At 37.4% G+C, this 68,835-nt stretch overlaps 1 protein-coding gene across 5 annotated transcripts; it reads right to left on the reverse strand.

Annotated features, from left to right (window-relative positions):
• Positions 1-26,545: 26,545 nt before the first annotated feature.
• On the reverse strand, positions 26,546-59,721 carry LOC109056488 (calcium-activated chloride channel regulator 1-like). 5 transcript variants are annotated; one of them, XM_042739217.1, is made up of 16 exons: positions 59,391-59,720; positions 41,006-41,057; positions 40,740-40,925; positions 40,490-40,627; positions 40,236-40,386; positions 40,018-40,123; positions 39,763-39,931; positions 35,816-36,043; positions 35,441-35,665; positions 35,175-35,352; positions 34,962-35,068; positions 34,663-34,878; positions 34,169-34,433; positions 33,899-34,045; positions 27,386-27,604; positions 26,546-27,232 (listed from the first exon to the last, which is right to left on the reverse strand). In XM_042739217.1, exons 3-16 carry the CDS (start codon positions 40,887-40,889, stop codon positions 26,802-26,804), a joined length of 2,730 nt encoding a protein of 909 aa, XP_042595151.1. In that variant the 5' UTR covers positions 40,890-40,925; positions 41,006-41,057; positions 59,391-59,720; the 3' UTR covers positions 26,546-26,801. The 5 variants fall into 5 exon arrangements, with proteins under 5 accessions (XP_042595151.1, XP_042595153.1, XP_042595154.1 ...); XM_042739219.1 differs by lacking the exon at positions 41,006-41,057 and having other exon boundaries at positions 40,490-40,624; positions 59,391-59,721; XM_042739220.1 differs by lacking the exon at positions 41,006-41,057 and having other exon boundaries at positions 27,386-27,568; positions 59,391-59,721.
• Positions 59,722-68,835: the final 9,114 nt, after the last annotated feature.

A 68,835-nucleotide genomic window follows, 5' to 3' on the forward strand; every position in this document is an offset into this window, starting at 1 on the left:
ACAGTAACGGTCATCTGACAACTGCGCTGAGCCAAAGGTAAGAATAAATGTGCTTTTATTCATCGTTTTATCAATCTAATGTTAAATTTTACTTCAGTTTAATATTTCAAATTATTTATTTGGATTATAAAGATTATATATTTTCAAATTCCTCTTTTTGTAATTGTACATAACGTTATCCCTGTTGGTTAATTTGAGGTGGTCCAAGTTACAGTCTGAGGTAAAATTTTGATGATCCTTTTTAACCAAGTTATTAAAATTAGTCACTAAAACAGGTAACTGTAATTTTTCGTGATCAAATAAAGAAACGATTTTAGAACTTATATTTTTTCTACTTTTCAGGACGGGAACAGCAACAAGAGTTTAACTTCTGATTCGTAATCTACACACTCTACTGGTGAGTGTAACACTACTGACACCTAGTGGTTAGTTTTAGTACTGCAAATACAAATACATTCTGTCACTACATTAACGATAATGTAAGATTTTCAAAACTTTATCTGGTGTGAAGTGTTCTTGTATTAAAACAGTCTTTGTCGTGTATCCTGGATGCTCACGCGAGTCTGTGAAATTAGGCACTTTAAATAAAAAAAAAAAAAAAATTAAAATTACGCTTTGAAATGATTCCCTAAAGACTAAAAATCAGTCTGGCAGTATTTTCTGATCATATGTTCACCACAGAGGTCAAATGAGCAGTTCCTCCTACCACACCAGACTTTGCTGTATATGGATGCCTGACCACTAGCACTGGACATTTACAACATTTTGGCGCCAGGGATCCCTTGCAGAGAAGATTTTTCAAAGACACCCTCAGAATTACAACAGATTTTTAAGGCTTAAAATTATTGTGGGTGGGAGTATAATGAACATAATATGATTGTTTTATTTTATTATTATTATTTATTTTTAAATAGTTCCAATTTTTTAATAATACATTTGTTTAATAATACAGCACAATATAGGGCTAAGTTGCACCAGGTCAGGAAAAAAACACATAAGTTGCATCCGTGTATAAGACACATTTTACTAATAATTTCAGAAATAATTTAAATACTGATAAATAAAACAAAACGTTAAGAAACTTAAAAACTATGAACACTGTAAAGATTTTATTTTCCCTCACTTCAAATCATTTAAATTGAATACTATTCAAAACAGAATAAAAAAAAAATATTTAGGCCTATGTATAAAATAAAAAAAAATTCTAGTACCATTATTTACAAGCAGTATATCTTTTGTTAATTAAAATGCACTTGCTATCTCAGTTTCTGTGAACCTCATTCTGAAATGTAGAAAACACAGTGCTACAGACAATACCACTGTGTACAGACAGGCTTGTCACACAGACATGAGAACTATACTTATAGAAACCTGTAAGTGCCCGCTTTTATGTGTTTACGTTTTGCTTAGAATAATTCAGCACATCTCAGAAGATTAAAAAAAAAGACCAGTAGTCTGGAAAATATGGTATAAATTATTTTGTTGACCCCTTTGTTTTGGTCCTGAACCCCAGATTGAAAACCCTTTTTTTATTATTATTATTATTGTGCATGCAGATAATATTTGGGCACATGAACACTTGACTATTGCATGAATAAAGAATACCATCTTTAAGAATTTTATGCTAATTGCAGTTTAAATAAAAATGAAAAAGCTTAAAAAAGTTAAACTCCAATAGGTGAACATAATGTGTGGACCCAACTAAACTAAATTGTTTGTTGTTAATTGTTATCCACTGTATAATGAGTGACATTTCTTTTATTTCATGTTTTTTTTGTGAACACACTGTTTCTTTAAGTTTATTTACAAGTACAAAAAGGAATTGCATTGAAATAAACATGATATTTAATTGAATGCAGACTAAGAGTGTTTATTTTGTTCAGAAACAGTATAAATGACGCCTAAATGAGACTTTATAAGACGTTGAAAATACGTCCAGAAATGACCACATCTGAACTCAATTTTAACCCTTCTATAGACGTCCTGTAGACGTCGATATTGGACGTCCAAAAAGACGTCGAAAAAAAGACGTCATAAAAACTTTCATTCTGGCGCTTCAGGGGACGTCATTTCAACGTCCGACAAAGACGTCCAAAAGACGTCGAAAAAAGACGTCATAAAAACTTTCATTCTGGCGCTTCAGGGGACGTCATTTCAACGTCCGACAAAGACGTTGAAAAGACGTCGATTGGACGTACTTTTGCTCAGTGGGTAGGATCAAAGCAATTGACTCTCTTTATGAATAGGTCACTGAATCTTTGACTCACTAGATTTGTTCAAAAACACATAATCATTCATTAACGAAACAGCGATGTGTTTGCTTGGAGATGCACAGCAGCTCAGCTGTGACTTTGGAACTATTTTTGTTGACAAAATGTAAGTTACTTAATAATAACTATTGATACAAATATATCGCGCTAGGTTTATGTGCAGAACTGGGATCGCTTTCGTAGTCTTTTGAATGGATAAAATACAGAAATCAGTTTTCATTCAGTTTTCTTCACAAACTCTGTTTTTCTCAAAACTGCAGTAACATTTATACATAAGTTTCATATTACAGCATTTTAAACCAATTCATGAATAAATTCAGTTTTAATAACAATTTTAAAAACTTACAAATTCAAAAAAACTCTCCAGAATAGAATGTGTTTGTGTGACGGACTGAAAATATTACAGTGAAAGATAAAAGTATTGAGTAATAATAGGTACCCCAAAATTATTTCTTTTTCTTTTCTCTCTTTCTTCAGTTCAAGTATTTAAAAGAGTCTAAAAAGTTCATGTTACATAGAATTAAGTGTATTCTGAAAGAGGCCTGTAGGTGGCGCATTGCACTAGAGCAGGGGTCTCCAACCCTGCTCCTGGAGGGCTACTGTCCTGAAGATTTCAGCTCCAACCCCAATAAAACACACCTGAACCAGCTAATCAAAGTGTTCAGGGCTACTTGATAATTACAGACAGGTGTGTTGGAGCAGGGTTGGAACTGAAGTCTGCAGGATGGTAGCTCTCCAGGAGCAGGGTTGGAGATCCCTGCACTAGAGTGATGAGGAATGATGTTAGGGTCAAAAGGCAAAGTCATTAATCATTAGTGATACTTGAGACATTCATAAATGCTTTTAGACTGTTTGTTCAGTTTAACTGATTGTGAGTGTTCAAATGATTATTTTATTTGTAATTCTGTCGATGCAATCTCCAGCTGAGTAAACAGTCTAAATTCACGAAGCTCGTACATGATGGGATGTGTAAGTAAGAGGTTTGAAACAATTATACAACAACAACTATATTTCCGGTGTAATCTTGATAGATTTTCCAGGTTGAGCTGTATAATGGGTTATATTGTGTTTACTCACACCATTTTGTTTATGTGGAAAAGTGAAATTCAAAATGATGTTTTTCTCTAAAAATATACACTAGTAAGTGTTTAAAAAAACATATCTACATTAATGGAGACTGTTAATCATTATTGATTGGTTATTCCATCGGAGTTATTCTGTCTGTATATCTCATACTTCTTTGTTGAGACCGGTAACATTTGCTCATAACAGCAACTGTTCAAACCTGTAGTAACATTAACGTTAAATCTTGACTGAAAACTTTGTGGTGAGACACGTAAAGTTATACATTTGCTCAAAAGTAACAGCAGAAATGTTCAAAGGTATTACATAACTGGAGCTAGTACATTTACAAAAGTGAGTTTAATTATGTATGCATGCATTTATGCGTTAAACCAATACTCATGAACAAAAGGTCAGAGTCATAACCTGTAACAAAGGTTTTTTTAAAAAAAGGGCTTACAAAAGAAAGCAAAGAACTCTCCCGCAGTACACTAATGTGTGTTTTCTCATAGTAGCAACTGTTCTCAAACTTCTTTAGTAACATTTGCTCATACACAAGGTAGAAATACTACAAAAGAATATTAAGCATTTTAAACCAAAATGAACAAATTCAGTAAAACTTACAAATTCAATAAACAATACAAATATATACACATTTAGGAAAAACTGTATTAGTAGTTTTACACAAGGTTTAAATTTCAGAAAACTAATTTTAATAAAAAAACATTACATTGCAAAATTTCTCAAGCCATCCTTGGTGTATATATTGCAAAACTTAAAAATAATACACCTGGTAGTTCTAGTGTTAAAGGGATAATTCACCCAAAAATGAAAATTACCCCATGATTTACTCACCCTCAAGCCATCCTTGGTGTATATGGCTTTCTTCTTTCAGATGAACACAGTCGGAGTTATAATAAAATTTAACGTGGCTCTTCCAAAAAAATATTTTAACCCAAAAAGCAAACAAAGCTCCCTTCAAACTGGTTGTATTTAAAATACAAATCGTGTCTAATCCCTGGCTATCTGTAATCAGAAGCCAACATTTAAAACCAGAATATAATTTAATTTCATTCACATGTGTTTCATAATCCTTTCTGGATTACAATCCGCCATCAAAATGATTTTTTAATTATTATAGCTGCTGTGAGAAAAGGATATAAATGATCCTCCACCAACAGGATTTGCACATGCGAAAGCCATGTAGCTACGGAAGTTCTAAGCGGCCATCCATTATAATTTTTTTCCTTTTTGTTTTCTCGTTATAACGACTTAATTTTCTCGTTATCTCGACATAACGAAAGTCGTTTTCTCGTCGTTATAACGACTTAATTTTCTCGTTATCTCGACATAACGAAAGTTTGTTTTCTCGTTATAACGACATGAAAGTTTTACTGTTGCTAAAGTAACGAACTCAACTTTGACAGGCATCTGATGGCCATGCAGGCGCTCTTACTGTAGCCTATATTTCAGCAAATTTTGCTTCGCCTAGGTAATAATAACGTCTACAATACTGTATAAATAAAGGCTGATCAAATCACTGTTGATTTTTTCCAGAGACAGTACAACGAACGTTTTTGTTTTTGTAATTAACATGTTTAAAATGGCAACACCGCGCCATTAGAGCTGCTTGGATTAAACTCACTTTTAATTTTCCCTTTATATGAAATAAAATTATATATAATTTGTAATTTGTAGTAGTCATTATGTGGCAGATATCATGTGTGTTATAAGCTTCTGTTTGAAAAGAGCGTTCATGTGTACGTGTAATGTATGTGTGTGTGTGTAGAAAAAAACCATTACAACATTACAGAACAAAACTGAAATTAAATTAGCCTATGGATTTTACATATACATCACATTTCTCATCAATATGGTTAACAATAAAGATTAGTAATAAGGAAAAGAAGCACATCAGCCTACATCGTTAAATCCTGTCCTACTGTAGATAAACAGAACATCTCCGCTTATTAACTACCTAATCATTAAATTAAAATTAAATTTAAATTAATCATGTGTCTAAAAGAAGCACAAATATAATATATATTGGTGCAAACCAGAATACAGTGATGTCAACCTTGGTTTTGATAAGCAGTTATTGATGAAACAGAATGCGTTGGTGAAACTCATGCATCTAGCAGGAACTTAATACACAAAATATTCATATTGATTCAAGCATTTAACATTTATGAATTAATTAAATGTCAGTAATAAACAAGACTGCACAAATCATAGCGATCACGAGGAAGGTCCGGGTACAGTAAAGTGGATAGTATACAACGCCCCATCAGTTATATTCAGGTCTATAGTGCCACCTGCTGGCACAGTTTTGTAAATTCTTAGAGAAAATTAAGTCGTTATAACGAGAAAACGAACTTCGTTATGTCGAGATAACGAGAAAATTAAGTCGTTATAACGAGAAAACGAACTTCGTTATGTCGAGATAACGAGAAAATTAAGTCGTTATAACGAGAAAAAACGACCTTCGTTATGTCGAGATAACCATAAAAATAACCACATACAACTAAAAAACAAAAAAAACACTTTATCAGTTATGTTGCATCTAAGAACATACTCAATTAGCCGAGACAACCTCATGTTTACAGACATGACATAATGACGCTGTAACATGCTTGAATTTTCCGCAAAAACCTTCCCGTATCACTCAAATTAGAAAACATTATCATAAACTAACCGTTGTGAATCAGGCTAAAGTAAGGTGATGGTTTTGAACACTGGCTGGTTATTTTTGGTCATTTTTAACCAAAAAAAAGTTACGGACTGCAGCTTTAAGCTAAATGTTACACATGGAGAGCCATGAACAGTCCCTTTAACGTTGTTAAATCATGTATTGAAGGATCTTACTGTAAGATCCACCCACCGGCCCAAAAAGCGGAATCCAGCGGCCTGGTCAAAGGTTTAATGCGTATTTGGTCTTTTACTTGTGCTTCTGAATTTATCATTAATTATCCATAAAATCAATATATCTCCTCAATCAAACTCAAACCAAAATCAATCATTTATAAATTTGGGCAATATTTCTATCAAAAGCAGATCACAGATATCGATTGTTTATTAATTTAGATATTTGAGTATTCTGGAAATCCCTTACTTTCAATTATTTGTTCATTAGGGATCAGGTATCGCACAAGAATTACACTCAGCTGATAGTGAACCCACGGACACAAACTCATCAGTTCCGAACTTACTCAGAGGATGCAGAGTGGATATAATACCTTTAAATGAGCTACACCCTGCATGCTCATAACAAAAATGTTTTTTTTTTCCCTATAACCACAGAGCTACACCGTGTTAAGCCAGTGACAGTCAGAAATTTGAAGCACCTAATGGTGTTCCCCATGGTTTATCCATCGGTGCTTCAGTATGATCTGTCCTGAATGCAGATTTGCGGAAATACCACTACATATTAATCTACTTGAAAAAAAATTCAGAAGAGATCAGAATAAATCAAATTTAACAATTTATTATTTGTCAGGTAAAATTGTATCATGCCAATTACATAATGTAACAATTAGAAGCCAATTAAGAAAAGATAATGCAATTGTGAATCACATTGTAGTCGGTGGCATCCCGCTCCTGTACATAGACACTGTAGCCATATGGGAACACAGCCAAGAGTTCCACGCAGGAGACAAACAAATTTAACATAGTCACAGGTCACATGGTCTAATTTAAGACACATGGTCTAAAATGCATAGCAAAGGACTCAGGTGCTTTAGAGAATAAACTTAACTAGCTTATGTGCACATGTAGTAGCACAAACAACTATACAGTGTGCTCTATGGGCACAATGTGTTTAACACAGTTAAATTTTTAAATCATACCTGACAGCAGAGAGACACAGAGCAGCGAGAATTCTGGTGCAGGGCTCCAGAGACTCTTACACACTGCATGGGTGTTTTCTGACTACAGAATCCCCCCGCAATGTTTTGTCACTTCACTTATATACTCAGACCAGACAACAAAGAAATCTTCAAATCAGTTGTAAAAACACAAAGACCTTTTGGTGTGTTAAGTTCTCGTGTCCCCAGGGTCACACCTGGCTTGGAGATAATTAGATAGACACAGACTCCTAAAGGGGACCCACCCCCTCCTCAGCAGAATTCAATTCTACAAAAGTTTTCAATCTTTCATATAATACAAGTGACTACTGGGAAACAGAGACCAATTTATCAATCGCACAAAGACCTTTAAAATGACACCAAGCATGACAAGTTTACGGTCATGAATCCTGAAGATATTGTAAATGTTTTATGTGAGCGTAGCAACTTTTAGTTGCCTGGACCATGTGCCCAGGGGGGAAGGATGGGTGAAGGGACTGAAGAGCAAATGTTCTTTCTTCCAGATCTTCTTATCTGTTGTCTTGTGGCATGGCATTTGCCTTGTGAGGGTTTCTGAGTGTTTGGCTCCACGAGGAGATCAAAGCCCATTGTTTTGTTGCATTTGCATTGCGAGATTTCCTGAATGTTTGGTTTCACAAAGAATTCATTTCATAAGGAAATAATTTCACTCCTTTCATTACCAAGCAAGATCAGCCTTGCAGTAAAAGAAAGTGAAAGCCTGGTCTCTGCATCTGCCAGAGTTGTTGTGTCCTAAACACACATAAACAAACAAACAAACAAACAAACACACACACACACACACACACACACACACAGGTTTCCATTTTTTTCTTCTTTTTTTTTGGGGGGGGGGGGGGGAACTCTCCATAGGCATAATGGTTTTTATACTGTACAAACTGTATTTTCTATTGCCCTACACCAACCCTACACCTAAACCTACCCCTCACAGGAAACATTCTGCTATTTCAGATGTTCAATACACTCCATTCTGTGTGGTTCATAAGCTTGTCAATTATCAATTATATATATGAAAAAATAAATAAATAAATAAATAAATAAATAAATAATAAATACATCCGCTGAAAGGAACAGAACAGCTGCAAGGCCTGTGTCAACATCTCTGCCCTCTCTGTCAGTGTTTTTGAGGATTGTTTAAACTTCTTTTCCAAACCTGGAATTTAGATTTTTGAAGAAGATGAAGATAATCCTTTATCCCCTTGCTACAAAGGGATTTTTTTTAATCTGAGGTCAAGATCAATCCCAGTCAGTTCCTTGAAATGAGTGCATAAGAATCTCTTCATGAAGAGAAAAGGCCACCTTTCCTTAAGATCTGAGATACTGGGTGGAGGTCTGGCATTAATGATGTGATGTTGTACAATGAATGTCATTTTCATTAATTCTTGGACTTTGTTGGACTCAGTTGCACGAGGTCCTTCTTGGGAAAATAGCATCTCCTTTCTCTTTACCTCTAAAGACTCAAAATTTTCCTCTTCAGGAAGTTCAGTATGGTTCCAGTTCACACAACCATAGCTATCCAGTGTAGCGGATTTAGATGTTGAGGGCTGGCTATCATCCACTTCACCTCCTGTTTGTTTAGGTTTTCTAAGTCGAGCCATTGTATTTTTCTGGTTAAGATGTTCCACCCTTGTCTTCAACTGACACAACAAAGAGTAGTAACCACACCCAATTAACTCTCCCTCTTCTGTTTTGTCACTAAAACTGTTTGGATACTTCTGGGTGACTGACAATTTCTGGACATTGCCGCTTGGTTGGATTTTAACACACCTATCTGATGGAATCCACAATCACCCTTCTGGTCGCTTTCCTTGTGTAAGACATGTTCTTAGATTTGGTGTCAAAACGTAACCTCAGCTTTTGACAAAAATAAATAGTTTCCTGCAATTTATTGGTATATTACATATATACAAATGACTAACCTCTGCTTTTGAAAAAAAAAAAAAAGTTTCCTGCAATCTATTGGTGAAAGGAAGTCTTTGAGGTAATCTGATGTTACATATTGGAGGTCATTGTCGGTTTTCACACCAATTCTCGTTAATTTTGATATCAAGTCATTCAGTCAAACATTATCCATCATTGGGAGGGCACTTCTGATGACAGCTTCCATCTTTTACCTTCTTACCTAAGACAAACAGAATGGTGAAGTGCAAAAAAATCAGCGTCTAAGCGTTTGTACACTGGCAGAGGGTGATATTCAGCCAGATTCTCTGTGTTTACACACACACATATTAAGGATTTGACTCTTGTTGCAGACAGTGTAGACCCAGATCAACAACTGCCACTGATTTACAATTTTCAACAACAAAGAATAAGTTTGATAAGTGTATCAGAATCATTTAAATTTTCCCAAATGTGTACACATCATCAGTGTGATCTACCACAACAACCATTGACGTTTTGTACGTCATTCCTTTGTATGTAGCAGTTTATGTTACAAATGTGGAGTCAAGAATGCCTTGCATCCCTACAACTGCTTGAATACATGACTGCTTCACCTGCTTGCACATTTGGAGGAAAGATGGAGCCAGCACTCAAATAGGCTTGGATTAGTTGATGTCTTTTGTGCGCAGTTTTCTGGCACACTGTTTAAAATATGTATGCTCACTTTCAAATCATAAACTCCATAGTCTTATCAGTGGTCCGAATTTAAGTGCGAGTTCAGGGTAGTGAAGCTAATAATGATGTTTTGGTTTAAGTGGTACATCTGGAAACAAGGCAGCTTTTAAGTGCAGACATTTCATATAGGCTATTTGATCATGATGGATTTTTTTGTGCACATCATTTCAACAAGGTCCCACAACTTCAAGCATAACTGCCAAATTTATTCATCATAAGTGGATTTTTTATTTGATCCCCAATTAGTAATGGAAGACTTGACTTGACTTGAACAGACTTGAACAGACTTGATGTAGCATGAACAGACTAGACTCACTGACAGCAGATACATACATTAATACACGACAAAGAACAATGGGAACATGAAGGCTATTTATATCAAACACTATGGGTCACATGACAAGAATCAACCAATGAGCAAACAAGACACAAGACTTAGACAACCAATGAGAACATGACACATGAACCAAGGAACCAATCAGAACATAACACATAAGGTGCGTTCGATTTTATGCAGCACTGCGCAGACCGATCGCAATCTGACTCGAAGCAGTGCATGCTGGTTAGGAATTTTGTCCGACTTGAGACGGCGCTGACAGTCACACATGACTGTCACGTCATGTCTGACTTAGCCGCCGCAGTTTCTCCAGGGCGACTGCAGGAGCGCTGATGACGACACAGCTGTTTCACGATTTGCCAGGGTAAAAGCTTTCGCACTGTACTGTATTTTTTCAATTCCAATAATGGCCCAAAATCTGTTTTTAGAATGGTAAAAGCTTTCGCACTGTACTGTATTGAGTCACGTTTATCATACAACACTGATAAAAGCATATATACCCCCACTTTATTAGTATTTAAATAGTATATGATTATGTTGAACTTTATTCTTGAAAAGATGGCGCTGTATTAAGCAGTATATAAAAAGTGTTTGTTTTCTCATGAAAACGTGTTTGAAATGTCTGTGTATTTGACAAATATCCCAATTAATTCACTTCATCTGTGATAAAGTATGGAATTATATTTGCTTAAAAAAAAATTAACTATAAAACTGAACGTAACTTTTTCAGAAACTATCAAAAATATGCAATTACAAAAGAAGAAAACACAATGAAAATTAAAAAATGAACTCAGTTTAACTCAGTACACGCACAAATTTAACAGGCTCTCAAATATGCTTCATTCCTCACAAATTTAACACAAACATTCGTTTTCCATAATCGTGGATTTTGAATGCATTGCCACAGATTTCGCTTACGTGTCGCAGTTTTTCATTTTGTTTGGAATTGTGTCACCAGCAGTGCAGAGCTTGCTCAGGAATGGCAGAAGATTGGTGTGAGAGCATCTGCACGCACAGTGAGACCAAGACTTTTGGACAATGGCCTGGTGTCAAGAAGGGCAGCAAAGATTCCACTTCTCTCCAAGGAAACGTCAAGGACAGACTGAAATTCTGCAGGAAGTACAATGATTGGACAGCAGAAGACTGGTGCAAAGTTATTTTCTCTGATGAAGCTCCCTTCCAACTGTTAGGGACATCTGGAAAATCTATTGTTTGGAGAAGAAAAGGTAAACGCTACCACGAGTCCTGTGACGTGCCAACAGTGAAGCATCTTGAGACCATACATGTGTGGGGTTGCTTTTCACCCAAGGGAGTGGGCTCTCTCATAATTCTGCCCAAAAACACTTTCATGAATAAAGAATGGTATCAAAACGTCCTGCAAGAGAGACTTCTTCCAACGATCGATGAGCAATCTGGTGATGATCCGTGCATTTTCCAGCATGATGAAGCATCATGTCACAAAGCAGGAGTGATAAAGAAGTGGCTCGAAGATTACATTGACATTTTGGATCTGTGGCCAAGCAACTCCCCGGATCTCAATCCCATAGAGAACCTGCGGTCAGTCCTCAAAAGGCGAGTGGACAAGCGGAACCCCACAAATTGTAATCAACTCCGAGAACTAATAAGGCAAGAATGGATTGCCATCAGTCAAGATTTGGCCCAGAAGCTAATATCCAGCATGCCAGAACTATTTTCAGAGGTTATGAAGAACAAGGGACAAAACTGTAAATATTGACTCATTATATTTTTTTGCAAATAAAAGCCTTTAAAACTTATGATATGCTTATCGTTGTTATTCATTATACGTGAAAAAATAATCTACAAATACTGAAGCAGCAAACTTTGCAAAACACAAAATTTATGTCACTGCCAAAACATTTGGCCACCACTGTAGAGGGTGGGAAGAGGGGATAAAACAACCAACACAGACCTACAATAAACTTATTATACAGACAAATGAATATTAAAATATATTTAAAACAGAAAGAATAAAGGCATAGTTACTTTGTTTACTTTTTGTTTTAAGGTCATGTTTACAGAGATGAACTGACAGCGCAGTACCTCTTTCATGAGATTTTAATTCTCCGCTGTAATACCACCTCATGCATAACACAGCACAGTGATTAGATCATAAGAGTTAATTCTAATGACTTATACTGAGAAATACTCAGAAAACTGATGACATAGATGTGTACTCTCCAGCCACGGCAGCCAATAACCACACAAGATGTAGGTTCAATTTAGCCTTTAGAACCAGAAGAATGAAATTGCTCCAAAAAATGAAAAAATAACCACTTTTTCTTTAATAATAGACATACAGTTAGGTGGCCATCCAAAACGTTGGTTCTTCCGCCGCTCATATTGCCGCCGCCGCGTCTGCAAAGTGCATTTGCAGCTTTTGGCCGCTGAGTCGCGCTTTAATCACAAGTTTTCAAACAAGCGCATCAAAGCACATTTTTGCGAATAGACGTCAGCTTTACCTCACCGAAGTGTTATATTTTACTGCAGTCGGGGAAAATGAAAGAAAAAATATTTAATATTCACAGATGAAAGTTTAGTCCTTATGAAGATATGTGCGTTTCTTAGAACGAATTCAAGCAGGATAAATATCAAGCCAATGAGCCTGTGCTTATATTTTCTCTACACCATATTTTAGGCTACATTCTGTGACAATTTATATTTCACACTCTAAAAGATATTGTATGGACGCAACAAAATAAAACGGCAGACGCTCCACTCAAGGCCCGTAGTTCTGATTGGGCTCAACCCTCCCCCACGCGTTTGAGACACGCTGCCGAGCAGAGTATGAGCAGTGCAGTGTTATTCTGACTGGAGCAAGGAGCGGATTTTTCAAAAGTCGGAGCATCGTGGTTTTCACTTGCTCCAAGAGTGCTCCACCACCGCTCCATCACGAATACAATTCATGCCAACAGCCCGTAATATAACTGCATATTTAGCAAGAATTCACATGATAAACATATTTAGCTATAGCTTGATACACATAATCTCTCAGATCAGAAGACTATAATGACGGCAATAGTCGAGCGGGATGTTACAGGCTAGTTCTCAAGGAGTTTGTCTTCCTTTTACTGATTATTTTCGAGTTAAAGCATGATTTAAACAGATACAGCACATTCACACGTAATCGCTGTCGCAATAATGCATTCAGACAAATGTAATTTTACCGTGCTACTTCATCTGTAACTGATTTTGAAATCTGTAAGAAATGCATCGATCTGTAGATAAAATAACTGACGAAAATGTACTGTTATATTCATCACAAACAAAATTTGCACAGCAGAAAGCAGCAATTATACCTTTTAATGCCGACAATGTTATAAATTTGGCGTTTGGTAGGAAAAAAAGTTTGAACACATTAGCCTAATCCCCTTTGAAACTCTCCTGTTATTTTATTTATTTATTTATTTTTATTTTATTTTTATAGGCTATGTTATGAACATAACATTTCAACTTTATCCACGGAGCGAGTGCGGAGCAGTGTTTCTGGTATCAGTGAGTGGAGTGAGTATTAAATGCTCGGAGCGAGGAGGGGAAATTGTTTCTGCTCCACTCTCACATACACTGCTGCCGAGTGAGAGATGTTTCGCCCTACGAAATGAACAAGACCGTCTGGTGTAGACACGGTTAGACAGTGTCTGCTATATTTACAAATAATTGATATAAGAAATAAAAATAAATATATAACCTAAACCAGCAGCATAACAAGATGAAAATATAGACTAGAAAATATATTTACATTTGCTCTGTCCTACGTCCATGACACTGACTCACTGCGGAGCTTCCAGTTTTAATTTGAACAGGTCTTAACGCAGAGTGGATGGTTAGATGCATGATGGGCTAGTATTAAAAAATAAATAAATAAATAAAAGGTCTTTCCAGCATTAAGGTAATAACATTAGCTAGGCTACTGCTTTTTTTTAAACATCTTGTTTCAGTTATAAATTTGACTGGTAAATGATAAAGAATTATATTAAAACTTGTTTTGAACAATTTTTTTGTCATTTGAATATTGATTTTAAGTAGGGGGCAAAAAAAAAAATCGATTTAAATCGTAAATCTGATTTTTTGTGAAAAAAATCGGGGATTTTTTTTAGGCCATCGCCCAGCCCTAATGCAACAGTTTTTTTGTTTTGTTTTTTTAGTTAAGGCAACTTCCTCTGAAATTAATTTATAATAACTAATCAACTTTATTGCACTATACAGTAGTCAACATTTGAAGTGGATCAAACCTTTCTTTAAAGTTGTTTTAAAACCAATATGTCCTAAAAACCTTTTCTGCAAGTTTGAAACCCTCATAAGACACTGTCCATATGAAAGACCAAGAGATTAACACCTTTATCTCGACCCCCACAAGCTATACATAACTACCCCCAAAACCCCAGCCCCCTCCAGCTGAACTGAATTCGGTCTGTTTTTAGCTGCGAGGAACAGTGTGTTGTCATGTTACTGGGTTGAAACATGCCTGCACCCACAGCAGCCCTACTCTTTTTATTCACTATTTTCCCACGGCCCATATTATTATTATCGCTAGACCAAAATAATAAATTATCAATTGATTTAATCATTTATTTTTGATAATCGTAGATCACGTAGGTGTTGGCAGGCTTTAAGACCAGTGCCGTCAGCTGCTCCCCCCTTCACAGCGAGCGCAACCTCTAACTGACCCAGCTTCACCGTCCACGTTTGGATTTTATAAAATCAGTTTGAGGCAAATACAACTTATTGATCATGAGCCCAACATTTAGCAAGACGGAAAAACATTCAGTCTACCTGAAGAAAGACATATTTCATTGAGCTAATGCTGTTAAATAGAGAGTAAAAAAAAAAAAAAAAACACTGCAGGCTATTCTTAAACTTGGAGCTCATTATATTGAAGCACAAATCCAAACACCAGAAGCAACCTACACTCTCAGTGTTATTTCATTGAAAAGTATGCATTTTATTTATTCACAGGCTATACGGTCGAAATAATATTTTAGTTGAAAACTTTAAGTGCCATTGTTTAAAAAAAAATGCATCATAGAAATGTTTCATAGACCTTCAGTTGTTATGCTTTAAAATCCAATGGACAGACATAGGCCTATATTATTGTACATTACAAATATTTGGTCGTCCCTTATTTTCTTAAAGAGTAAATACTTATTTTCTTCAATAATAAACAGTATAAATAAAGAATAAAAGAAAAAAAAACTCTTTTAGCCCTTATTTTCCATTTCTGAAGTTAATTTGCAACTCTAATGATGACTCCCCTGACAGTGGCACGTTCCTCAAAATAAATAAATAAAATAAAATAAAATAAAATAAAACCTTGTTAGAGCTATGTGAGCGATTAATAGATTTAAAAAATAAAAAAAGTTTGTGCTTGGTTTCCGAAATGGAAAACGAATACAGCTCGTAAAAAATGCTATGATGAAAAAGTCATGCTAACTTATTAATTCATAGAAATAATTTAAGCAATTAAAACCATTTTTATACTAGTTTCAACTTGAATTTCAATACTATTAAACTGACTTTGAAATCTTAAGAAGTTTATAAGTTGGAACGGTAAAATGTCCACAGTTGAGCATCGCGGGAGGCAGCTTGAGCGCGTGGAGTGAATGCGCATGCACAAGTCATTTTTTCAGATGCAATGGAAAAATAAAGCTGGATAAAATTATAGCTTCACGAAACTTGTAAATAGCTAACAACATAGCCTAGATTAGTCTATACTCTGTTCCTAAGTATATAATGCAAATTTGTTAACCCACAATAACACATTTTAACCGATTAATCGCCTATTTTCATTTGCTGCATTTTTTTAAACACGCTAAAAAATAAATTACATTTGTGAGAGTTGCATTTTATTACATTCAGAAATAATAACGGCAGGCCAAATAATGCTATAGGCTAATGTACCAACAGGATATTTTTAGTTCCCTTCACTTTACAACAAATCCTTTAAATTCAACAAATTAATCAGAACAGAACAAAAATTACAAATATATAATTCTAATGGATAAATATAATTGCAGTATATAATAATATAGGCTTATAAACAACAACAACAACAACAACAACAAAAAATAATAAAAAAAAAATCATAATGAGAAAAAATATGCCAAAGTGGACCGCTGCTCGCGCCACATGGCTCGGTGAACGACTGCTGTTTCCAATGAATATGTGCACCTGAGGCACCAGCGCGATCAAAGTCACAATTCACAACTTTTGGTCACGCAGTAAAGGCATAATTCAAAAATGCAAAGTGTTAGCAGTTTGAAAAATCAAGAATAATAAATAATAATAAATGCTGCACTGTTCTCATTTCGCTCTGCAAATGGAACCTGAGATCATTATTATGTTTTTTTAACCAAGAATGAACCGAAATGAAAACACTTATCTTTTAATCCCTGTATTTAGTATTTTATATATACACATACACATATATGCCTATTATGTAATGACTGTTTAATAACACTAGCATGCATAAGAGCCTTTGTGTAAAGGTCTTTCTTTAAAGTTTTGATGAGTAGACTGTAGCCTAAGATTATCCTATTTTTTAAGGGCTTTTAAGGATGTTATAATGTATATTATAATGTTATTGTTGTTTTACGTCTTCCTTTCATTTTACAATTACATTTATTTCACAATCCGTCCCTTTGCGCCACCTGGCGGTAGTTTCGCGAATGATTTTAACACGCGACTGACTTGCAGTTAAAGCCACGGCCCTGCGGCGGCGGTAATACCCATTTTGGTTGTCAACCTACTGTAATGACTGCTATTGTTGTTTTCACAGCTGTGCAACCTGTTCATATATGTTAACATTTAAAAAAAAAAAATGTGTTTTAGGGTTTCATGACACTTTAAATCCGGGGACGGAAAATAGGAATAGTATTATTTGTTATTAATGGTATTATTATTATTATTATCCACACAGTTCTTCACTGTGAGTGAAGAAGACACAAAGTTTGCAATTTTTAATACGTGTAAGGACAAACTGAACCATGTGCAAACCAGGCCTTTACACTTGTCTTAATGCTTTTGATTCAGGTTTTATTACATTCAGTGTAAACGGCAACTGAAAATGTTTTCATCTCGTGCCAAATGAGGCTTGTGTAGCCTGTCTGAGTGAGAGAGAGAGAGACTCATGGAGAAATCAAAACAAATGAGCACAACAGCACACACAAAGTAACTCACAGAAAGTTAAAGAAATCCAAAATATGTTTATAATAAATTATATAAGTGCAACATTACACGACCAAAATGTTGCCCCAAATATTAACACAATTGCAATGTGACACTGATTTTATACAATAGTAGTTCAATAAATAAGAAGTTAAAAGTAAGTGACTTACAATTTTAGACACATTTATTGTTTTTGCTCAGTTTTGCTGACGAAAATAGTTCAAATCAAAGTCACAGCAACACAGCATTGTTTCATTACTAAATGAATCATAGGTTCTTCTGTTTGAATAAATTGTTCCACTGAAAAAAAAAATATAGATTTTTGTTTGTATGCTGTCAATTATAGTTCTTGGAAAGAAAAAAAAATCAGAAATCGGATTCGGCCACGAAAATTGCAATCTTTACTGAAATGGGTCACATCATTGACATTATCATACACTAAAAAAACACCAGTCATTCGAGAAAGTGCATTTATTGCATAGCCAGCTCAAGAGCATAACAGAATCAGAATCAGAAGAGCTTTATTACCAAGTATGTTTACACGCACATGGAATTTGACTTGAAGACAGGAGCTTCCAGTGTAGAAGTGCAGACAAAGTTCAGACATACATGATAGAGCACACATACATAGGAATAACACAGTAGGGATGGAATACTGTATAACACTAATGTAAGAAAAAAAAAAAGAAATTAAATAATGTACTATATACAGAAATTTAAGTATAGGAAAAAATTTTATTGTTAAGATATATGTACAGATATGTTTTAAGTGTGCAGATATGTTATTTACAAAGTGTGCAGTTTACAAGTGTACAAATTTTGGATTCTGTGTATAAATATGTCAGTTGTGATGGATGGTGTATAATTATGAAAGTTGAATTGTTTAGGCTAAATATAGCCTGAGGGAAAAAACTGTTCTTGTGCCTGGCTGTTCTGGTGGTCATTGCTCTGTAGCGCTGACCAGAAGGCAACAGTTCGAAGAGAGAGTGGGCTGGGTGTGAGGGGTCCAAGGTGACTTTCTTAGCACTTTTCTTCACTCTGGAGATGTAAAGATCTTGGAGGCTGGGCAGAGGGGCACTGATAATCCTCTCAGCAGTCCTGACTGTCCGTTGTAGTCTCTTGATGTCTGATTTTGTAGCTGAACCAAACCAGACAGTTATGGATGAACACAGGACACACTCAATGATAGCAGAGTAGAACTGTTTCAGCAGCTCCTATGGCAGGTTGAATTTCCCCGGCTGGCGAAGGAAGTACAACCTCTGCTGGGATTTTTAACAATGGAGTCTATGTGAGTGTCCCACTTCAGGTCCTGAGAGATGGTGGTGCCCAGGAACCTGAATTACTCTACTGCAGCCACAGTGCTGTTCATGATGGTGAGTGGGGGGAGTGCTAGGGGGTTTCTCCTGAAGTCCACTATCATCTACACAGTTTTGAGCGTGTTCAGCTCCAGGTTGTTGTGACTGCACCAGACAGCCAGCCATGTAACCTACTGTCTGTAAGCAGACTCGTCACCGTCCTTGATGAGGCAGATGACTGTAGTGTCATCCGCAAACTTCAGGAGCTTGACCCAGGGGTCCTTTGAAGGGCAGTCATTCGTGTACAGGGAGAAGAGCAGTGGGGAGAGAACACAACCCTCGGGGGCGCCAGTGCTGATGGTGATAGTTCTGGATGATCCTTGCGTAATTCCCAGGTCTGTCGTGGTGTTGGAGGATGTAATGCAGTCCCATGTTGACTGCATCATCCACAAACTCTCCAGTTTGCTCTGTAGGCAAACTGGAGAGAATTCAGCAAGGGTCCAGTGATGTTCTTCAGGTAGGCAAGGACCAGTCTCTCATGACCACAGACGTGAGAGCGACAGGTCTGTAGTCGTTAAGTCTAGTGATTTTGGGCTTTTTGGGGACCGGAATGATGGTGGAGCATTTGAAGTGGTAGGGAACTTCAAATAGCTACAGAGATCTGTTGTAGAGCTGTGTGAAGACGGGGGGCCAGTTGGTCAGTACAGACTTTTAAAAAGGCAGGTGAAACACCATCTGGGCCTGAAGTAGGGCTGCACGATGTGTCGTTTAAGCATCGATATTGCGATGTACGAATCCACGATAGTCACATCGCAGGATGTGCGATGTAGGCTGTCGCAGTTGATCCGTTATTCATTAACCGTACGGGCCAGCTGCTCCACGGCCCTTGACGAATGTGATTCGCAGGATTAATTGCACAGCTTAACCATCATAGAATGAAAGTTTATCATTTGCATTTGTATTTAAGTCCTGTCAGTTTAACAGGGCGCATATAAGAACGAGCAGAGAGAGAGAGCGAGAGAGAGAGAGAGAGAGAGAGAGAGAGAGAGAGAGAGCGCGAGAGAGCCCCGCCGTGCGCGCGCTCACCTTCACCGTCTTCAAACAACACGAGCGCTGTCTTGCTCTCTCTCCCTCGCGCATATTAATCAAAATCAATTGACATGATGGTGTCAAGAAAAAAAAAAAAAAAACTATTCAGTGATGAAATGTTTTCTGTGTTGTCAAATCTTGTGCGATATCCTAAACTGCCGAGATAATTACACAACGCGTGCCGTACACGTCTGATTCGCGAACTAATGATTCCTTTGAAACGATTCAATTTAATGAATGGTTTAAACAACTGACCTGTCCAACACTGAACTCACAAGACGTCTGAATTAGAAACCTAAAAAAAATCTGTAACACTTTACAATAATGTTCTATTTATTAAACTATTTAACTACTTTATTTAACATTTACTATTACTAAACTGCACTTCTACAACATTGTTAATTTCAAAATTTAGGCTATAGCCTTCATTGTTGAAATCAAAAGTTGTACAGTATTTGTTAACATAGTTAATGCACTGTGAAGTAACATTACCAAACAATGAACAGCTGTGTTTTTATAAACTAAGATAAACAAAGATTAATAAATATAGTAACAAAAGTATTGCTCGTGGTAAGTTCGTGTTATTAATATGTTAACAATTTAAACCATATCCTAAAGTTACAAACAAATAATTTACTCTAATTTAAATAATACTTTGATGTTTAAATAATTTAAAATGAGAATGTAAGTGTGCTCACCCCATTTTTGTTTGTAAGAAAAAATTAGATTAGATTTCACATTGCAATATATATCGCAGAAAAATAAAATATCGCAATGTCATTTTTTCCCAATATCGTGCAGCCCTAGCCTGAAGCTTTCCTCGATTTATGCTTCATGAAGACCTGGTTCACATCCTCTATGCAGACCTTAAGTGCAGGCTGAATGGTGGGGGAGGGAGGGAGGGGGTTGCAGGGGTGGTAGGTGAATGTGTGAAGTGCAGATCAGTGCGGGTGCTGGGTGTCAGTCTGGCCTTTTCAAATCGGCTATAAAACACATTCAGATCGTCAGCCAGTTGTTGATTCTCCACAAACGGTGGGGGTGGTGTCTTGTACATGGTGATATTCCTCAGACTAGTCCATACGGATGGCGGATTGTTGGCTGAAAGCTCTTTTCTCAGCTTTACAGAGTAGTTTTTTAACCACTCTGATCTCCTTTGTTAGTCTGTTCCTGGCCTGGTTATACAAGATTTTATCCCCACTTCTGTAAGCATCCTCTTTGGTGTGACAAAGCTGTTTGAGTTTTCCAGTAAACCATGATTTATCATTATTAAATTATAAGAATGTCCTGGTAGGAATGCACATATCTTCACAGAAACTGATATATGAAGTTACAATCTTTGTGAGCTTGTCCAGATCGGTGGCTTCAGCTTCAAAAACACTCAAATCAGTGAGGTCTAAACAGGCTTGTAAATCCCGCTCTGCTTCATTAGTCCATCTTTTAACAGTCCTTAAAACAGGTTTAGTCGGTATAAGATGAACCAGACAGTGATCGGAGAGCCCCAAAGCTGCTCGTGGGACAGAGTGATATGCATCCTTTATTGTTGTGTAACAGTGATCCAATATATTACTGTCTCTGGTGGGACACGTAATGTGATGCTTGCATTTTGGCAGTTCACAGGAGAGATTTGATTTCTTAAAATCTCCAAGAATGATTAAAATAGAGTCTGGGTACCTTTGCTCCATTTCAGTTATTTGTTCGGCCAGCTGTTGCATTACGGTGCTCACGCACGCATCCGGAGGCACATACACATTCAGCTGTTGAGAAAGAAAGAGGAAAACTCAAGCAGCGAGTAGAAAGGTTTATAGTTTATGATGAGTGCCTCTAAGTTAGGAGAGCATACCTTTTTCAGCATTATTACATCTGAACACCAACTTTCGTTGATGTAGAAATACAATCCATCACGTCTCATTTTCCCTGTTAACTTCGCGATGCGATCCGCTCTGAACAGCTGGTAGCCCGGCAGATGAAGTCCATTATCCAGAATGGCTTCACTCAGCCAGATTTCAGTGAAGCACAGTGCAACAGAGTTTGAAAATTCCTTGTTGGTGCAGGTGAGGAGAAGAAGTTCATCTCTTTTGTTAGGAAGGGAACGGACATTCGCAAGATGAATGCTTGGGAGCACAGTTCAAAAGCCGTACGTGCTGAGCTTAACCAGGGGGCCAACGTGGTTCCCTCTTCTGCGTCTACACGCTTGTTTGAACAACACAATTTTACCTCCGACTAGAATGTCCAACAAAACGTCTGAATAATCAAAAACTGGAAAAATATTGTCTGGGATGTGTTGCTTAATATTAAGTAGTTAGTCTCTGGTAAAACTTATAGAAGAATAATGACAAAACAGAACAAACAAACAAAAACAGCACGTGAATTGTGGAGCTCAGCATCGTGGCTGCCATTTGCGACGCCATCTCATAGAAAATCATCTTATATCTGACACTTAACGTAGGTCTAAGTGCCAAAAACAAATGTGCACAGCTCAGTCGAATGATACAATTTGCGCTATTTAACTTAATTCTGTTGAACCTACAAAGGCGAACTGTCTGCTAAAATAAGAGCGTGCAGTTACTCTTTCAATCAGATGTGCGTCCTATGCTGTATTCGTTACTACAGCGTGGCCATTTGTAAATTTTGCTTCCGGTCCCATTCACTTCCAGTTATTTTTAGCTGTACAAAACTGCTTGTTTTGCTGCTTGATGCTGCAAATTGGTGTCTTACCATATTATGTTAGTGTATTATCTTGTTTATGAACACACACTGGTTTGTAATGCAATCAGTTTTACCATTTACTTCACATTGTTATTCTTCTCGCTATTTCCATATAGCAGCTAATGAACCAGAAGTCTCACCCATATGCTTACTTCCGCATTAAGGAATAAGGTGGATAGCAACATTAGGTTCCAGGCGCGTTTTCTTTCAGAAGCAGGAAGTGTAAATGTAATTCAATGCTGCAACAAGACTAATGTGAGTAACTATTAGTTAGCATTTTAGAGTCTCCTCTAAACAAAATCATATGGCATGATCTAAAAAAAAGAAATTCATGAAACTTAAGAGTTATAGGGTTATTTACAGATCTGAACAATATGTTCAGATTTGTGGCTTTACCTGCATTGTGTTTCTAGACAGCAACAAGACCAATTTCATATTTTTTCATCAAAGGTATTTCATGCAAATAATGTGTACATGAAAGGAAAATGTAAGTGTGTGAGAGTGCCAGAATGAATGTGGCTTGTATTGGTGGACTCTTGTAATGGTCTCCTCACTGGCCTTCCCAAGAAGACTATTAAACAGCTGCAGCTCATTCAGAATGCTGCTGCCAGGATTCTGACTAGAACCAGAAAAGCATATAACACCAGTCCTCAGGTACTTACTTACTTTTAGCTATTATGCCACCCGCAGTTGGAACCAGCTTAGATGTGAGATCAGATGTGCTAAAACATTAGTCACATTTAAATTCAGACTCAAAACTCGGGGAAGTCGTAGCCTACTGTCTAGAGAGTTTGACTCCTAACCCTAAGGTTGTGGGTTCGAGGCTTGGGCCGGCAATACCACGACTGAGGCGCCCTTGAGCAAGGCACTGAATCCCCAACTGCTCTCCGGGCGCTGCAGCATAAATGGCTGCCCACTGCCCCGGGTGTGTGTTCACGGTGTGTGTGTGTTCACTGCTGTGTGTGTGCTCTTTGGATGGGTTAAATGCAGAGCTGTAGCGTATGAGCAGTTCATTCATTCATTGGTTCTGAATTAATGAATCATGGCTCGTTGAATCTAAAACAATGCACATTCCTTGGCTAAAACCCAAAGCTTTTAGCCCCTGAAGTCAGGCAGGTAAATCAAACTCTCTGCAAGCTAAATGACCGGCCTGGTGCCAGCATGGTTGGGTTTAAATTCCTGACCAGGTCATAAAACTTTATGGCCCAACTGGGAGAAACAGAAAAAGCCCAACTCGCTAGGAATTCTTGTAAGGAAAAAGGAAAGTAAATATATTCTAAATGTATTGACTGTATTTCCTTTTTGTGCTTAAATGTCTTCCATATCAAATTGGAGTATCTGCAATTTTATCGTGGGTTAATCAAACTTTAAATGTGTGTAATTCTGCATATGAATGTAACTTTATGTTTCTCCTACCTTTACCTGTCATTCTTGGTATCTGTTTAAACCGTCTTGCTTTGACCGAACCACTCATACATAGGAAATTACAGTAAAATGTATTATTCTGGAATTACCATCTTGCTGGAATATAACTGCTGAATTCTGACAACACCATAACTCACTTGAGTGGGTGTCTCCCCAGAGACAAAGAAACTTTTTCCCACTTCAGATGGATGTTCATTGGTTGTTTGTGTGAACAGAGGCGTGAACCCAGTCACTCCATAAGAGACTCACACAGAAAGTCTCGTCGCACTTCATCGGAGAGAACGTCTGTTTCCATGGCTCCTTAGGGAGCTTTCATCTCCGTTTTTCTTTTCTTTTCTTTACTAAGTTTTATTCTCATATTCGCCTCTCCCTACACGAGGGAGACGAACTCTGAATCATTTCTTTGGTAACTCCACGTTCGTTGAACCTTTGAAACTTCTCGCGCGAGTCTGCTCGCCCCGGAAGACACGAGAGAACACGCCCAGCTCCAAAAGAACGACACACGCACGCTCATCTTTAGCAGGCACAAAGAAACCCACATGCAAGTATTATTTTCTATAGAGATTTAAATGCTGCTTAAGGTTGTCTATTCCCTTTTTCAAGGTGATCTGATTCCTTGTTGTCTTTCAAAAGGTTACTGTATGTGATTTTGCCATACTGGGTGATCACTCTGTGATCTCGCCTATTTCTCTCTCACCTTCTCTCGCTCACCCTTTCACTCTCTCTCTCTCTCTCTCATCTGTTACCCGTTTTTGTCTTGTATTTGTTTTTACTGTTATCCGTTTTTGTCTGTGTATTTGTTTTTACTGTTTTAGTTGTTTATATTATAAATTTTTACTCTGTGTGAATCGTAGTTTAAAATGCTCACATCACGAAGTCAATGAAATGTTTGATCTTAGCTACAAAGCTTATTTGTTACTTTTCAGTAACCTAAATTTTATAAGGACAGGAGAATGGTTTCATGGCCAGAAACAATTTTTCCTGGAATTATAAGAAGTGATAACTTTATTGAAAGTTGATAAGTTAATCTTACTGCCTTTTGCTGGACAAACCACTGTTCGATTTGCATTAATTCCCAGTAAAAGATATCACATAATTGATATGAAGAATGGAATATTGACATATTAATGAGTAAATTACAGTGCCTTGTAATGAGTTATTGATATATACAATTGACCTATTTTTCATCTTCAATAATTTTAATGTAACTGTCATATGAGATATATATATTAATCATATTCCTGATTAATTATTAAAATTTCCTATATATCATTTGAGCTAACGTTAATGTACTACCCAGTGCGGTTACAGAGCACGAATTCTGAGTATGGGTCACCATACTTGGCTGTATGTCACGTCACTCACTCACTCACTCACTTATTAATTTTTTTTTTAATCATTTTCAAAGTTTTTAAAATTCCTTGTTTTATTTTTATTTTTTTCATTATTTTCTTTTCTTTTACGTTAAGCACTTTGAATTACCATTTTCTATGAAATGTGCTATATAAATAAACTTGCTTTGCCTTGCCTTGCCGTGTACGGTCCCTCATAATAAAAAATAAAATAAAAATCAAACTAATGATTAGTTTTTAATTGTGAACTTATTTTGTTATTGGCATTCACTATCAGAGCAGACATTAAATCTCATTATATAACAATGCTTTTATGACTAACTTTCATTCCAGTACAGTGAAGTGGCAGCTGTGACGTGGCGGTGAGGGGCAGCTGTGGCCTAATGGTTAGAGAATTGGACTTGTAACCAGAAGGTCGCAGGTTCGAGTCTTGGTGCTGGCAGGAGTTGTAGGTGGGAGGGAGTGAATGAACAGTGCTCTCTTCCACCCTCAATACAGCCATGGCTGAAGTGCCCTTGAGCAAGGCACTGAACCCCCAGTTGCTCCCCAGGCGCTGGATATAGCTGCCCACTGCTCTGGGTGTGTGTTCACGGTGTGTTCACTTCTCACTGCTGTGTGTGTGCACTTGGATGGGTTAAACGCAGAGCACCAATTTCGAGTATGGTTTACCATACTTGACAAATGTCACGACTTTCACTTTCACTTTGAAACAAAAAGCAAGTAAGGCATTTTGAGAAAGTATTTTGTCTGTTTTTTTTTTCCATAGTCTTGCTGTAAACACATCTACATAAAACAATAACTTGAAACGTGATCATTATAGAAAAATAAAGAAAACCATTGTTCAAAGAAACACACAACTGCCAAAAGCACCAATACATAAAAAGGATAACAAAGTAGAAGTTCAACAAAAATCTTATTACTTATTAGTATCTTATTTATAATCATAATAGTAAGTGCATTTTCTTTATATATATATATATATATATATATATATATATATATATATATATATATATATATATATATTATATTTATATATCATGGCTGACTTGATTTTCAAATTGTTGCTGGCTTGACAGCAATGGCTTACTACAATGCATTTTAGGAGTGTTTTGAAAGTGATATTTCATAATAAAATGGTCATTTATTTATTTGGAAAAAGAAAAGAAAGAAAATGGAACTATGAGGATCAACACTAGATATTACAGGTAACATGGTCACAGGAACAGAAATTGCATGAGATAGCAAAGGTTACTGTTTTCTAATTAGAATCTGGTCGTCTTCCACCAGGGGTGCTTGAAAGCAGAATCAATCATTGAGGCACAGACAGTTCAGGATTTGTTTTGTATTACAGTGGACAATTGTACACCAAACCGAATAATTATGAAACTATATTCAGTCCACAGAATCCTACGTGATAGACAAAAACAGAAATCCTTCTTAATAATCTGTGTAAGATTACATATGCTGCAAATATATATATATATATATATATATATATATATATAAAGAAATTCTGTTTGATGGAATTGATTATGTTTTAACACTGCTGGATGTACATACTTATGTATACACCTTATGTCAAATTAGGCATACAGATTGTTTTGACATTCGTTTGAAACTATTAATGCCATATCACTTTGAGCAGAGAGTTTTCTGCATTTCACTGCAAATACGACAATAAAGCATATGATCATAGTTACCACACACAGAGAAATGACAAGACCTGTAAAGTTCATGTCTGGGTTTGATATTCCTGAAGATTTTGGACCAGGGAGGATCTTTGAAGCTTGAGCAATGTTGGAGGTTTCAGATTTCGCATTTTGTTTGTCCTCTGATTGAACTGCAAAGAAGATTGTGGTGCCATTTTGGATTGTGATATTGAGATTGAATGAATGCTGTTCAACTGATCCAGTCTCCTGAGGTGAGACAGCAGTTGTGTTGACTGAATAACCGTTGCTGAAGTTGAATCGAAGCATTTTAAGGTCAAAGCTCCACCTGATCTCATAGGATTTAGCTTAAAGAAAAAAAAAAGAAAAACAAAATGTAGTGCAAGACAATTCAAGAAACATTATTTCATGATATAACTTTAAAACAACGTTTATTTTGTCAGCAAAGATGTTAAACAAATGAAAAACCTTTTAAAGTCTGGTATAATTGTATGATTTACCTCTCCCTTGGTCGAGGTCCTCACCAGGAGCTGTCCAGTTGAGAAGCACAGTGTCCTCCTGGATCTCAGCACTCAGATCTGTGATTCTGTTAGGAGGGAAATTTGGTGGAGCTGTGCCTGAAAGAGTCACCTCAAAACTCTCTCCGGTGGCTGTTCTAGTGAAGTTTCCAACATCAAGTGGTTCTACAAAAACCAAAGGCTTCGGATGGTTCAGCTGCACTAAAATTGAAATGAGAGAAACCACCTGCACTTATTACTATTATGTTTTTTCCACAAAGCTTTATTGATAATAACAGTATATTGCCATTTATACAACCGTTAGTTCCAGTGTGTGCATTAATTCATTGAGTCTTTCTGCAGGTTACACCAAAAGACTGTCTTCATGAGTGAATAACTGAATCATTCACACAAATGTTTTATAATATAATATAATTTATCATAATATTTTCTAATATGAAAATAAATGTAGTTTAGTTATTTCATTTATCTTGTGTGATCCTATTGTAGAACCTCATTTAATAGCCTGTCAGTAGGGATGGGCGGATCGATCCTAAAGTATCGATACTTTCGATAATGATGTATCGAATGGATCGATCCTCATATAAAAATATTGATTCTAAAGTGCAATTTTTTAACCACTAATTTTATTTATCAAGAAATTCAGTCCATAAATTATGATTCTAAGTGGACAAATAGACTATAGCCTACTAGCGAACGATTTTGTTGGATAGAACTATTTCTCCTGTTCATCGGAACACATGCAAATGCTGAAAGACAGAACCAATCAATCACAGACAGCATTCGCTGCTGATGCATGGCTCAGTCACAGTGTTTGTTCAAACAGGGCTGCGTTTCCCAAAAGCATCAGAAGCATATGTACATCTTAAGAAACCATTACCAAATTATTACATTACATATCATTGTTACTATATATAAAATTAATTCTGAAAAATGCATCACACACAAATATGAAGCAGCAATAGCCTAATAATATTTTTTTTTTCTTGAACAGCAAATGATAGGCTATTATAATTATTTCTGAAGGATCATGTGACACTGAAGACTTGGAGTAATAATGCAGAAAATTCAGCTTTGATCACAGATGCATTTTAAATTACATTTTAAAATATATTAAAATAGAAAATAGTTATTTTAATGGTAATATTTCACAATATTGCTGTTTTACTATATTTTTGTTCAAACTAATTTTTAATTATTTAAACTGGTTGTTAAAAGTTCAAATGGATTGTGTTATTTTCAAAATCTAATATTAAGTGAGTATAATTACTGATTATATTCTTTTAATAATTTAAAACATCAGATAGTTTAGAGATATTGGTATTGGTATCGATATCGATATTGATATCGACGATACTGGGCTTGAAAATATCTGTATCGTATCTAAAATAAAATAAGAGGTATCACCCATCCCTACCTGTCAAGTTTTAATTGAGGAATTAACTATTTATAAGAGCAATCTGCTTGTTTAGTGGTGACGTAAGAAGCGCTGATTCCAGGTCCAAGCCTCAACTTGCTTCACTTGAGAATACTACCTCAGCAGCCGTTTGTGAGCACTATTTATTCATATTAAACATTTCTAAATATTTTCAAACTTATGGTGTCCACTACAGTCTCCATGCTCACAGCATCCCAAACACAAATAATTTTTATATGTATTTATGTATATTTATATTTTCATTGTCTGGCGTTAAAGGTTAGGATTATAATTTTTTTGGTAGTATTATATCACATTGTCAGTTTATATTAGCACCTTTTGTTGTTTTCTCGTGATATCTGATAGAGTGTTTGAGCGTTTGGACATGAAAGCGGTGACGCATGACGTCAGACTTAACAAGCGGATATTAATATATATCTATATAGTCATGAAACTCTAGATGGACCAGGGTGATGGGTTGTTAACATAACTGATGATTTTCAGAGAGTTAAACGTCTGCATATGCAGCCAATGAGCTTACTGCCTTGCATTTATATGGCTGGCTAGCATTCACCTTTAGATACTTGCAGAGTGTTTTCAGAGTTTCTCTGAAACTAAATAGCTAAGACAATTAAACTGTCTTCACTCTTATTCAGTGGATTATTACATTTTTAAATTACAATTTGTAAAACTACGTGCAGGGTATTTGTGAAAGGAGTAATTACTAAGCATGTCTTGTTCATATAAATGCAGTATAGCAAGCGGTTTTTCTAGTTCATGTATGTGACAATACAACATCAAGCATCGTGGATTTTAGAACAGTAAAGTGAATTGGGGATTACCCTATTTGCCCGAAATCTCCAATGCCTTTAATATCTTCTGTGGGCATTCATTTCTACATTAACCGTGGACAGATTGCTTTCAGGTGCACACCTCACTACTGGGGCCGGTTTGCAGTTGGTGTTTCACCGTTGTTCACAGTTTTAAGTCAAAACCCGTATATGTGTCTTTCATAAATGTCATACTTCTTCTTCTGCTTCTGGTATTAATGGTGGTTGGCAACCCCATAGATATGTATAGATGCCCCATTCGACAGCTCCAGGCACGTAGATGTGGCCGCCATCTTGGAACGGTCAACTTGACGTCATTCACCATACTGGAGGTTCTCACTGAGCCGTTCTGTGCAGGATTGTGGCATCTTTCGAATATTCAGTGATTATTATGGTGAATGGTGTCAAGTTGACTGTTACAAGATGGTGGACAGCTTACGTATAGCAGCCCATAGAAACAGTCACCAATGAGGCATCTACATATAAATATCTATTGGCAAATCAACTTTAATGGTGCATTCCCGCCACCTACTGGATAGGAGTGTGGAGCGCATAATGATTGGAAGTTTGAACAATATAAGACAATAAAAATAAATAAATACTAATTAATACAACTGTATCCTAAATTCTATTTATCAATCTTGTTTCTTTTAAGAAAATAATTAATTCATGAAATAATAATGATTGTTTTGGGCCATTTCCTAACAGAACCTGAAGTGACAAATTATTTATTCTGAAAGATCTTAAAGCTTGAATAAGTTGAAATCTTGCTCCTTCATATGCATCACACTCTATAACAATGTCCAATATGCATTCTTGACATTAAAACGTCTTATTTCCTGTTGCCAAACTTTCTTCTTTCTAGACCTACTTTCTCTTGAATATAATGAAAGTGTCTACCTTTTGTTCCATTATCCCACTCCTTTTATCATTTCTTTCTGCTTTCATTTGCAATTAACCCTTTTACTTCTGCTTTGCTCATTGACACTTTAATGTCAATTTGTGCATGTTTCAGAGCCTGTTTAGCCAGATGGTCTGTCTCCTCGTTTCCTTACCCAATTTTAATAGCAGCAGCATGCATAGCAAAATTCAGACGCAATGTTAGAAATATTTGCAGCAGTCTGCATGGCAATCCAATTATTATTGTTACAAACATAGCAACGGCAGCAGAAATTAGGTACTTATTTGCATGACATTTCAGTGATAACCTGTTTTTTATACAGTCTATGCTATGGTGAAAATGCATGGAGGCTAAGTAACTCTTTAAAGTAAAATTGGCATTTTATTACTTTTCCCTATTTAAAGGATAATGCAACTTTTCACTAACTTTTCAATACTGAGTTAAAGTACATGCTGTTGCTGTTAATGATAATCACATTGTTGTAGTAGGAATTTACTGTTCACTACCATCCAAGCATTATCTTATCACTGAAATTTCATTCAATTAAATGTACTTACTGCTGCCGCTGCTATATTAGCAACAATGATTGCATTGCCATGCAGACTGCTGCTAATATTTTTAACATTGCACTGAATTTGCTATGCGAGCTGTGGCTATTAAAATTCACTAAAATTGTGATCTAAATAGCTATGCATACTGCTGCTACAGTTGCATGAATGTAGCTACTTACAATTGCTATAAGCCTCTTTATTAAATAGCAAACTAAATCAAAGTATGCCTATTCAGTTTTAAGAGTTCACTAAATCTACTGTGAGCCTATTTCTGCATGCGTCTGACTTCCATTTTTCTGCGCTTACACTTTTGGCATGTTTTTTTCGCCAAAAGACGGTCAAAAGCACTGCAAGCCTGTGAACAGTGATTTGCAAGCGAAAAAAAAAAAAAAAACAGTTTAAAGAACTGCAAAACGGATTGACTGCATAGAACCAATCTGTATGAGTAAAAAAAACAAACTGTTGCAAATGTCTAAATGACCTGTTGTGCATGTGGGGCAAAAAGTTCCCGAAATAATCTGATATGCACAGCTCGTCTGCCTTGGGAAAGCTAGCGTGTCCCCAACATGGTGATAACATTCGTTGCCTTCTCTAGTGCAGCTCAACCAGGTCTCATGATCTCATCCCATTTGTCGATATTTGTGATAGCACAAATGCCGGAAAATATGCGTTGTAGTCCAAATGAGTCATTTGTTGTAGTATTTGAAAAGTGATTTCTGTTAAATAAAATATCTTCTTTGGAAGTGGACTTTTTAACTTTGCAGATCTTTTTCATGCTCAAACAGCAAACATTACAGTCTAACTAAAGTTGAAAAAGTGAAAAAGCATAATAGGACCCCTTTAAATACTCACGGCACCGTATTGCCATATGCACTGGCACTAGCAAGTTCCTGTACTTGTTTGCAGCAGCAGCAATAATCAACAACTACAGAAATAACCAACAGCAGCAGCAATTCAGAAGCAGCAGCGTAGCAGATCTATTCCATCAAGACCAAATACATTAACATTGTTATATTAATCACCATACTAAAATCATCCAAGAGTTCTCATGATTTTGAAAGGAGTGAAATTATTTCCTTATGAAATTAATTCTTTGTGAAGACAAAACTCAAGAACTCACACAAGACAGTTGTCATGCACTAAAACAATAAAACTTAGCTGGAAAAGAAATCTTCAAAGAGAGCAAACAACATCTCTCTCCTCGCTCATTTACTACCACCTTCTCCCCTTGCCCTCTCTGCCTCTCCCTCTTTTCCCCCAAAAGGTTTCACTCAAAGTGCATTAAGAATATGCATATCCCACATATCATGTATCTTGTAAACCTGTTGTTTTCCCCCTTCATGTCTGGTATCATTTTAAAGGTCTCTGTGCAATTGGTAAAATGGTCTCAATTTCACAGTAGTCACTTGTATTGTGAGAAAGACTGAAAACTTTCGGAGAATTGAGTTCTGCTGAGGAGGGGGTGTGTCCCCCTTTAGGAGTCTGTGGGAATGTTTATCTCTCTCCAGCCAGGTGTGACCCTTGATCACTGAACCTAACAACCAAAGGGTTTTTTTTTTTTTTCTTTTTTTTCTTTGTTGTCTGGTCTGAGTATATAAGGGAAGTGATATACTGAAGTCGAGTATACATTTCATTTTTATTCAAAAATGTAATTGTGTTAAATACATTGTGCCCATAGAGCACACTGTATAGTTGTTTGTGCTACTACATGTGCATAGGCTTAGTTTATTCTTTAAAACACATGATTCCTTTGCTGTAAGTGTTCTTTGAAATACTTAGGTAAAAGGTTGTTGATGCTATGCGTTTTAGACTGTGTCTTGGGTTAAATTAAGATAACTGTTACATGTGTGACTATGTTAAATTTGTTTGTCTCCTGCGTGGAACACTGGACTATTTTTGATATAGCTACAGTATACCATGTACAAGAGCAAGGTTGCCACGTGGTTACAATGTGATTCACAATTTCATTATACTTTCTAAATTGGCTTCTAATTGTTTCATTATGTAACTGGCATGATACAAGTTTACCTGACTAATAATAAGTTGTTATATTTGATTTATTCTGATCTCTTCTGAAATCATTTTTCAAGTAGATTAATGTGTAGTGGTATTTCCGCAAATCTGAGTTCAGGGCAGATCATACGGAAGCACCAATGGATAAACCATGGGGAACACCATTAGGGGCTTCTGATTTCTGACTGTCACTGGCTTAACACGGTGTAGTTCTCATGGTCATAGTAGAAAATACACTTTTTTGTCATGAGCATGCAGGGTACAGCTCACTAAAAGGTATTATAACCACTCTGCATCCTCTGAGTAAGTCAGAACTGATGCGTTTGTGTCCGTGGCTTCACTATCGGCCCGAGTGCAATTCCTGTGCGATACCTGATCCCTAATGAACAAATAATTGAAAGTATGGGATTTCCAGAATACTCAAATATCTTTAATTAGAAATATATCCCAAATTTAATGATCACTTGAAATTGGAGTCAGACTGAACACGAAGCTAGACTAAAATTAAAATTAAATCCTGATAAATTCAGATGCAGATACAGTAAAAGACCGAATATGCATTAAACCTTCGACCAGCACGCTCGATTCCATTTTTTGGGCTGGCGGGTGGATTCTTACAATTAAAAAAAAAAAAAAAAAAAAAATATATATATATATATATATATATATATATATATATATATATATATATATATATATATATATATATATATAATAGAGAGAGAGAGAGAGAGAGAGAGAGAGATGTGATGTGATGTGATGTGATGCGATCTCAGCGTTTACCGTTTATCACACATCCATGTATGTATAGGACAGCAAATCTGGTTTGTCCATCTTGATTCTTCACTCTTACTTTCAAGCTGCTTCTCCCATTTACCATCTTTATGAAATATCTGGAATAGATTCCATCATCTTGAAAAGCATCAGCTCCTGTAAAAGATGGATCTCTGATTTATTTGCCAAAGTTCATAAAAATACCTCAAACAAACTAAATAAGGAATTCATTTTTTTTTTTTTTTTTTTTTAATGGATATTTTATTGTTGGTAGTTTACCTGCTCCATTGTCCAGCAGGCGTAATGTATGTACGGAGCCAGTTTCCGACTCCAGTGTAGCCCACACATCAGCATTTATTACAGGCCTGTAATTCTGACTAACCTCAGCAAACACTATCATGGGTTTAGTGCCATCACTGAACTGCTGGTTCATGTGGGTTTTGACAATGATAGGAGGAACATCAGCTTGTGTCGCTTGACTCGTTACTGTTAGAGTCAAAGCCTGCAGTATTGTAGTTTGGATACTGTACTTCCAGTCCCCATGCTACCAAACATAAGAGTAAAACCAGATCAGTAAGGGTTTGCTGTAAGTTTATCAGCTAAATCATCAGTAATAAACTCTTTCTTAGTCTGAAATTGTTTTTGAATGTTTATCTAAAACTCTTGATGCTTTTTATTGTGTTATGATAATACATTTAGGCCTTATGTATTATATGTTAATGGTTTGAGCTACTGTATAAATATAGATAAATGGTTGATAAAGGTTATCATACCTCTGTAGTTCCTGGAATATTTAAAGTGACTGTTTTCTGTGATACATCATGACTCATATTTGTCTGAGTATAGACTGAGCCACTTGGTGACTGTATGTAAACACTAGGAAAATTTATTTCATAGATTATTACAAAGCTGGTTTTGTTCCCAACAGTCTGATCCACTGATACTGTCCCATTGAACCAATCAGATGTTCTTGCTCCAACACTCTCTAGCTAAAGGAATGATAAAAAGGACTATGATTAATTACACTCTCAGAGTAATAAATGTATAGTGGGTAAGGGAAACCTCGACAAACCTGAACTGGTTCATTTGTGTAATCTCCAGTTGATAATGTAAGTGAAGCAAATGCGTCCATTAACTGGTTAGATGTGGTCTTATCATTGGGTGATAAAAATTTTCCCCCTGTTTTCAACATGGCACATTTTTGCATTGAATAATAAACTGCATTTAATAATAAACTACACTAAGACAGGTACAGTAAGTTATTAATCGTGCTGATATCACTTACCAGTTTTGATTGCCATTTCCGTCAATTCAGGAGCTGCACTGTCACTAAAAGCTAGTGTGTGTATAATGGCACCACTTTGAACTGCAGATTGAACACAACCAGCAATGTTGTCTGTCTGACCATCTGTCAGAAAAACGATTTCATCTCCTAATGCATCCCCATTGTCCTCTCGAAGTATCTGAAGAAAAAAGGATCACTGACATAGAACAAACTCTATATATTTCATACATCACAAACATAAAAATCCATGCTAGAACAATTAATACCTGTAAGCCTTGACTAAGGCCCAAGCACATTTTTGTCCATCCACCTGCTACTTTTGGCAACAATTTGATAAGATTTTCTCTTGTGGTGTCACTGTCAATAGTAGTCAAGGGGCTCAGAGTAGAAGCAAAAGTACTAAAGGATACAATTCCAACCCTGGCTTGATCTTCAATGATGTGCCGCAGGAAATGTGTGGCAGCCTGTTGCAGTTGAAGAATTCTTGAGCCCTTGAAAATGGGTGAAAACAACAACATACATTTGTTTTTATGGTTTCAAAATTAGTTATCAAACTGTGATTTCAAAGCATTGGTAACATGAAATGGTTGTCATGGTAGCATCTTTGTTTTCAGATGAAGTTAATGTCTGTTATCACATACTTCCATGCTTTTTGAGACATCAAGGATGAGGCAAACGATGCGTTGCTTTCGCTGCACAACTTTGAAAGATGGTGGTGGTGGAGGGGACTGCAGTGGTTTCAGAGAACGAAGTGCGTCTTTATCCACAGAATCCTCAAATATTACAGTCCATGTTGCTTTCCCACATTTTTTATTTTGCATGTTTGGAGCTTCATAATTGTGGTCATTTTCATGACAAAATGTAGTCACCTGAAAATAGGATTTCCTTTATAAATAAAAGTGCATTAAACAGAGTAAGCATCACAAATTATTTCAAAGTTCACATTTCTGTGACTTACTTTCTGCATTTCTGACAAACCTGAGCAGATATTAGGAAAGTGAGAAAGTGAAAGTGAATGCAACCTGAATAAATCATGCAGATTCTGCAGTGTTACTGTTTATTGTTTCGCTCTTTGCAGCTGCTTTTATTCGTGCTGGTGCATTTGTTTTCTCTTTAGACCCGTGGTTTTATGGTGAGCTCATGTTTTAGTTAATAAATTGTGATGGCTGTCATTCTGCTGCTTATTTACTGTTACAATTCCTGTAGACTTCTTATTCTTTCTTTCTTTCTTTCTTTTTGGCATACCGCACTTATCAGTGCATTACTGCCATCTGCTGGTGACTCAGATCAGAAACATTTTCCTTATGAGGAAAACCGAGTCCCCTCTCCTTCCGGCCATAATAGAGCCAGAAGCCCAAGCAGCGCTGAGTGTTCAGCTCCTCTGCTTGCACCTCCAGCATCATTCAGCCTTTAGAAAGAGAAGCATCTCTGCTAACATTCATATTAATAAACCTAACATAACTCTGCACTTCCTCTTATACCATACTTCCATATCTGTCCACATACATAGCCTACATCTTGCACACTCATACCTTTTTCTCATATCTCTTATATACTTCCTTATTTTATATTCTATATTATATTCTATATATTAAACCTGTACTTTCTAATTATTGAATTAATGCAGATACAATATTATAACATATATCTGAATCTAATATATTTTTAATGTTAACTCGTTTTTCTCTACCCTCCATACTTCTTCTCGTAACCATTTTCTCTCTTTATCATACTTCCTAATAATCGCATGTTGAACAGTTTTATCCTGTCCACACCACTCACACAATTCTGTTGGATGTTTAGATATTAAATAAAGCGTTTTATTCAGACCTGTATGCCCCATTCTTAATCTTGAGATTAGTTTCCTCTCTTCTGTTTCTTCCACTACTTCCTTCTCTTCCAACCTTTCTTTGTCCTCTTCCAACCTTTAGTCTCATTATCCCAATACTGCTGCCATCTTTGTTAAACTTTCTCTTTTATTACAGACTTAATTTCTCTCATACTATGTGCTAATTCAATCTCCACTCTTTTGTCTACGATTTCTGTCTTGTTTTCCCTTGTCTTGTGTTAAGGGCTTTTAGGTTACTTCCTCTGGTGCATTCTTGAAGCCAGTTTATAGTTTTTCTGTCATTATTCTCAAGTTTTTCTTGTCAGTAAATTACCTGGTATAAACTGGGTCATTCCGTGTCAAATGAATCAAAGTTCAGAAACTTCCCCAACTCAATTTTATTTTTTTATTATTATTTTTTTTTTATATATATATATTTTCTGAAGAAGGATAAATGTATAGTTAGGAAAACCAAAATATTACATGTCATGGATGTACTGTGTATTTACTGGGTAATCCATTATTTTGTAGAGGGTGGTCAAAATGGCAATTTTCACCTGAGATTCAGAACCAAATTACAGACAGGTAAAAATTGCTTTTAGATATGGGGTCTTAACAAACTTTCCTTTTGGCATCTTCAGTTTTAAGGCCATGTATGGTTTTGTTTCAGAGATATTGGTCTAAACAATGGCTCCAGGAGTAAATTGTTAAATTATACACATTTCCAGTGGTCAAAATCCTAATGTGGATCCTTTTAAAGAGGAATGTCTGAAGAACAAATGTTAAAACCTATAAAGTGAAGTGACGTGACATACAGCCAAGTATGTCATACTCTGCTTTTAACCAATCCAAAGTGCACACACACAGCAGTGAACACACACACACCCGGAGCAGTTGGCAGCCATTTATGCTGCGGCGCCCGGGGAGCAGTTGGGGGTTCGGTGCCTTGCTCAAGGGCACCTCAGTCGTGGTACTGAAGGTGGAGAGAGTGCTGTACATTCACTCCCCCCACCTACAATTCCTGCCAACCCGAGACTTGAACTCACAACCCTTGGATTGCAATTCCAACACTCTAACCGTTAGGCCACGTCTTCCCCAAGAATCTCATGCTCTACCGACTGAGCTAGCCGTATCTTGTTTCCTTGTGTAAAACAACTGCATTGAACATACTTGTTGTGACGAGTGGGGCGGGGCCGAGAGCCATGGGAATGGGTCGAGGCCGGTGGAGTAATTGGAAATGAGCGACACCTGCGCCACTCACTGGTCTCAAGTCCCACGGAGGAGCTCCAGAAGGACACAAAGTAGGAGTTATGACAGTGAATGACGAGAGAGGACCAGGCCTGGGTTTTATCTTGTGTTTTGGTTGTGTTTGGTTTGTGCGCGGCAGTCGTCCGTGAGGGGCTGTCGCGCTATTTTATGTTTATTTTGTTATTAAAGTTTGATTTAAATGTTCGCCGGTTCCCGCCTCCTTCTTCCCGTGACTATAAAGGTTTTTACGTTGTTACACTTGTCTTTTGGACTATGGATGTATATTTACTTAATTATATTTACATATATTATTCTATATTATATTTAAATTATTTATATTATATTTACTTAATATTTGGTACAGTATGTTCACCTTTTGCAGCAATTACAGCAGCACATCTCTCTGGCATAGTGTCAATATATTTCTTGAGAACTTCAACATGTTATCCCATGCCTTCTGCGACTCAAGCTAAAGGCTTTCTTTTGAATGTAGAATAGATCTGTCCAGTTTATTTTCCAACGCGCCCCAAATTTGCTCGATGTGGTTGAGGTCTGGACTTTAAGGGGGCCAGTCCATCATTTTTCAATGTTCTAGCAAATTCCTTTCATCACAGGTACTGTAGTTCCAGCAATAGTTAGTTTTATGGGTTTTCGTTTTATGGGTATTGTAATGGCCAATACAACAAAAACAACTGAAACTTCCTAAATATGCCAAGTGTTCGAACAATTTTGGCCACCACTGTATGTTTATCTTTCTTCAAAAAAAAAAAAAAAATTAATAAAATAAAATAAATAAATAAATTACAAAATCAGAAATTTGAGCTGGGGACTTCTGGTTTAGTTGACGTGGATGATCCAACTGTAATCCAGGTAAAGGTGATTACAATTGCTAATAGGAACATGGATTAGACATGCATGAATATTAATGTAATGTTATTATTAATGTGAAATAAACTGTGTATGTGCGCTTTCGGTGCATTAATAGCTTTATGTACAAGCACATTTCAGTATATGGTTGCATGTCTGATGAGTGTTTTATAGGAGTTTGCAATGCTCAGTGGTGTTTATGTAGATATGAGCATCAGACACTCCGAACACAGACACAAACACTTGCTCTGACAAAGGAACTGTTCACTGATGATGTCAAGTCGCCTTCAGATCACCACACTCAGGTTTTATTTTTGTATTTTGGTCTGTTGCATCCCCAGGTGGTCCTGTTTGTTATTACAGATTGACATTTAGGTGCTTACACAAAAAAAGCTCTAAAAAATATATCTTTTTTTTTTTTTTCTCACAGTATTTGCTGTTGCACTGTATACATAAATTATAAATTATGAAAATGAAAAAGTATTTTTTAATTTACCTTGAAAAAAAGCTTGGGAACCATCCTCAAATGTAATTCTGAACTTGGTAAAACAATTATCTTTATGTAAAATATGTTTCAAGCTTTCAAAATAATTCAAGTCTTAATATGTTTTCCTTCTGTATTCTGTGTGTACAATCAATACTTACGGCATCCAGACCAGGTAAGAACATAATGGAGCTGTTTGTGATTTCATTTCTGTTCAGAAAAATCTTACACCCCTCAGTAGGTAGTAAAGTTTGTGGATCAATGCTGCACTGTTGAAGAGATCCTCCAGCAGTAACTTCATAAAACTCCACTTTAATGTTTTTGCTACACCTAAAGATAAGCAGGAAACCAATTGTTGAGATAATTTCCAAGGAGATCATATGCTTTTTAATTATATGCTTTCTTTTTGTTATCACCTTGTAGCTTCTATACGGCCATTAGAGTGGTAAAATGGCTTTTCTCCATTGCATTCATCAAACACACCCCATCTCAGATGAGCCCATTCATGCACAAAGATTCTTCCTGCAAACAAACAAGCAAACTGCTTATAAAACAAAAATAAAACTGAATTAATAGACCTTTCCTTATTTCATGATAAATGTTTAAGTGTTGAAGGAATATAAACAATGTTCACCTCTTGATCCATAAAGCTCAATAAAAGTGTCATTCAGGAGGTATTCTGGAGTGAAATGAATGTACTCTCCCTCAGCTCCACATTCTCCGTATTGATTAGTGTATGGTTCAAACCCGTAAGAAGGATTAGCATTATCAATTCTTATTTTGGCCTGCATTTTACATAGAATTGGTATGAGAAGCATCCTATGCAAGTGAAGTCACTTATTTGTGAACAGTTGACACGCAAGATACAATAGGCATTATTCTCTGTACCTTTCCAAAGGACTCTGTTCTTGCTTTGGTAAAGTTCGTACCGTTCCACTGAGGTGGGACTAGTATTGTAGCTTCTCTGAAATAGACCTTTTCATCCAGTGCATGATAGAGGTACAACGACCCCTCAGTTGCCATCTCCTGTCAGAAGAAGTGAAAAGATAAAATGAGAAAACGTTTTAAAAATGTAAAAACCTCTAAAACCATTAAAGTACATGAAGTTTGTTAAATAGACAAAACAGTACATATTCACCTTGATTTTATCAATAAGTCTGTTATCCTGTGGTACTTTTGAACTGATTGCAATGACAACATCAACATAACCATTTCCATCTAGTTTGATTCCAGTGGAGGTGGATAACAGCAACATCCATAATAAGACAAACACCATACGTGAGTCCATAGCTCTGTTGTACAGATGAACAGCAACCCCAGAACCCTGTTTTGAACAATGTCAAGTCAAATGAAAGGAATCTTTACTGGCATTAACTGATGGTATCAAAAAAAAAAAAAATGTACTCATGAAAATGTACTGATCCTCAGGCCAGCCAAGATGTAAATGAGTTTGTTCCTTTATTGGAATAGATATGGAGAAAGAGGCAAAGAGAAGGTTGCAAGTTAATATGTCTTAATTATGAATTTGTTTCTTACAAACAGCTTTTCACTTCACAAGACATCAGTTTATAGACTGTAGTCTTTTCTTTTACTTTTGGATTATTGTGATTTTTTTATCAGCTGTTTGGACTCTGTTTGGATTCTGACAGCACCCACTGCAGAGGATCCATTGGCAAGCAAGTGCTGTAAATGTTTCCAAATCTATCTGACAAGTAAACAAAATAATCTACATTTTGGGCAAACTATTTCCTTAACAGAAATAAGGTTTCATGTAGCTCACTCAGTAGATCATGGCATTAGAAAAATCAAGGTCATAGATTTGATTCCCAGGGAAAGCATAATATAACATACTGTTTTGAGATGCACCATTCCACCTATGAGCTGCTCTATCAGAGTGCCACGAGAGCCCTTCCTTATAACAGTATTTGAAAATCCATGCTATGGTAAGTGTGCACGTGAAGTCTTTGCACACTTTCTGAAATCCACACTGTGGTAAGTTCACACACTAGTATTCTGCGTTCTTTCTAAAATCCTATATGGTGAGGGCTTCGCGCGGTTGCTTCGTGCCCTTTCTTGAGTTGGTAAAAGCCCCGTTCATCTTGGGCTCCACTCCACCTATGTATCCTCAGATACCTATCTAAACAGGGTGTTGCTACTGGAGATCTGTTGAGACAGCTCCTTCAGCAAGCTTTTGCGGAAGCAAGCAGTAGCCCCTGTGTGACAGGCAAGACTTAGTGTAAAATGCTAGGTTCCTAGCCGTATGCCTTTAAAATAATCTTTCCTGATTCCAAGCCTTCAGCTCTACCCCGGGCCGAGGCCCTAACAATTAAGTTGGGTATGTAGCTTAGGCCTTTGGCCGTAAGGGGTATTGTCACAGACAGCCGTCTAAACGTCCCAGGGGCAACTCCTATGGAAATGGTAGAGTTGGTACTTAGTGTTCGCAATGATTCTGGCCTGCACTCCCCTCAGCATGGCGGCGTGGGTATACTGTTCCCCATAGCGACCCCTAGAGGATGCAGTTCGAAGTTCCCTTGAAAGGGAACGTCTCAGGTTACGAATGTAACCGTGATTCCCTGAGTAGGGAACGAGATACTGCGTCCTCTAGCTCCCTCCCATGCTTCGGACGCAAGCTTCAGACGGAGAAGTGAATGACGTGTTATCCCGGTGCCTGTTTATAGTCGCGCCGGTAGTGACGTCAAAGGCTGTCGCCGGCCAACTCGTTGGTGTTTTTTCAATGTATGCTTCAGACACGGTTCACGACGAGGTGTTCCCCATAGCGACCCCTAGAGGACGCAGTGTCTCGTTCCCTACTCAGGGAACCATGGTTACATTCGTAACCTGAGACGTTTTCATCAGTACCGGGGCACAGATCCCTACATTAAAAAGTTTCCTCATATTTTGATACATTTTTTTTTATATATTTTTATAAATATCTGGATATAAACTGTACTTCTGCGCTAGTCAAGTCAGCTTTATTTATATCGCACTTTATACAATACAGACTGTGTCAAAGCAGCTTTGCAGTGTTAAAAAAAGAAAATAGTGTGTCAATAATGCAAGAGGACAATAGTGAACACTCATTTTTCATCAGTGTCAGTTCATCAGTGATTCAGTGATGTCATCATCCAGCTCAGTTCAATTTAAATAGTGTCTGTGCAGTCAAGTCGACAATATTTCCAGAAATCAAGTGTCCTAAACTAAGCAAGTCAAAAGGCAACAGTGGCAAGGAACCAAAACTCCATTGATGACAGAAATGGAGGGGGACAAAAACCTTGGGAGAAACAAAAAAATAGGGCTAACCAGGCAAGCGCTCTGGTTACTAACATAACATAAGTTATGAATATAACTATGAATCTATGAGACTGAAGGATGACCATCACAAACGGTCTAAATAGAATAATAACCATCGTTCTGCCTTCTCTCGAGACCTTAATTAAATAAAGTTGTGCCCATGACACCAGAGGCGGAGCTTCCCATACAACAAAATCATGATAACCTTCCTGATTGTCCTCTTACTTTGAACGCCTTAGTATTCTGACAAGGACAGTGACGGTTATCCTTCTGTCTCACAGATCCATCGTTATATTCATAACTTACGATCTGTTTTGACCTACTGTAAATAGGATGACTCATGTCAAAAGGGTCCTGAAGAACTACTGAATCCGTACCATTCAACCCTCGCTGGGCAACAGACATTAAAACACCAGTGCTGACTGGTGTTGCACTAGTCACATCAACTCTGAAAAATTTTGTGAATGCACAATGGTGGCAAAAATAGGACACTAGCATTTTCACCAGCTATAAATGGTTTTTAAAGTCAGTTATTTCTATATTTTGCTGTAGTGTGTCAGTAGGAAATATCAGTTTACATTTCCAAACATTCATTTTGCCTTTAAAGAGCAGGTCAGATGGTATTTTAAAGTTTCCCAATATTGTATTGGAGTCCCCTACATCAGGTTTAAATGCACCTAAGGTCATAAAACATTGTAATTTTCTCAGAATATACATTTAATATTAGAGTCATTTGCCAATGATTAGGAAATTATTAGTTTCAAGCAAGTTGGGAGCAAGCCCCTCCCTTCCTCAAGCCTACTCTGCTTTGATTGGTCAGCTGGCCAAACCTGTTGTGATTGGCACAGAGATGAGTCCTTGAGCCAGTTAGCCAGCGCTACCATTGACAAAGCACCTTTACATAAAACAATAATATAGTCAATCCGTTCTTATAATGACATAAAATACAAAAACACTTATGCAAGCGAATCTTGCCCACAGCTAAAGTTTAGCTGCTAAACTGTGAACACTAGGTGGATACGTTAGCCGAGTGCTAACGTGACTAACTGATTAAACAATACAGTTTGTAAACCAAAATATGTCTACTGTAATGTTTGAAGAACGACAGACAAAAAACGCTTGGTCTTAACTTTTAATCAGAACGCAGAACAGTTGTATCACAGGAGCACCAGCCGAAATCACTCATCTCTCCCGCATTAACCCTGTAACTGCCAGTGCAGCACAATAAACAGCAATTTCACAATTATTATAAAGTCTGTGTGCTACACTACATTCTTTATTATTAAACAAAGTAATTAGAACAACGTCAGTCTACAATAATCAACATATTCTTAGGTTCACTGCGAATTTTTAGAACTACTTCAGTAAGACAGTAATATCGTGCTTTACCTGGAAACCTAAAGCTGCACTAGGTATACATCACATATTGGCACAAAAAAAAAAAAATATTTTGAGCACTCAACTGAAAATGTACACCTAACGTATCAATCGTACTACTTACAGGTCGTGGTTCAGAGAGCTTGTTAGTCCAAATTAAGAAGATTAGAAGCCAACGAAGATAAAAGCCCAGATTAGAGAAGCAGTTCTTGATAAAATGACAAGCACACAACAAAAGGCTCGAATTGTATTTCTGTGGTATCCTTGAACACCGCGTCTTCTCAACATGATGTAAACGCACTAATAGCAAAAGTGTTTGTGGGCAGATCAGACTCTGTTCATATTTCGCGGGCAGGCGTTGATTATGCAAATGTGTTACCCAGTGACGTACACCGGTAACAGGCAAAAGAGGTGAAAATATAACGACTCGTTACGGCGATTCAGAACCGACTCTCTCTTTTGAGAGACAATATCTTTATTTATCATGCACTCTTTTGATTAACAATTTTGCAGATTGTTTTCATTTAAGGATAGCTACGTTATAAACTGCAAAAGAGAGATTTTTCAAAAACCCATACGACCTGCTCTTTAATTGTAATAATTCAGTGAGATTTTTGTTTACACAAGGAGTCTGACAACAGCCAGTGCTCCACACAGAGATCTGATCTTATCATCATCCAGTGTGTCTGGAATGACATGAAGAGACAGAACAAACTGAGACAGACTAAATCCAGAAGAACTGTGGCAACGTCTCCAAGATGATTCAAGAAACCTACCTGCAAATCTACAGTACTGTTAAAAGGTCATAAATAGATTTTCTTTATCAATTAACTTCTATGAACTTAATTAAATCAACATTTGGTGTGACCATCCTTTGCGTTTAAAGCAGTTTTTAGGTGGACTTGCGCATAGTTTAATAGTAATATAATTATTTTAGGGCTGTCAATCGAATAATATTTTTAATCTAATTAATCACACCCTTTTTCTGTGATTGATCGCGATTAAGCACACACTTCATGAAATTAAGACCATAGACCATTTATCTTGTTTAACGTTCATTTTGTCGTCATTTCCTATATCCAGCAAAGTAAATCAAAAGATTGAAGGGTGATTCTTGCAAAACTGTATTTTCTGCAAGCTTTTTTCAAGATAAATTGACAGTGCGTCAAGAGCACTCATACACGCATTAATATAACGGACTCGTGTGTTTAATGTCTCCTGTACGCCACTGCACTCGTCTTTACCTTGATTGCAGTCTTCATCCATCAAAAGTTTGTGTCTCATCTGGCCATACAGCGGTGGGATGTGTTGACAATCCATTCAGTCTGTACTTCACACAGTGCAACGTGTGAGGGCTCATGCTCTTCAGAGACAATCACAGAATATTTTTTAAAGTGAAACACACTGGAATGAATAATTCACTGAAAACGCAACGTGAGTCTCTGTTCTCTCTGCAATCTCTGATGTACAGTAGGTGGCCATCCAAAACGTTGGTTCTAACGCCGCCGCGGCGTCGGCAAAGTGCATTTGCAGCTTTTGACCGCTGAGTGGCGCTTTAATCACAAGTTTTCACACAAGCGCAGCAAAGCACATTTTCGCAAATAGACGTCAGCTTCGCCTCACCTATGTGTTATATTTGACTGCAGTCGGGGAAATGAAAGAAAAAATATTTAATATTCACAGATGAAAGTTTAGTCCTTATGAAGATATGTGCATTTCTTAGAACGAATTCAAGTAGGATAAATGTCAAGCCTATGAGCCTGTGCTTATATTTTCTCTACACCATATTTTAGATTAGACACATTTAAATAGTGTGCAGTATTATTTATATAATATGAATTATGTGTTATATTATTCAAAAGAAATTGTGGTTTACATTGCATTGGAGAATTAAAAGTGGTAGCATAGTGAGCTAGGCTTGCGTGTTTTATAAATTATTTTCTTTATTTTAGTAAAACGTGAGACACTGAATAATTTCGCTCCAATTATTTAGGCCTAATTAAAACAAGAAACGAATAAATTAAACCTGCACGATTTAACTAAATCATTGAAACTCTAAAGAATGGACTGATTAAACGTCCTCATGATTAAACTCAAGTTCTCGAAATACACACGATGTAAAAAAGAGCTTCATTAATTGACAACTTCAGTCTTCTTTACTTGCTTTCATGTAATTTAAGTAAAAACAAATAAAAATAATAATAAATAAATACATTGTAGCCGCATTTAAATGCAGGTTTGTATAATATTCCTTAAAATATAAGTGCAAGATTTGCTCTGCAGCATTTATTCTTATTTGTCTACATATTTTATCTTCATTACAAATCTTGTTTGGTTTTATTTTGGATAATTGTGTGTAAAAAAATATTTGCTTTGTAATGCATATGCAAAATGTGAATTATTATTCATATTCAAGTGTTTGTGCGAAAATTATTACGCATGCATGACAGGGAGGCGCCCTCTCGGTCACGTAATTTTTTTCCTGATAATAAAATAACTGAAAATTGTGGTGTCTCCCATACATGAGAAATATATCTACAGAAAGCTTGAAATGTCCAAAGCATTATGTAATCTATGAGGGTGCATTTCTCTCTAAATGCGCGTCCATGTGGAGAGAGTCAGCACTGTGAATTTCATCTTGCAGCTGACAAGAAATCATTTGTTTATTAATAAATAATTAAAATGTCTCATTTTTCACAATTATTAGGCTACTTCTGCCTGTGCTTTGGGGCAAACTTAATGCATGTGCTTGAGCGCGGAATATATTAAGGCTCATTATGGAGTATAGATGTAAATTTAATATAAACCTGCGATTAGTTGAATAATGACAAATGAATGACTAGTAACTGGAAAAATCTTACGTGGGAGGCAGATCTATTAAATACCCTCTAGACATCTCTGTTAAAATTTTTAAAGCATTTTATACGCGTTTGCATAAATTCTTCTTTCAGAACGGTCTGTAATGGAGAGATGTCTTAACACTGATTTTTTCCTCTGAAACACAAAAACGAAAATTGAAATAAAATTGATATTTTATGTTTTGAGAATGGCCAGCCCTTCTCTGCAGATATTGTGCTTCTGGTTTGTGCATAAAGTCTACAAAATATATAAAAACTCTTGTGTTTTTTGTCACATATGTAAAAAAAAAAGCCTATTAGCCTAAACATGTTCATAAACGGATACTTTACTGATGTCTGGACTCTGTTTGGGATTTAGAAAAACTTCAATATATTGTTCATGAATAGGCTACATTCTGTTAAAATGTATATTTCACACTCTAAAAAATATTGTATGGGACGCAACAAAATAAAACGGCCGACACTCCACTCAGGGCTCGTAGTTCTGATTGGGCTCAACCCTCCCCCGCGCGTCCTATACAAACTGAAGAGCAGAGTATGAGCGGAGCGGTGTTATTCTGACTGGAGCGAGGAGAGGATTTTTAAAAGTCGGAGCGTCGTGGTTTTCACTCGCTCCAGCACGAGTACAATTCATGCCAACAGCCCGTAATATAACTGCATATTTAGCAAGAATTCACATGATAAACATATTTAGCTATAGCTTGATACACATAATCTCTCAGATCAGAAGACTATAATGACGGCAATAGTCGAGCGTTACAGGCTAGTTCTCAAGGAGTTCGCCTTCCTTTTACTGAATATTTTCAGGTTAAAGCATGATTTAAACAGATACAGCACATTCACACATAATCGCTGTCGCAATAATGTATTCAAACAAATGTAATTTTACAGTGCTGCTTCATCTGTAACTGATTTTGAAATCTGTAAGAAATGCATCGATCTGAAGATAAAATAACTGACGAAAATGTACTGTTATTTTCATCACAAACAAAATTTGCACAGCAGAATGCAGCAATTATACCTTCTAATGCTGACAATGTTATTAGTTTGGCGTTTGGTAGGAAAAAAAGTTTACACACAATAGCCTAATCCCCTTTGAAACTCTCCTGTTATTTTATTTTATTTATTTATTCTTTTATTTTTATAGGCTATGTTATGAACATAACATTTCAGCTTTATCCACAGAGCGAGTGCGGAGCAGTGAATAGTGAGCGCGGAGTGGAGTGATTATTAAATGCTCGGAGCGCGGAGGGAAATTGTTGCTGCTCCTCTCTCACATACTCTGCTGCCGAGTGAGAGATGTTTCGCTCTAGAAATGAACAAGACCGTCCGGTGTAGACACGGTTAAGGCCAATTTATACTTCTGCGTCGGGTGCGTGTAGTAGGTACGGCGTAGCATACGCATTGACGTGTACCATATGTCGTACCCTACGCCGTACCCTGATGCGCACCTCCTCAAAAATGTAACTACGCGTCGCGACGACGCGGACTGCAAGATCTGTGATTGGTCGGCTTGGTAGTATCACGTTTCCTCCTACGCATTTCCGGAATGAGCTTCTGCACTCTGGACCGCCCGCCATTTTTAAAATTCCGAAATTCAGTGAAGAGCCAACATGGAAATGGACCAAGTGACCGAGTGATTAATTGAAGGAGTGAGGAAATACAGCCATCTGTATGACTCCTCTTCGGGAGATTACAAAGACTGCCAGACGGCAGCAAATTCGTGGACTGTAAACACAGTGGAACCCGCTCGCGTCAACTAGCGTTTCGGCGGTGTAACTGCAGAGCAAAACAGACATACGCAGAAGTATAAATGCTCACGACGGCGTCGCCTACGGGCGTAGCCTACAGGCCAATTTATACTTCTGCGTCGAGTGTACGCCGTAGTGTACGTCGTAGGCTACGTCCGTAGGCGACGCTGTCGTGAGCATTTATACTTCTGCGTATGTCTGTTTTGCTCTGCAGTTACACCGCCGAAACGCTAGTTGACGCGAGCGGGTTCCACTGTGTTTTACAGTCCACGAATTCGCTGCCGTCTGGCAGTCTTTGTAATCTCCCGAAGAGGAGTCATACAGATGGCTGTATTTCCTCACTCCTTCAATTAATCGCTCGGTCACTTGGTCCATTTCCATGTTGGCTCTTCACTGAATTTCGGAATTTAAAAATGGCGGGCGGTCCAGAGTGCGGAAGATAATTCCGGAAATGCGTAGGAGGAAACGTGATACTACCAAGCCGACCAATCACAGATCTTGCAGTCCGCGTCGTCACGACGCGTAGTTACATTTTTTGAGGAGGTGCGCGTCAAGGTACGGCGAAGGGTACGACGTATGGTACACGTCAATGCGTATGCTACGCCGTACCTACTACGCGCACCCGACGCAGAAGTATAAATTGGCCTTACGACGTACACTACGGCGTACACTCGACGCAGAAGTATAAATTGGCCTTTAGACAGTGTCTGCTATATTTACAAATAATTGATATAAGAAATAAAAATAAATACATAACCTAAACCAGTGGCATAAGATGAAAATATAGACTAGAAAATATATTTAGACTTGCTCTGTCCTACATCCATGACACTGACTCACTGCGGAGCTGCCAGTTTTAATCTTAAAAGCTTTTAACGCAGAGTGGATGGTTAAATGCATGATGGGCTAGTATTAAAAAATAAATAAATTAATAAATAAAAATAAAGGTCTTTCCAGCATTAAGGTAATAACATTACTGCTTTTTTAAATCATCTTGACTCAGTTATAAATTTGACTGGTAAATGATAAAGAATTATATTAAAACTTGTTTTGAACAATTTATTTGTCATTTGAATATTGATTTTAAGTAGGGAGGCAAAAAAAATCGATTTAAATCAGATTTTTTTGTAAAAAAAAAAAAAAAAAAAAAAACGGGGATTTTTTTTAGGCCATCGCCCAGCCCTAATGCAACAGTTTTTTTTTTTTTTTTTTAAAGGCAACTTCCTCTGAAATTAAGTTATAATAACTAATAAACTTTATTGCGCTATACAGTAGTCAACATCTGAAGTGGATCAAACCTTTCTTTAAAGTTGTTTTAAAACCTGTTCTGCAAGTATGAAACCCTCATAAGACACTGTGCATATGAAAGACCAAGAGATTCACACCTTTATCTCGACCCCCACAAGCTATACAGAACTACCCCAAAAAACCCAGCCCCCTCCAGCTGAACTGAACTCGGTCTGTTTTTGGCCGTGAGGAATGGTGTGTTCTCATGTTACTGGATTGAAACATGCCTGCACTCACATCAGCCCTGCTCTTTTTATTCATTATTTTCTCGCAGCCCATATTATTATTATCACTATACCATAATAATAACAAATTATCAATTGATAATTAATCATTATTTTTGAGAAAATCGTAGACGTTTGTGAACGTAGACGTTTGCGGAAGGCTTTAAGACCAAGCGGAATCCTCCGTCAGCTGCTGCCGCTTCACAAAGCGCGACTCGCGCTCACTGACCCAGCTTCACCATCCACGTTTGGATTTTATAAAATCAGTTTGAGGCGAATACAACTTTCTGATCATGAGCCCAACATTTAGCAAGGCGAGAAAACAATCAGTCTACCTGAAGAAAGACGTATTTCATTGAGCTAATGCTGTTAAATAGAGTATATATATATATATATATATATATATATATATATATAAAAAACACTGTAGCCTATTCTTAAACTTGGAGCTCATTATATTGAAGCAAAAATCCAAACACCAGAAGCAACCTACACTCTCAGTGTTATTTCATTGAAAAGTGTGCATTTTATTTATTCACAGGCTATATGGTTGAAATAATATTTTAGTAGAAAACTTTAAGTGCCATTGTTTAAAAAATGCCTCATAGAAATGTTTCATAGACTTTCAGTTGTTATGCTTTAAAATCCAATGGACAGACATAGGCCTATATTATTGTACATTACAAATATTTGGATCGTTATTTTCTTAAAGAGTAAATACTTATTTTCTTCAAGAATAAACATTATAAATAAAGAATAAAAGAAAGAACCTCTATTAGTCGTTATTTGCCATTTCTAAAGTAATTTGCAACTCTAATGATGATGTGACTCCCCTGACAGTGGCACGTTCCTCAAAAAAATAAAATAAAAATAAAATAAAACCTTGTTAGAGCTATGTGAGCGATTAATTGTTTTAAAAAAGATAAAAACGAATACAGCTCGTAAAAAATGATATGATGAAAAAGTCATGATAACATATTATTAATTAATAGAAATAATTTAAGCAATTAAAACCTTTTTTAAAAAATACCATATTCAACTTGAATTTCAATACTATTAAACTGACTTTAAAATCTCAAGGAGTTTATAAGTTAAAAACGGTAAAATGTCACAGTGCATGTTAAATAGTCTAAATGAACTTGGATCTTATATAGTATCTGAAGACGTTGATTGCATCTTAGCATAAAACTAACAATATATTTTAACTTTTTTTTTAATGAACAATTCCTGTATATAATATGTGACAGCAACCTTTATATCAAACATTCTGAAATCGTCCACAGCTGAGCATCGCGGGAGGCAGATTGAGCGCGCGGAATGAATGTGATGCACAAAGTCATTTTCAGATGCAATGGAAAAATAAAGCTGGATAAAATTATAGCTACACGAAACTTGTAAATAGTTAACAACATAGCTTAGATTAGGCCCATACTCTGTTCCTAAGTATATAATGTAAATTTGTTAACCCACAATAAACACATTTTTAACCAATTAATCGCCTATTTTCGTTTGCTGCATTTTTTTAAACACGCTAAAAATAAATTAAATTTGTGAGAGTTGCATTTTATTACATTCAGAAATAATAACGGCAGGCCTAATAATGATATAGGCTAATATACCAACAGGATATTTTTAGTTCCCTTCACTTTACAACAAATCTTTTAAATTTAACAAATTTATCAGAACAGAACAAAAATTACAAATATATAATTCTAATGGATAAATATGATTGCAGTATATAATAATATAGGCTTATAAACAAAACAAAAATAATAATTAAAAATAATTTAAAGCGATGCATAAGGTAAGGTTGGGCTTATCTCTCTCATTCGGGACAAATCCAAAGATGTTGCCCATTTGAAGCTAAACTCTTATTCATTAGTTAAAATAGGCTTTGGATTTCACAGTGTTTCAATATAGACGGAAAAAAAATCATAATGAGTAAAAATATGCCAAAGTGGACCGCTGCTTGCGCCGCATGGCTCATGAACGACTGCTGTTTCCAGATATGTGCGCGTGAGGCACCAGCGCGATCAAAGTCACAATTCACAATTTTTGGTCACACAGTAAAGGCATAATTCAAAAATGCAAAGTGTTAGCAGTTTGAAAAATCAAGAATAATAACAGAGTGAATAAGAATTATTTGTAAATGCTGGACCGTTCTCATTTCGCTCTGCAAATGGAACCTGAAGATTATTATTATTTTTTTAACCAAGAATGAACCGAAATTAAAACATTTACTAATTATAAAGTAAATGTAACATTTACTAATACAAAATACAAAACATTTACTAATATAAAACTTTTCATCCGTATATAAGGTCTTTCTTTAAATTTTTGATGAGTAGACTGTAGCCTAAGACTATCCTATTTTTTAATGGCTTTTAAGGATGTTATAATGTATATTATAATGTTATTGTTGTTTTACGTCTTCCTTTCATTTTACAATTACATTCATTTCGCAATCCGTCCCTTTGCGCCACCTGGTGGTAATTTCGCGAATGATTTTAACACGAGACTGATTTGCAGTTAACGCCACGGCCCTGCGGCGGCAGTACGCGCAGCGGTATTACCCATTTGTTTTCGATGCAGAGTGCAATCAGCCTGGTTTCCTTTATATTAGCACTGTTTTGGACGGATTGTTTGGATTCATTCGCTTACTGGATCATTGGACTGAAAAAATTTGGACTGAGTTTAACAGCTTAAAATGATCTGATCGCAAGCAGAGAAGTAAAATTGTGTTAAAGGGTTAGAATATAAATTGTGCTTCACTAATTTTGCATTAATTTAAATTATTATGTTAAATTATTTTAATGCGTTAAGGATTGTAAAATTAATCGCATGCGTTAACGCATTAACGTTGACAGCCCTAAATTATTTTAAAAGTCTTTAATACTGGTGAAATAATCTGTGGTGCTGACACTCTCCAGATGTGAAGAAACTCTGCTTTTGTTTATAGCCACTCCTCAAGCCTTAGCTGGCCCTCTTTGGCCCAAGGTTTTTGGCGGGCCCAAAAAACCCTGGCTGCTGGCCACAACGAAGCACTGATGGAGCACAATCAAGCCCTGGAAGTGACATTGGAAACACAGTAGAATGGGCCCTGCCATGCACTAGCACGCCCGCTTTTGGCCCGACAGTGGAAACACAGCTATAGATTGGGCAGTGACAGTTGTCTTCAGAGGCGAAAATGTAAACCTCTGCCAGGAGACACCAAATCATCCTGTAAAAGGAACGTGACCTGAGGCTGCCTTGGCGATTGATATAGGCTACCACAGTTGTGTTGTTAAAACAGACCAGGACATGGTGCACCTTTAAGGTTGGCAGGAAGGTTTTCAAGGCCAGACAAATATCCATAATTTCAAGGCAGCTGATGTGTAGGCATTGCTGGTGGATCAACCAGGAGCCGAACGCTGGATTGTCCTCGTACAGAGTTCCCCAGTTCGAGCTTGAGGCATCCATCATGACATCCTTACTCCTGTAGGTCGTTCCTAACTGTATGCCTGGTAAGGACAGGTGAGGAGTTGTCCACGGAGCCACAGCTTTGATGCATCAATGGGTTACCCTGACATAATATTGGCCCAGGCGCCAGGTGTGGGATGGTACACAAGTTTTTAGCCAATACTGGAGGGGTCACATGTGTAGCAGGCCCAGGGGAATAACTGAGGAGGCAGCTGCCATGAGGCTGAGCATCCTCTGAAATACCCTGAGGGACATGCAGACCCCAACATGAATGACGCCTCCAATCATTGTATGTTCAGGGAGCGCTCTGGCATAAACCAAGCTTGCACAGTCTATAACTGTTCCCAGAAAGGTCATTCACTTTCTGGGAGTCAGATAACTCTTGGCTGAATTGATTTTCAACCCAAGATGCTCCAGATGTTTGAGTAAAAATGACCTGTGAGCGCTAAGTTCCCGTTCTGATTCGGCTAACACTAGCCAGTCATTGAGGTAGTTTAAAATGCAGATTCCCATCTGTCTCAGGGGGGAAAGGGCCGAATCCATGCACTTCGTAAAAGTGTGGGGGGGCCATGGACAGTCCGATTGGAAGGACCATGTACTAATAGCCCACCCTCTCGAATGCGAATCTCAAGAACAGTCTGTGACGGGGTCTATTTGGATATGAATGTATGCGTCTTTCAGATCCAAAGATAAAAAACAGTCCCCGGGGCATATTTGAGCGAGGGTATGTTTCAACGTTAACATCCTGAATGGCCGTCACATGAGGGCGTGATTCAGATGTCTGAGATTGAGAATTAGTCTGAGCCCGCCATCTTTCTTGGAAACAAGGAAGTATTGGCTGTAAAAACTGTTTGTTAAGGGGACCGTTTCCACGGCACCCTTTGCAAGCAATGTTTGCAATTTGGATTGGAGAATGTGCACATTCATTGTCCTATACCAAAGTCTGTGTAATGCCTTTGAAACAAGGCGGCCTGCGAGAGAACTGAAGCAAGTAAACTCATTCTATAATTTTTAGAATCCAGCTTGAAATGCCAGGAAAGGTTGTGCGGCAAGATGTTCTATTTTTATAAATGGCAACTCGCCGCTCTGAAATGGGGAAATGACATATGTGATTGCAGGGAGAGGAGAAATGCTCTTTAAGGTACGTGGGTCCGCTACCACAGCAGTAGTTTTTTGTACATGCTGAGCTTGCAGTATGTGCTCTGTTAAAATACAACCACCTCTCAGAAGTGTTCAAAGAGGTGGGGAAAGATTGCAAGCTTTCTTTGAGGGGGTTCTGACTTCAGCGAGAACTTGCCCTCTCCTCTTCCTCTCTCCACACAGATCAAGACAGTTTCTGTGGCTCTGGGGCTCTGGGTCCGGCTCCGGCTTAGGCGGGGGCTGAGGATGCGCGGGCTTTGCAGGCTGCTGTGTGGATGCTGTCTTGGGGCGGCTTGAAAAAGTCGCCAAGCTGGGGTGCTTATGCAGAAAATGATGTAGCATTTGTGACACCTTTTATGCCTCTTAAGCACTAGGTGAGACCAGGGAGTTGAGGAAGACCATTTTCTTGCCATCCCTGATTTCTGTTAATTTCGTTAAGTCATGAATGGAGCTGGCCACTTTCTTGAAGAAGGTTGATGTTGTCCCTTTAAGAACCACTCGTCGAGGAAGCCAGGGGGTAGGCTCTTCCGGGGCCATCCATTCAAGGCCAAGCTTCTTCACAGCTCTCGCGAGAACTTGGATCAGCTCTGAGTCCACGCTGGGCAGTGCAGACTAGGATGGAGAGGGGGCTTCAGGCTTCAGACCGGTGGCGCACACAGACCAGTGTCCTTACACAAGCTGCTCCCATGAAGCGACATTTGAAACAACGCCGCTGGAAAATTTGCTCAGGAACTTTGCTCTTTTAGTAGCCAGATGGCCACAGGAGAAAGATCTTCCACTGTCGGTGGCTCCTTCTATGTGGAGAACATTGAGCAGGCTGAGCTTCTTTCTTCTGGCTTCTTTCTTTTTGGCTTCGTCGCGGAGTCAGCAAAGATATGCTCTCATCACTGAAGGAGAAGATTCTGATGTGATGGCGCTCTGAGCCGGCATATATATCCAGGCAGCCCCACCCATTCTGGTGGGCTAGAGCACCATTGGTTTGTGCAACTACACGGAGTAGCTTTACTTTGTAACTGTACTTAAGTATATTTTTCAAGTATCTGTACTTTACTGGAGTAGTTTTATTTTGAGTAACTTTTACTTTGACTAACTTTTACACTCATTCCAAAGCACACGATCGTACTTTTTACTTCACTACATTTCACAAAACATATCGTTACTCCTTATAATATATCACATGCTCCGACACAGAAGCAGTTTCTGATTCATGAACGAACTGACTCTTCTCAATGAACCTTTTAAATCGGATCGAAAATCGCACAAAACAATTCTTTTACGAATTAAAATGATCCGATTGCAGCTGTTCTAGAGTCGACAACTCACTGATTCAAATGAACCATTTAGTGCGATTCTCCAGTGAACTGAATTCAAAAGTAGGAACAGGGAGATCTTGTGAGCGCGCGCGTGACTGATGCTGCCAAAAGTAAGTTATTAATGTCAAAATTTAGAATTAATTATTGTAACTAAAAATCATATTTAGGTCAAAACTGTCAGTTGTTTGTGAACTAAATCTGCTGTAAAGAGTGATCTATTTAAGCCAAATGAAATGCTTGAAAGCAGACACATCAATCGGTGTCTCTATGTTTTAGGTAAAAAAAAAAACACAAAAAAAAAATACCAATTCATTAATATAACACCGATTAAATAAAATAACTCATGCACGTTCAAATTCCCCACTGCCATAATGTTAACAGTTTTATTAAAATGCTATGTATGCCCTATGTGATGTCTGTTTTTATATTGTTTATCAACAGTATACATTTTATATTGTTTGGATTAACTAGCCGAGTAGACAGATATGAATGTTTATTCATAACCATACTGGAAATAAATAAATATTGTTAGCTGATGCTAACTGTCTAGCTAACAAGCTTGCTGGTGCTAAGTTGAGGTAATTTTTAAAAAATAAAGTCCAAATATTTTTAATCAACCACCTAGATAGATTACATCTGAGGAAAAAGAAAGGATGTGATGTTCAGGACATGGTAACTACAGTAATTATCAAAGTGGGAAATTATGCTCTCTGGGGGCATTTGGCCAGGGGTGTTTTTACACCACAGACAAGGTTTGAGAAGAAAAAAAAAAATTAAAATATAATTATATTTTCCTTAAAATGTTCTTCCTAACTTCAGGCCTTATTCTCATGTCTTATATAACTGTGATGTTCTGCAAAACAACAAACTTTAAAACTTTTTTCTTACTGGTGAAGATCAGATGGTCAGCTCTGTTTTCTCTCAAGTACACGCAGTGTAAAGCTTCACAGTGAGCATTACTCTCGTCAACCTAGTCCATATCAACAACAAAAATATATCTTGACTCCATATAGTGGTTATTTTGGGAAAATCCAAGGTATTTTGAGCAGTATGATTATACAAAAAATATGTGCTAATATAAAATAAAATTAAGTAGCCTATATAAAATTGCAAAATCTATCTGTGGTACTTTTTTTGCTTAAGTACATAAAAAATTTTGTACTTTCACTTGAGTAAAAATGAAAAAGGAGTACTTTTACTAAAAGTAATATTTTATTATACGTATCTGTACTTTTACTCAAGTACTTGATTTGTCCACCACTTCCACCACACACATTATTAGAGTAAAAAAAAAAAAAAGAGTTTTCACCATAAGCGTCAAGCAACACAATGAGAGTTACCTTTCAATAGGGAACTACAGAGTTATTAACAAGCTGCACGTGAAATATAGAGTTTTGCTACACTAACCATATTTTAACCCTGGTATTTGTAGTAAAACTATTGTTATACAGGTGGTAATCAATATGGGGGTTTGATAAAAAAATCAAATGGCACACCACTATAAGCACTGAAATATTGGGGGAAAAATATATTTTTTAAATAATTAAACACTGCGTCATCAAAGTTCTTATTGTGGCTTTATTAGACACTTGCACTTAACACAGAAAACACACAATGCTATTGCTGAAATCATTCTTAGATCAGAATACTGAAATCTTTTTCAGATAGATTTTATCAGTAATATTTTATGGGGGCACAGCAGTAGGCCTAAACTATTTCACACATTAAAATGGCTCTAGCCACGACCATTCATTAAACCTAATGCTTGTTTATATTAGCAATTTATGGTAGTTATCCACTGATTGTCAAATTAAAATTAATGTGATTCAAATTTTGCCTCTTTTTGCCAGTTTCTTTTGATTACTTCTAATGTTGAACACAATTAAAATGTGCACACATTATTCACAATTACATTTTACATTTACATTTAGTCATTTAGCAGATGTTTATATCCAAAGGAACTTAAAAATGAGGACAATGGAAGTAACCAAAAACAACAAAAGAGCAATGATATACAAGTGCTATAACAAGTCTCAGTTAGCTTAACATAGTACACATAGCAAAGGTTTTTTAAATTATATAATAAATAAAAATAAAACAGATAGAATAGAAATAGAATAGAGCATTCTAGTATTAGAGGTCATTTTTGATTTTGTTAATTGTATAATAAATGAAAAGAACACAGATAGAATAAAAAAAAATTAAAAGGTAGTGTTAGGTTTATTTTTTTATTTTTTATATTTTTTAAGAGAACAAGCAGCAAATGAATAGAGTGCAGGTCTAAAAGGGACAACTGTTTTTTTTTTTTTAATAGAATTAGAATAGAGAGTGCTAGAGTTAGAGGGTCAAATAAAGATGGAAGAGATGTGTTTTAGCCGATCCTTATGGATGGCTCGGACTGAGTTGGGCAGGTCAATCCACCAGGAGGGAACATTTAATTTAAAAGTCCGTAAAAGTGATTTTGTGCCTCTTTGGGATTGCACAATAAAGTGACGTTCACTTGCAGAACGTAAGCTTCTAGAGGGCACATAAATCTGAAGTAATGAATTTAGGTAAAGGGGTACAGAGTCAGTGGTGGTTTTGTAGGCAAACATCAATGCCTTAAATTTTATCTGAGCAGCTATTAGTAGCCAGTGCTAATTGAGAAACAGAGGTGTAATGTGGATTCTTTTTTGCTCATTAAAAATTAATCTTGCTGCCGCGTTCTGGATTAATTATAAAGATTTGATTGAACTGGTTGTAAGACCTGCCAAAAGAGCATTGCAATAGTCCAGCCTGGACTATTGCAGACGGATGAAATGATAAACAGAATGATAGATTGGTAGATAGACAGAATGATAGATAGAGACATAATGATAGAACAATAGAGAGACAGACAGTGAGAACTAATAGACTGACAGAGAATGATAGACAGAATACTGCATCAATAGATACATTAATGGAGATAGATTTATAGAGACAATTATAGACAGATAAAAAAATAGATAGATATAGGTAGATAGAGACAGACAGAATGATAGATAGATAGATAGATAGATAGATAGATAGATAGATAGATAGATAGATAGATAGATAGATAGGCTCGTCACCTTCTTGTTGTAAGCAGCGTGTGCCGGGGTGAAGTCTAGCGGTGGGGGTCGGTGTGTGTCGGTGCCTTAGGTCAGGTTTGGGATGTCTCTGATCAGCTGGTTCCTCTTGCTGTGAGTGATGTTCACCAACAGCAGCGGATCTTGTCCGGTACCAATCGCAGGCCGCAGAGGAAGAGCGTAACCATTCTTAAAATCCAGAGTCTGAGCTCTGTGGAAAGCAGATATCATTAAATCCTGAAATCCCAAACAATTAAAGGAAATTGGCAGGAAACTCCAGCCCCTATCATTGTTTTCTCATGGGACTGCTGTGCTTCCCCGAGAAGGTTTATTGATTATTATTATTATCAGGGTTGCCAACTCATGCTTGCTAACGCAAGTGACACACACTTTCAGGCTCTGACTCACGCTCTCACGCTGCCCATGTAAATCTCACGCCAAACTGGCAACCCTGCTTATGATATGAACAAATTTTCAGCTTTCAAATTTTGTAAGTATTAATACTAAATTCAAACAATAAAAATCGTTTTGCCGCACTTAATGTGTTCTGTTTGGCCTTCCAAAAGTGTACATGACTAGGAATCAGTGGTTAAGTTGTATGTCAACACTGTTCCATGAACAGTTTGACCCAAATATTCAGATGTCCCAGATAGCATGTGGTAATCGGCCCAAGCTCGGCTGGCCCTCAGTTCAGACACGGCATCGGCGAGTGTTTTCCGGGCCAAGTGTTGCCCGTAGCTCGCTCTCGCGCATTTGTTTGTGATGCGGCTGTAAAGCACTGTCTCGATTCCTGTTCACCGTAACTGGCCCGAGTCTGGCTGTAGAGTCCGGGTCACTTCTGTCAGTGACTCGGCTAGGTTCAGTATGGTTACATTAATATGGCAATAATTAAAAAAAACTTGACTTAAGACCTTTACAGTATCTTATAATGTTAACTACACTTTTAATATCGTAAATTTGTCAAAAACAAAATATCTGTGATAAAATTTTAATACAAACAAAAAACATATTAAAAGTGCTTTATAGGACAGAACATTCTCTTATATTTATAACAATAGCAAATCTATATTTATGCAACGCAGCAGGTCATTCTTTTATACGCTTGAAAAATATAAATTTTTCTCATGCCAACTTAATCAAGTGAGTTCTTTACTTTTAAAATGCATTCATCATAATAAGATGTGTCTATATTTATAATTACAGTGAAAGTAAACATTTTGGCTGCATATCAATTTTAAATGAAAAATTAGTGAACAGTAAAGTAGATATTAAAAATGAATCCGGGCCACGTCTGACGAGCTGTTTACAGGCATCCGGCCCGCGTGTGGCAGATGGAGTCGGGCCGAGTGGTAAGTCTCTGGGAGGCGAGAATCTAGCCGGATTTTGCTATCTGGGGTGTGCTGTGCATTTTATGGAGGATGAGGACTGTTTCCTGAACCAGTAGCCTGCAATGTGTCTGTGGCACAATGGCTGTTTCTATAAAGTGGGGCAGTTCAAACTTTACAAGGACAGTCTGGCACTTCTGACTCACAGCCCGTAAGTACGTTTTTCAGTGATGCGCGGGTCAATGTATAAACAACCCGCAACCGACTGACGTTTTCAACTAACCCGCCCGCAACTCGGACCGCAAAAAAAAAAAAGAAGAAAATTTTGTACCTGACCCGCATTTTTTTAAAGTATTAAATGCTCATCGTAGCGCAGGGGCGTAGAATTAGGGCCGTTTCATAGTCAACGCACCTGTACGCATACGCGTCCCCGAGGCTACGTGTCGTCCTAGTTTTTGATACGCGACGCCCCAATGCACGCAATACTATGCGTTGTCGGTGGGGGCGACATTGCAAGTATTGTACATTAATTCAAGTATATTGTGTTTACAGAAGAAGAAGGTTTGAATACAATGGCGGGCGAAGAGGAAAAATGATGCGAACTTATACGTATTCATTCACATTTATACGATAGTTCATCGCAATTACATTCAAATAAAATAGTGTTGGAAAATGCAGAGAGAGGTTGCAACCGCGATGGGAAAACCCATAGATAAAGTAAAAACGGACTGGAAAAGTGCCCGTGACAAATTCACCAGGGCGCACAAAAAGTGGAAGGTAGCGTGCAGAAGTTGTGCGGGGCAGCTAAGTTTCGGCTACCCAAAAATATTGACTCAACTTAGCTGGCTGAGTGAATTCATAAAGCATAGGACTACAGAATCAAATTTTTCGGTATGTAAACAACGTTGTGTGTAGCCTATCTAGAAGTCAATGCTGTGTGCCCTTCTCGAGAAGCTGAAATAGCCTATGGCAGGGGAGAGAGAGGGAGGGAGATGTGTGTGTACATTCAAATCCATTCAATTTGTACATTTAAATTTATGTTACATTATATTTTATTATTTTGATTCCTTTATAACTGTCATTTACTGAGAATGGTAGGCTACTGATTTGGTCAGGACGTTTCTGCTATCAATTATTTTTATTCTCACCTGGATAGGGTCGCATCAGGTTCTCCTGTAAGGGAAATGCCTCATCCCCCAGGAAAAAAAAAGGACTGGGCGTTGTGGTGCCCGGTAGGACAGCAGAAGCAGGTAGATTGAGACTGCCCTGTGCCAGTCTGGATCCAAACGCACTGCGGCCCAACACACCTCCATCACTCTCACTCCCGAATGCGCCAACATCGACGTAAATAAATCTATAGTTCGCATCAGCAGCTGCCATAAGGATAATAGAAAAAAAACCTTTGTAATTATAGAAATCGCTGCCTGATTGTGGTGGTGCTCTGATGCGAACATGCTTCCCGTCAATCGCCCCGACACATAGGGGAAACTGCCACTGTCTCCAAAAGTCCTCCGCTATGTCTTGCCACTGACTGTTCGAAGGAAAGGCCATGTACTCCCCCTGAAGGGCATCCCAGATGGCACAACACATCTCCTCTACAATGCCCGAAACAGTGCTGGTGCCCATTTTGTAGCTGGCAGAGAGCGCCTGCAGGCTGATGCATGTTGTGAGGTACCGCAAAGTCACTGCAAGCTTTTTGCGAAGCTCCAATCGGGTTGCGGTGATTTTGGTGAGTGTCCGGGAGAAAGCGGACGACTTGTGAAAGCAATTCATCAAATTTTGGCGCCGACATCCTAAAGTACTGGAAACGTCTCTCCTCGTCCAGGCTTCGCATGGGAAGCACCAGAGACACAAACTCCCCATCCTGATCTCTTTTTTGATTTAAAGGGCGAACATACCACCGTCTATCTCTGCGTTGCCTTTGTTGCCGCCGATGTAAAATCAGCAACAGAATACACTCCTCTTCAGTTGCCATTGTGATCTGAATATCACGCGACCCGACTCTACTAATATCACCCGACTCTACTACCCCCTGTTGCGTGAGCGGTGTATTGCATACACGCATCGCCCGTGACGCTTGCGTCCACTGTTTAGACTATGAAAGGGAGCGCGTCGCTCGCGTTGCTTGCTCGCGTTTCTCGCGTTGACTATATAACGGCCCTTAGGGGGGGACGCCAGGGACGTGTCCCTACCAATGTCCAGCGACTGCCAAACTGTCCCTAGCGATCATTTTGAAAAAACAATTAAATATATGTATATGTTTTGTAATTTTGCATCTGATGACTCATCTTAAACATCATACCATTGATATTATTACCTAAGAAGTTAAAGTAAATAGGCTACGTTAGAAAACGGCGCGCTTTCAAGGACGCGCATTTATTATTTTTAAATGGGCGGAAGTCACTTACCGGACAACAAGCGCAACAGCTGATGATACTGAACTGCAGCGTGCCGGTTAGAGCGGTTCTCGTTCTCGAGTCAAGAACCGGTTGCATCGGTTTTCGGATCACCAGTACACTGAACCGAGAACCGTTTCTGTCGGACGCGTCCGATTTCAGAACCGAGGAGCTGATGATATGCGCATGCGTGATTCAGCGTGAAGCAGACTGACACACAGCGCATCTGAGCCGAACTGGTTCTTTTGGTGATTGATTCTGAACTGATTCTGTGCTAATGTTATGAGCGCGGGTAAACCGAAGGCTTGAATGAAGGGCAATCTGATGACACCTAATTTATTTAATTTATATCTTCAAGACTTAAATCCTCGTATGCACATTATTGCTGTTACTGTATTTGGGTGCGTTGTTGCAAAACTTAATTGTAAACTTTTCATGATTATGAGGTTTTTAACTGACTAAAGTTATGATTACTAACTTTGTATATTTGAATGTTTGATAGACTTGACGCCATTACGTCATCGCCAATGACGTCATTACGTCGAGCGTAAAAGAACCGGTGAACCGTTTTTTTCAACCGGTTTATTGAATCGAACTGTCCGAAAGAACCTGTTCGCTGAAAAGAACCGAACTTCCCATCACTAGACTGAGCTCATGCGTCATCTTCGCGCCAGTTATTCAGCCAATAAAGTGTAGGCCTATGTATTTCAAAATTGTGTCTAGTACTATATAAATTACAAAGGTTTAATTGGCATCTTTATTTTCCAACGACCCGACCGACCGCGACCCGAATATCATTAAAAATATTTTTGGATGACTCGTAACCGCGGGTGACCGCAGCCACCCTCTCAATTTATATAAACCATGTATGCACTGACATTTTTTATACTTAAATAATTTGCCAATGATGATTCAAATGTGAGTTTTGAGCTGTAGAGTAGGTTTGTTGTTTCTCAGATCACAAATGCAGACATGGTTTTATGGTTACGCAGCACGATACGCAACGCATAAAAAGACAATATAAGTCATTATAGACAAATCCGGCGAAACACGGAAGTAAAGCAGCGCTGCCATTACTGCGTGCCTTGCTGCTAAGGAAGTAGCAGAAGTAGCGTTAGTCCCGTAGGCGGCTGTAGCAGAATATAGCTGTACGAAAAGTTATTTTTATTTAGTTTTTTTTTAGTACGTATGCTGTCCAGTGATGTCGAGAAGAGTGTGTTGTGTGGTTGGCTGTTTTAACAACAGCACAAAACTACAGGCATGGAATAAACCCGTTTGTGAAATCCACGAACCTTTGTTGCATTGACTGCCCATGTTCACGGCCATACGGACTACACAGAGTTCTTTACTATTAGCTAGAGATGATCAGTTCAGGTGCCGCTAGGGATCTGTCGCGTCACGTTTACAAGCACCAAAACGGTATTCATTGTTTGAATTTCATAATAAAATTGACAGAATCTGAGAGCTGAGATTATCGGTGTCCGTGTCCTCTTTGCTTCGCGATTTTTTGCTGTGCATGAGAAAATGGATGTGTGGTGTGAGAGCGTGTGAAAAGCGTCAATTGCGTGTCTCACATTTTATTGCATTTGTATTAGTTTGAAGAGTAAAAAAAAATATGTGGGCCTTAACGCAATTACAATCGGCAAGTCGGTCGGACAAAAAGGGGAAAAACATAATTAATTGGGTCAGTCCTAAACTGACAGGGTCGGTCAGTTATGGCAAACAAGAATATTTTTAAGGATGGCCTAATAGTTATTTGAAACTTGTGAAGCTTGTGAACATATTAACAACACAGCTAGTAATGACAGCGTTCGGTTTTATTTTTGTTGTCATCAATTAACACACTTCTTAATTACAATACATTACATATTTATACATTATTACATTATGTTGTCAATAAATTACCTTTATCAGTAAGTTTTGGCCACTGCCTGACATCATCTACCCAATTTTCCCTTTCACCAGACATTTTCTTTAATGAGCAGGATCCGCTTTCATTGAAATGTCATTAGAGGGCACCGGCAAGTGTCACACCGTCACACCTCGCAGGCACGCAGTAATGGCGGCAGGCAAGATGGCGGCGCCCATAGAGTTTGCGGCGGATTTGTGTATAATCAGTAATTATGTCCCCACTGGATGCAACAAATGCCTTGTTTGTAATGGGTTTTATTTGTTTTGTCTCGTCTAGTGATGTCCAGATCGCAAACAAATCTTTCTAATTAACCTGATCTTCTTCGTGAACCGGTCGAACCAGTTCACCAAATCGAACTGAATTGTTTGAAACGGTTTGCATCTCCAGTACGCACTAATCCACAAATTACTTAAATTATTCAGTTTATAAATGTGCCTTATACTCCCTCTGATGCGAAATAAACTAATATCCCGAGTTATTCAGTTACTCCTAACAGTACATTTACTAAACTGCTAAAAGAGAACCGATGATGGGATGTGCACGAGCGGAGCAGTTGGACTGAGTCTCGTGCTGCTGGGAGATGGCTTAGTATGTTAAGGGGCGTAACATTTCCATCACATGCTTGAGACATTCGGCCAATCACAACGCACTGAATAGCTGGCCAATCAGAGCACACCTCGCTTTTCAAACCTATGTGCTTTTTTAAAAAACCGATGCATTTCAGAAAGGCGGGGCATTGAGGAGAAACAATAATGTACATTATATGGAAAATAATGTGTTTTTTGAACCTTAAAACGCATAAACACATTGCATTACACCAAATACACAAAATAATGTTCTTTTTAGCAGCATCATATGACCCCTTTAAAGCCAGAGCCATTGAAAAACATAATTGCGACAAGCTTTGATCTTGCCAGCGTCATTATACAGGTATTTGCAGCAATTTTTGGTAAACATTACATCCATTGATTATTACGTCAATGACATTTACAGTGTCATTTTATTCTGGAGAGTGATGGAGAGGCAGCATTAATATGGTTTTCTTAACCCTAAAGTATTGCTTGCTCATAATGTGACTATACAACAATACAATATTTATTTAATAAATATGTGAAAATATTTATTTAATATTTTGAGGAGATCTTTTGGTACTAAATACTATTTGTGCAATAATTATGGTCCATTATTAATGACTTGTTATATTTTTTCTAATATTTCTATTACTTATATTTCAATTAGTGTAGTATGTAAGGTTAAAATAGAAAAAAGGGTTTTAAAATCCAGTGCAACGAGGCAAATGAGTCATTTTGTGGGCAGAAAAAAAAATATCATTTGTAATACGTTTACCCACTACAGTAGCCCTAACGGTCAAACTGCTCTATACTCTAAAAAATGCTGGGTTATTTTTTCAACCCAAATGCTGGGTTGAGACCGCTGGGTAGGACATTGGGTTGAAAATTGGTCTTGATAATAACCCAGCGACGCTGGGTTGGGAACGTGGCCATGAAAGAGAGCACAAACGTCACGTTAAAATCGGACGACGCCAGTGCGAGAAGCCACCATTTTCTCAGCATGAAAGAAGCAAGTGAAAGACATTATGGTAAGTAAAGATTAAAAATAAAGTTATCATTCATTGTTTATGTCCGGGAGTGTTTTGAGGTTTCATGGAAGCGGAAATAAAAGAGTTTATAATGAAAAATACGCAGACGCGGTTTTCGCCTCAGAAACAGAGAACTTAAGGGCCTCTTCCACTGAACGGAAGAGGTAGCCTACTTTTAATATAACATCCGTGAGTGTCTTATGTCATATTTACGTAAGATTTTACAATATCTGCACTTTTTGAGGTGTTAATAGACGGTTTTTAACACATTTTCATGTTAATTTGTTATCTTATTTTTCACGGTTAAACTGAATGTAGTTTCCTAAAGGAAACTGCGTTGTGTAATAAAGACTAGAATAATTATTTTGAGACTGTTGAAGTGGTAATTGTTAAAAGTAATGTTTTGCATGTAATATTTCAGACTTGTTGAGCTTGTGTCTTAATTGTGCCAAGCCTGCTTGTTCGAGGAGGAGGCGGTTTTCTCAGCTTCTTCAGAAGAGAGAGAAAGACGGTTATAAGGCAAGTAAACTTCATAATTCCATCATGTTATCTAACTAAAACTAAAAAAAAATACTAAAATAAAGATTTTTAAAGCAAGAGACTTAAGATAAATACATAACTTCATTAATTAGAAACTGATGTGAGTTATTTTTAGAAAATAAATGTTTCTGTTGTGTCCTGCCTGTTTACTTCACATTTTGATGCAACAACAGTGTGATTACGTGCTCATATTTTATGTAAACCATTGATGTCTGTGTTTTTCATTGCGGAACTCAAACCAACTTTGGAGTTGTCTGATTTGGAGAGTCATCATTCTTGGTCTTCCTTTCTTAAAGGAATAGTTCACACAAAAAAATAATTGACTTGCCCTCATGTCATTCTAAACCCAAAATACTTTTGTCTGTCTTTAGAATACAAATTAATATATTTTTAATTTTCTCATAATTTTTTGTTAATCCATTGAGAGTCTAGATAATCAGTATTTTCAAGCCTCATAAATACAAAGTTATTGTAAAAGTATTCCATTCCGATATTTATATATAAATAAATCTTAAATTATATGATCGCGAACATGTCTGTTCAGAAGAAAATATTGGTCTCCCCGGACTTGCAAGGGAGGACAAAATATATATTAAATATACTTATTTTTGTTCCAAAAATTAGCAAAATTTTTTAATGGTCTGGAACAACATGGGGGAAGAATAAATTATGACCATTTTAATTTTTTGGTCAACTTACCCTTTGAAGAGCAGCCCTCCATGTACATGAAAATTTGTGAGGAATGTGAATGTCATGTCTGTTTTAATGTTTTAGTAAAGAAGTAGCTTTCTGAAAGCAATATATTTATTTAAACAATATTACACGCCCTCACACTTGTGCTGCCATTATAGCATTCTAGAGCGCTGTGGTAGACAGAGATGTTAAACAACCACACAAAGTGTTGAAATTATATTTACCTATCCTTACTGATGTGAATACACCTCTATCTGAAAATGGATAGTTTAATTAACTGTTTTCTTTTTTCAAATGTTTTTCTCTTTTTAGGCCAATGATGAAGAACAGGTGGAGACTGGAATGAATGCTGGTCATAGAAGTGAATGTCCTTTTCCCCCAAACTGATGCAACAGTGGTTTTAAAGGAGGACGCCCTGGATGATGTAAAAGATGTCACATGCTGCGCTGATGGGGCTTCTTCATGACTACATCCATTATGCTAAAGCAGACATCCCAAGTCTCCCGGAAGTTGCGGGAGTCTTCCGCATATTGATAGCGGCTCCCTGATGCCCGCAAATTAGTTAAAATCTCCCGGAATCTAGAGCGAGCGAGCAAGAGCGCGCATGCGACAGTGTTTCAAATCGTGTAGCGCGCGCACGGCAAAGAGGGAGAGGGATCGAGAGACGTTGCGTGTGTGTGCGAAGCGCTTGTAAGACAGAGTCCTGATTGGCCTGTTTCGGCAAATCAACCAGTCAATAGAGCTCGGGCGTAGACGTTATGGAATGGTGCATTGTGGGTAACGGCGGCCATTTTAGAGGCAACGCAAAGCCGGTTTGTAATAAGATAATAGCGTAGCCGGCCGGTCTCCAGAAAAAGTTATGGAACGTGACAAAAAAAGGTTGGCTATACCATATACGGACAAACTTAATAATGAAGCCATCAACATTACTTAAAAAAAATTGAGGTTATAGGCGGAATCAATCCCATATGAACACAATTAA

Source organism: Cyprinus carpio, chromosome B15, assembly GCF_018340385.1.
Source record: "Cyprinus carpio isolate SPL01 chromosome B15, ASM1834038v1, whole genome shotgun sequence".
Taxonomy (NCBI): Eukaryota; Metazoa; Chordata; class Actinopteri; order Cypriniformes; family Cyprinidae; genus Cyprinus; species Cyprinus carpio.

Coding starts and splice junctions, on each gene's coding strand:
- LOC109056488 (XM_042739217.1), bottom strand. CDS start 40,889: ATGGACTCACGTATGGTGTTTGTCTTATTATGGATGTTGCTGTTATCC. Junction 35,666..35,815: donor ATGTCTCAAAAAGCATGGAA/GTATGTGATAAC, acceptor CCCATTTTCAAG/GGCTCAAGAATTCTTCAACT. Junction 34,046..34,168: donor CCTGCTGGACAATGGAGCAG/GTAAACTACCAA, acceptor CATCTTTTACAG/GAGCTGATGCTTTTCAAGAT.